This window comes from Micropterus salmoides, unplaced genomic scaffold, assembly GCF_014851395.1.
Source record: "Micropterus salmoides isolate LMB-PRFRI ecotype aquatic unplaced genomic scaffold, ASM1485139v1 Ms_hic_scaffold_14, whole genome shotgun sequence".
Classification (NCBI taxonomy): Eukaryota; Metazoa; Chordata; class Actinopteri; order Centrarchiformes; family Centrarchidae; genus Micropterus; species Micropterus salmoides.
In genome coordinates, this window is record NW_024040485.1 from 13,418,357 (window position 1) to 13,486,317 (window position 67,961).

Consider the following 67,961-nt stretch of genomic DNA (forward strand, 5'->3'; position numbering starts at 1 on the left):
TCACCTCTCACCACCTCAAGTATTTGGTCATAAATCAAAGTATTTGAACAAGTGATATTGTGCCTGATGATTTTTATATGTACCTCGACAATCTCCATCCAACAGTTGTCGAGGCATTTCACTCATGATGGCGCTACTTGAAAAGTCATTAGGATTCCTCTTGTCACCATCAGTATCAACATTTTATGTAAATCCATACAATAATCTTGAGACATTTCACTATAAACCAAAAATGTCAACCTCATGGTGGCACTACAGGAAACGTCAAGTGATCACCAAAGTCAGAAGAATTCATTCTCAAGGGCAACATCTGCACAACATTTCATGTCAATCCATTTAATACTATTCAGTAGTTGTTGCGATATTTCTATCAAGACCATAGCAGTAAGTGCTCTCACTGACCAACATTGCCATCTTGTGTAAGGATTTTAAACTAAATCAAACAATAGGTAACTTCAACACCAGAACATGTTCAGGACAAATATGCATTAAAAAGGCTGAATGACAGCATTATGATTAAATAAAAGTATATGAATAATCTGGTTTGGACTGCAGGCCTCACACATATTGGGCTCTTGTTGTATGTCAAGTGGAATGCATGTGACCACAAGCAGAGATAAACAGCTTTTTGTCTCCTAAAGTGTGCTGAGCTGGATGCTCTGTCATCTCCCGGGTGAGCCAGTCATTTCTGCCCCAGTCAAAAACAGGCCTTTTATTTTGTAGATAGATGCAGAATATAGAATATAGATACGTACATAAGAAAAATGACTACATTAGCTATTATCACTATGTAGGAAAAAAACAAACCTTGCATGACAGATGAAAGCAAATTAATGGTGGTGTTCCAGAGTCAGAGGCTGGTCAGATCAGCAAGCCTCAGTCCTCATAACATGCCTCAGCCCTCATTATAAACAGAATGCAGTCTCTATCTGATTGATCACTGGTCAATAATATGGACTGCATGAACATGAGTTCGGATTATCACAGAAAGGAAACATGCAACATGATTATATGTGGTCAGAGGTGATTGCCCTCTGGTGATCTCATTTCAAAAGGTTGATAATTAAATGGATCGTAAACCAGCATCAAATAAAAGATGTGTTCTCTCTGGGGATTAAGATGACAATGGATTTGAAATAGCTTGACACCAGCTGATCTTTCATTCATAAATCCACTAATGTCTTTTCAACTGCCTCAGGTTTTAAACAGAAACAAAAGGTTATCAGTATGATCATGAGTGGATGTGACACAAGGCTGAATGTAAATAAATTTGTGGCAAGAAGAAGATCTGCAACGATGTTGCAAAATGCAGTTTTAGAAAATAGATGAGTGTGTTAAACATCAAGTCACAAGCTGAAAAACAACACATGTACTTGTAAAAGCCAAGGCAAAACACCACAAGTCAGAAAAACAACCTTGTTTGCCCACCATGTACTTTTCTTTATAATTATTATTATAATTAATTTGAAAATGTTGTTTTTCCCAGCCCACAGAGGAACACAAACTCTTTCAATTAAAGATAAGAATATCTCTAAAACTGGAGACGTTAGCAGAGAGCACCTCCTTCCCTCTCTCACTGGGATGCTCGTCTCCATTCATCTGACTACAGGACTTTTGAAGAGCAGCATCCAATTAAATTAAGGATTACAATATTAACATGAGGCCTGGCACATACTGTCATCAACTGAGATGACATATTTGTAAAGGGATAACGTGTAACATCCCTTCAGTGTTTGTCCTCCCTAATGCCAAAATCTAATCTCAACTAAATATGCTCATTCATCATAGGAAAAAAACACTAATATCAGTCCAAGATGGAGGGAATGTTGGAATTTAACCAAATGTATCACAGTTAATGCAGTTTAACAATTACTCCAATATTGACTTACGCACACTATCCATTATCTGTGAGATAAAGTTAATAAATATGACAGTAGTATTATCAGGGAAAAATTTTAAAAAAATGTAAGCTCCATGCTTGCTGGGACTGTAGCAAAAATTATGAAGATTTTGTATGACTTCTAACATTTATCAGAGATAGGGGTGAAGCTTGAATTCTAAGTAAAAATCAGTCTATATCTTTCAGGTTATTCTACAAGACACATAGCTTGTTTGTTTTGTGTGTTTGGTATATATGTGTTTTTTGCTGTTGTTGGCCATTGTTAGGATTGTGTGTTGCTATTTTCTTAATATGTGTTTATAAGTGTACATGATGAAGGTAGGTATAAAGTGGAACATTGAAAACAGAATCCCATATTAAAAAAACATTTTTGTGAAGAGTGCTGTAAAGTAGCTTTGATTAAAAATGTTAGCATAAGTATATATTATATTATATATTATATTTTATCATGAATATTCAGTAGGGTTTTTGCAATTCCTGGTGTTCCACTATCCATACTGTTTTGCATTACAAAGTGGAAACAGGAGAACTTACCATCCCATTATAGCTGCCCCTGTGGAACAGCGCATCAATACACCTTAAATGACCTGAAATGTCCTGATTCTGGATTATTTCCACTGTCACTGCCACCTATAAACTGATAAGATAGTCTTATCAAGGCTCGTTAGCAGAGTGAGCATATTAATTAGAGATGAAGCTGATAGTTCAATGAAAGGCACATTTTTGGGGGGTTTGAATGCACTTTTCAATTTGGATAAGATATCTCTAACTATCTCAGCAGATATGATCCCTATACAGGTCTTTACATAGTTGAGGGACGAAGAAGATATTTCCCTGAGGGGAAACTCAATGTTTTCACTCTGTTATTACACACACGGGTCTGAAATACACACACAGAGAGATGTGGCTACCAGTCAGTGCGTCGCCCCGAGCAGTTGGGGGTTCAGCTCCTCTCCCACTACCAGTCAACTCTGGTCCAAGCTGGATTCAAACCAGCAACCCTCCAGTTCCCAGCCTAATCCCTATGGACTGAGCTACTGCCGGCTGGTTGCATAACAAAATCACATTGACAAACACAGGCTGGAATGAGTTGCCGCCAGTTGCCCACAGCCAGTCATCTCTTTTACTACTATTTATTTCTCATCTGCATACATTTTATAACAAGCGTCCTTTGTGCCATGTCCAAACTGCTTCTATTCAGCTACTGCCAAATGGCATTCTGGCCAACGTTTGACTTAACACCTGCAAAGTCTTGAAAATTTGATTGTACACACCTTGAAAGCAAAAGAACATTTCCACTAAAGAAGAAAATGCTAACATCTGTGGTGGAACATCTCCCTGAATCCATTGTGCTGGCACCAAGTATTTAAATGGGGGGCAGTAGAAAGTCTGAGGGCACAGTTACAACAAGTCTATTTTGAGAGGTTTCATTCCAGCTTTGAGTGTTTATCTTTCCCTTTGGCAGGTGGCAAGGGAGATCAATTCCAATCAAAGTCGACTGTTGACCAAATAACCAAGATGCCCGAATGTGGGTCTCTGTCCTCACAGTCCTGAAATGGTGTTAGTGTGTGAGAACATTTTGCCACTGATGTCTCTATCCTGGCAGAATGACAGGTTGCCAACCTGTAGCAGAGCAACTTGTGAGTCTATGTGGTTTTGTGTACATGTTTTCTTGGACCTGAAACTGTGAATTTGAACTCAAACCAAATGCAAATAAAAAGTAAGCTAATTTTTCTACGATTTAGATCAAAGGAAATTAATTGAAGATCTTATTGCATCCTCTTTCCAACAGTGTAGAGCAGCTTTTCAGAAAATGCATCCTTGTTGCAAATGTATTACAGTAACAGTCAGCTTCTGTTAGTTAACTGTAGAAATACATAAAACCCTTCTGGCAAATACTATACTAAAGTATAGTGCACAAAATTAGTGGCAGAGTGATTTCCCGTGTGTGTGTTAGGTTTCAGGTTTCACCTCACTATAATTTAATTCAGAAAAATAATTTGATTGACATGTTGTCTCTTCAAGGCACAAAAGCTAATTAGAAAGTCACTTGTGATTGCTGTATGCCACAATTATAGATTTAGCATATATAAGTATACTCACTTAATTGAATTGCCGATGCGAGGTGCATCTCTGCATACAAAATATGGTCTAGAGATTTCAAGGGCAATGCTTATGAATGTATCAAGTGAATTTAAATTATCATGCTCTGTGACCAAACAGCTCACAAGATAAACCTGTTTTGAAATGTCAACTGAGCCTTATGGGGCAAAACAATGGTGCCGCTAAAGCTTCACCGTGGAAGATGTCATAATCTCTACAGTAGAATTTACTTCCACGTGGAAGATCATGGCAGGGTGCACAGTTACACCTTCATGGAGGTGATGGAGGTAATCATTAGAACATCAGAGTGGCTTGTTGATAAGAAAAGGTGGCGAGGATGGGCCGGCCTCCCACTCAACAGGGTACATATTGCATCTATGTCACTACAGCGGTGCCCTGAACAAAAAGGCCGCTTGCCAAGCTGAACGATAATTGTAAATAGCCTATGCAAATCAAGCAGCATGTCTGTTGTTCAGAGGGAACCTGCACACAAAGCACTCTCAACTCATCAACAACGCAAGGACAGCTGTCAAAATTTTAGACAATGTAAAGCAAAATGGATCAATACATTTAAATTAAAGCCTGCTATGATAGAGTTCATTTACACACGCTTTCTATGCAACCTGACCTTACCGTTTCCAGTAAGCCAATTTTCCCAGTAAGTTGAGTTTACGTGATCTGTTTAAATAATGTTCAGAAGAATGATAATAATAAACATCATCTAAACCCAAAACATCATGTAATTTTATTACAAAAAAAAAATAATTATATTGCATTTGTGGGGCTGACCCTTCATGCACAGTCTCGGTTCTGGAACTGTACTCCTTAATAGGGGATGGACACTAGTCTTCGTGGTGGTGAGCTGCTCCCCCCGCGACCTGATCCCGGATAAGCGGATGAAGATGGATGGATGGATATTGCATTTGTATTGGTTTTCTTTTTTTATGTTAGTGTTTTCTTGTGCTCACTAGAAACATTCAGTAGGAACACACCACTACTGCAGTATGACCTGTTTGTCTTTCTTCCTGCTTGTCTCCAATCCGGAAATCACTGAAAAGCAAAGTGAATGAGAGAAGGAGACAGATGCACATAAAAATGGGACAGTTGTTTTCCAACATCTTCCATGACCAGGGCAGACATGCCCTTATTGAAAGTGAGCATTGCTTTGACAGTTTTTTAAAATATGTAATTTTGTAACTGGCTACAGCAGGTCTGGGCACTTAACGGCCGAAATGTTAAAAAAAATCCTGATATATTGTGGTTAGGTAAGTCAGATTTGACACAAAAGATTTCCATAAAAGATGATGTACTCATAGATAAATTATCAGAAAAGAATAGATGTATGGGCTGCAAGGGTACTTTCAACTAGAAAGAAAAATAAATAATACATTTTTAAAAAGTACTGATGGCATTACCACAATGTGCAACAAGCAAGCTGCTTGAAGAAATGAATGAACTGACAAGTAAAAATTTCAGAAATGTGACAGCACTGCATAATTAAAAAAGCTTTTAAGGATCATTTCAGTATTTTTTAAACCTGGGCCCTATTTTCATGTATTTTGTGGTTGAAATGACTAGTAGGTACAAAAGGTTTTGTGCAGTGGATGTAGCCTTGATCTGTCTGCAATGCTGCAACGCATTCCTTCGTGGCCAGTCTGTCCTCCTATCTGAAAAAAGTAAATGGTGAGTTATTTTGAGTTTAGAGTTAAATATTTCTGTGAGATTCTATCACATGTGTGAAGTCATGTGAGATATGCGACTTAGGTAATGTACTTATTTTAACCCAAACCATGATGTTTACTTAAACCTAACTTAGTAATTTTTTGCCTAAACCTAACCAAACTGCAACAATTTCACATTGTTAACTATGTGTTTAATGTCATGTGACTTGCGTTACGTGACTTACGTATTGTACTTACGGTCCTGACAGCTGTCGCTGGACTGACACGGTAAACGCTCATATGTGTCGTTTTAGGAGGTATGGATAAAAGACCTGTTTTGTTGTTATGGTTGGAGGACATGTTGTTATTTCCCCCGTCAAAATTACGTCCACAAAAAGTGCCTCTTTTTTCCACAGGCTCAGACTCATATGTGATCTGACCATTTCAGGAAAAGGATCCCTATGAGTAACACCCGATGGAAACGTTGCAGCGGCTGCAGCCGGTTTATAGCTGCCGGCTGAAGCCATCTACCACACAGAACAAAACTTTTTGTACCTACAACTGCCAAAATATGTGAAAATAGGGCCCAGGTCTAAAAATACAGAAATTACCCTTTAAGAGTCTTTAATAAACAGTGACGCAAATTGTATGGAATGGGATTGCTGTGTTGATAGGTTTAGCATTGACCAATACATCATACGTAAGTAGTAGTGTCAAATAATTTGTTCTGCTGAACCCAGTTTATGTAATTTATATTCCACAACACCTAATCTGCATCTGCAAATTGCAATCTATTTAGTCTGATTGTACCAATTAACAACTAAACAATCTCTCAATAGTAAAGACGTAATAGATTGTAGTAACACATGAATGCATACAAAGAAAGTGAAAACAAATATCAACGTACGCACAACGTATGCATTATTTTAAATTTAAATGAGAAGACTTTATCCACCTCTTAATCTGAGTTGTTACTGCTTTACAATCAATACCAACAAAATGCAGACAAAATGCTAATCTTTTGAAACCTTGTTATGTCTTTTATGTATTCTGTTAAAAGGAAACTATGATAAGAATACGGTAAGAGGCTTACACCATTTAATTTTCTTTTAAACACCGAGATCATGCTAATTCCAGGATCTGGTTATCTTTCATATTATGGGCAGCGCTCTTTCTGGCTGAACAGAAGAGGAAATAATGACTGGCATGATTGGTACAACCCGGGATGCTTTTCATCTTCCTTCTTGTCATTGACTCATCTCCATGACAGGAGAGACACCTTTGGCCCTCTACTCTGATACGTAATTCAACAACTTAGCAACTAGTGTTTACACCTGTGAGTCAGCCAACTTAATTAAGATTTAGCATTTTGGACAGCAGCACTTTCCATGTGAACTCAAGAGGATTCAGTCATGATAGGAGAAAATATGTTTTTTTACACAGGGCTGCTTTAATTGCATCCGTTATATCATAACATGAAAGGTGTTGTTTTCTTATTAGTGTGATGTGTTTGCTCCCACTTTCTGTGTAGCTTTACACTTTCATTTCCTGTTCTCTCTTTAGTCTGAGATGAAATCACAAAGCTGATCCCTCATGTGTTTTATACACTATATAGCACATCCTGATGTAGGAAATCATATGTGATTTTCAAAAACAATGGGAGGTTCCCACTGACAATCAGGGATATAGAGCTCAGTTCAGTAGAATTTTGTTTTACAATATGAAAAGAACCATGTACATAATTTCACAATCATTCTTCTTCCTAGAACCAGTAGGGAGTTATTGCCCAGGCCTTCACTCAACCTATGACATTTTAATAGTTATTTGCAGAAAATCCTCCATTAACCTGCAGCTATACACATTTTTTTTGTTGCACCGTGAAAGAAATGTTCTAGATTCTTAATCTATAATCTGACTTAATATATAGCAAAGATTAAAAGATGCCCAAAAATATTGAGCAAATTCAAATTTAAACAGTGTTTATGGCAATAAATTAGTTCAAAAGTGTGTGTAAAAATATAAAGCAATTATTACAATTTTAATGTTCAATTTGTGTAAATGGACTCCAGCACGAAATTTTCGACGAGATTATTACACGAGATTAATCTTCATGACATGATTGACCTCGATTAGGCACTGTGAATCTGCCATATGTCACAGGCCTATAGGCCTATATGCTGAATGTCCCGCTGCCAGTTCATGTTTGAGTCACAGAGGGATTACTCTAAAATACTTCTAAATGGTTTGAAATCTGGTCCTCTCTGTTGATGTCTGTTTTATACAGTATCTTGTGTTACAATCCAGAAAAGTGACACACAATAATAATATCTTGTGGAGGAATGGAACTGTATAGCTGCTCTTAACTGTAAATCTTAAAAAGATGACAGAACAGTCTACTATGTTACAAACAATCCATCCAAGTAGCTCAACAAATGATAATGGATGGACAGGCAATTAATCAGGAATGTTCCAACCTAAATTCAGTTTATTCACCATTGTATTTGTGTTATTTTACCCTGTATTTACTGTAAGAATGTAACATGTTCACAAGCCTTAAAGCTATTTTTACTTTATCAGTATCATTTAGAAGTGTGATGCCAAGAAATTCCAAGAATTCAGATATCCTCCTAATATTTATCTTGTTGGGGCGGAAAATCATTTGAAACAGCATTTAAACACAATGAGACATTAAAGCTGCTCTAATCAATATTTTTAAGCCAAATTAAATTACTATGTGTAATGTAAAATGGGTTGCCCAACCCTGCAGGTCCCCTCAGCTCTATTCAGCATCTCTCAACTCTGTTGTGGTGTTACTGGTTACAACTTTAGTGTTTTGGTTCACTCTCACTGCTCTCATCAATCTTGTTTCCTGTCGCAGCAGACAGCTTTTTGTCAGATCCACAGGAAAGATGCTAGTATTACCATAAAACAGAGACATTTAGTTTATAAATGTTTATTTATAATTCTTCTGCACTTTTTTAAAAACTTTGTGTGCAAAACATTAAAGAAAGTAGCTAACTAATTGTTGGCACATGAAATTAAAAAAAGAAGAATATGTTAAATGTAAACTCTAAAAGGGCAATGTATCTTGAAAGATAAAGAGTGTAAATTAGAAAATATGGGACTTATTTTGAATAAAATCCTGATTGTGTAATGTTAGCCTAGTTACATTGGAAAATAGCAAATAATACATTTTGCAACATATTTTCATGTGCTTTCCCTCTTCATTTACATCCACTACCCTGACTAGAGGTATTTGATGCTATGCCTTAGTTTAAATGAGGCCTAACACTGAATGTTTCCTGTTTCTTCTTGCAACACCGCGACTTGGCTTTGACATGCATGAAATTCTGGACACTATTTTTCTGTCACTCTCATACTTAAAACTGTCCATCTTCCTGACTTCTCCTCTTCCATGGCTGATCTAAGACAGAGCCCTGGTCCATTAACACTCAGCCGTCATCCCTCTAATCTATCTCAGCACCTGTTTCTGATGCCACTTCTCCTTGAGTGAAGTTTGAAGAGGAGATTCAAAAGGGTCAGCAATTGAATATCATTTAAGAGTCGAACATTAGTCCCATAGCACACAAAAATTCTTTGGAAGGGTCTGTAAGAGTCTTGTGTGTCAGCAGGTGTTATTCTAACAATTGCATCTGCAGCTTTCCTCTGAGAGAAAGTGAAATCCCCACTGGGATCTTGGGGGAGCAGCAGAAAGAAATACGCAATTTGCACCCATAGCTTCACTTCAGCCGGTTTAAAATTATTTAAGATCTCATTGTAAAGCATACAAAGACCATACTCAAAAGAAAAAAAAAGGAAAAGGCTTTAATTGGAATTTTATCATGCAGGCTTTCTAATTCTTTTTTGTCTGCAGTCTACTGATAGACTTTGGTCCCCACTGTGAAATATTTGTCTTTGAGCTTATCTGCTTCATTCTGAATCCCTAATTTATGTTATTCATGCCCTTACACTCCCACCTTCTCTCATTTGTCAAAGGCGCTTTTCAACATTACAGTTTTAGAAGTCCACCACCGCCACTAATATCCACTATTAATCCCTGGCATGTAGCTGTGGCAACAGATGCCTCAGAGGTACTGACATTAATCAGGATATTACAGGTTGAGCCATATAGCTTCAACTTAAATAATTGTTCCAGTAATTGCAAATTTATAAATTTTCTTACCAGATTTAGATGATCGACTACTACTACATATTGCAGTATAGCCCAATGAGATAGCTGTTTTATTTTAAAAAACAAAAAAGGATCTCAGAAAAGCAAACATATAAATGCTAACTTTCAGCCGGATCTCTGTCAACATGCTTCAAGCCTATTATTGATTCAGACAGCATTTCACCAAGAAAGTTGTTTTTCATCTCATATTTATTAAATGTTTATGTATTTAATAATCAATGTTTTAGTGTATTTGTGGGTTCTTCAGTTAAATGTTTACACTTTGGAACCAAATGTGCCTATTTTTTGCTGTATGTCACATGATGTTATTATTGTGTACTAGACTGTATTCCAAAGGACGGTACAGTTCAGTAACGCAATATGACATATGGATGTGAAAATAGATGTAGAACTGAATGTAAATGTGCCCTGCATCTGTCTTCTTGGAAAGGGGGAAGATTCTGCTGTCTCTGGCTTGTTACAAACTAATGATACATTCCTAGTAAAAACTCAGCTAGACAGTTGGGGAACCACTCCATGTTTCTTGAGATGACACCAAAAATGGTAAGTAACACAAGGGCAAGTCATGATAAATTGATATAGAAAAATGTATAGAAAGAAAAGAAAATATTTTTCTTAAATAGGCACAAAAAAACAGTAACCAATATGTATGTAATTTGGAAATAGTTATTATTTATTATTGGTTACATGGTTTCAATAAGTTATTACTACATATATTTGTGAATTTGGCAGAATCTACTTCTATTATCTGGCAGAGGAGGTGGCTGAACCTCATATTTGACTTTTCAGCCATGCTAGCCATGCTGATTCCAGTGGAACAGCCGCTATCAGAGGATCCATTCGTCAAAATTATTCCACACAAATATTACCCGTTGAGTTCAACTTTGGTGAACTTTGACACACAAATAGCATTGCATTGCTGACCAATAACATCCGTCTTGACAGTGCTGACCTTTGAGGGGACGGAGACTATCCTTTCTGTTAAATGGACTTGTTGTCCAGTCCCTTAGTCCTACGATTAACTGTAGGGAAAATATCTGAGCATGTTAGACTTAGATGGAAGAAATTCAGTACTATATGTCCTTTGCTGCATTCTGTTCACATAGCTTCTCTCTCCGACATGAGCCTGTCATCTCTGGGGAGGCTGAAGCCTGCAGGCAGAGAATTTTTGTTCGTGTGGTACCTACAATACATTTAAAACACCACAGGGCAGATGGCAAGGGATCACAATCCAATATACTGCATAACAGGGTCTAAATTGTAATTCAGCTTCCTTTCATATGGTAAACCTCCACTGACAAGTCCTAAACTGTTTGACAGCTTAAGACATAGCCAGATTAGACATCAGTCATATTCGTTTTAGTGAGGACAGCTTTATACAGCTTGAACTTTGCGCTCATTAATATTTGCAGCCTTGGATACTGGATAACATCAATTACAGCAATCATATGTCTTTCAGGGATTACAGACATCAAATGAAGTGCCATCTGCATGCTACACTGAACTACGTCACAGATGAAATCCCAGCTGAGATGTGGAATCAGCTTTGTTAACATGAGTGCTGTCACAGTTTTTTTTTTTTTGAGGATACTGTTAAAATCAACAATCTAAAAACGATGTTTGAGGGATGGCCAGATGGAAACCAGCTTAATCACAGTGTTTACTAAAATAAATAATTGAACATTTAAAGGGAGAGAGACTAAAGAGCTTCATGATGAAATGGTTCCATGCAACCATATTTTGTAAAAAATTAAATATACAGTACATCAAGGACGGAGGAGAGAGGGTACTGAGCTGAAAGGTATAGTCTGATTTACTCTGTAGAGTCACTATTGATGAACTGCACGGAAATCTAGAGAATCAGTCATATTTGTTTTAGTGAGGACAGCTTTATACAGCTTGAACTTTGTGCTCTTTAATATTTGCAGCCTTGGATACTGAAATCTAGAGAATACGGAAATCTAGAGAATACTTAGGAAACAAATATAAAAATTAAGAGAAATTAAGAGCAACAGCACTCGGGGGACAATTTACTGAGCACAATGCAAATCACTTGCACGCACCTCAATTTTGATTTTATAGTCCTGGTGATGAAAGAAATAGTGAGGAGATGTGGTATCTTAAACTCTGATCAGGTGGCACTGCAATCTTTTTAACATTTCTTCCGCTTGTTCAGTCTCTCAGACATCCAGAAGGGGTTACATCAGAAATCCTCTTCAGTCTTCAGCAACCTGGCCTGCAAGTCTTCAATTCTGAGACAATCGAAGGAGGAAATCACCTGTAAAATGACATCTGGTCAAAGGTGTGAGGAATACAGAATTGCTTCGCCCATCATATGACAGCTCGTGTCAAATGTATCACCTCTATTATCCATGATTTGAATGTGTAGGACCTCAGCTTCATTGCGTCAGTTCTTCATTAAGGTGCTGCAGTAAATCCAGATGATGATGCAGGATGTGAGTGCTACCCCCTGACAGTCTGTGAGATTGGATGTGAAGTAATTATGACATTTATTTATTTATAAATTTTCTTGTGGCATAAACATTTTCGAATGATGGTGACTGTACTAAATTATTCGTCCAGTTAGTATGAGCCAAAATAAATAGTTTACTCAACACAGATACAATTGCTTGAAATCTTACAACATAAATCAATTGTTGGAAGAAAACTGGTTTTAAACTGTGGCCACAAAATTACAGTACAGTAATGTCCCGGAGCGGACAGAACAGAAACAGAAGTGGAAGGACTACACAGAAACTGTGTAGTCCTTCCACTTCCTGCGATGTCATCAGGACCTCAAGCTGACCAAGAGAGCTCTGCAGGGGTTGTACTTCCTGCAGCAGCTGAAGGAATTCCACCTGCCAAAAACAGCAATGGTTCACTTCTACACCACCATCACTGAGCCCCTCCTCACCTCCTCCTTCACCATCTGGTACGCTGCTGCCATTGCCAAGGAAAAGTTCAGACAGCAGCGCATCATTCACTCCACTGAGAAGGTGATTGGCTGCAATCTGCCATCCATCTAGGACCTGTATACCTCCAGGACCTTGAAGCGGGCAGGAAAGATTGTGGCCAATCTCTCCCTACCTCCCACAAACTGTTTCAGACACTCCCCTCTGGCAGGAGGCTGCGTCCCAACAGGATGAAAACCTCACGCCACAAAAACAGATTTTCCCGACTACAGCTGGCCTCATCAACAAGGCCTGCGACCTCCACTGACACTGACTCTAATTCCCCCTATAGACACTACATGTTACATTAACGTAAAGCATACACATCTGACCTGATGCGTTACATTAGTGCACATTTTTTGGATTACGATTTTGCACATTGCACATATTCTTTATACTTCATACTCTGAATTGCATAAACTGCACTGCCCATTTATTATTTATTAAACTTATTTATATTGTACAAATGATTTCTTATTGCTTATGCAATTGTCAATCTTCGATTTTATATTTTTCACTTGGCAGTCAACCTGAATCTGATTGTGAGGAAAACATTTTGTATATGAGGTACCAGTTAAATACTCACTCGCTTCATAAATTCATTTCCCAATGTTCATTATTTGTAAGTATACCATGATTTTAAAATGATTGGTATCTACCAGAAAACAATAATACTGTACCTCATAATCAGTGGTGGAATGTAACTAAGTATATTTACTTAAGAACTGTACTTCTACACATTTCTGAGGTACTTGTATTTCTACTTTGTATTTCCATTTCATGCTGCATAATAATTCTACTCCACTGAATTTTGGAAGCCAATATTGTACTTTATACTCCACTCTATTCTTTGATAGCTTTAGCTAGTTACTTTGCAGATTCAGATTACAAATACTAAATATAAATCAACTAATCACTTATTATTATGGATTAAGCTACCCTGCAGTATATGTAAGTGATTTAAATTACCTTTTTATGGGTTTCCATAATTCTGCTTAATCTTAAAATGTGTTTCAGGAAAATCATCACTTGTATTGCAGTTACGAATACACAAACCCTTTAGGGAAATAGTGAACACTAGGAGTTGTCAGAACCTCTTGGTGGCTGGTGTTTGTCATTCACTCTTCACTGATGATGCATGTTCAGATGTGCAAATATCCCTCCAGAGGAAAATGCTGCTTTAGAGGAAAATCAAGAAATGGTTTACCAAAGACCTTTCTGACAAGGACAAAATATTATTTTTGGATATCCCAAGACATCCAGTGCTCATATTCAGACTAGAGAAATCATACACTGCAATGACTTTCAAGCTCAGAAAATAGCCTATTCATTTCTCTCCCTAGGGTTTTTTTTTTGTGGAGATTTTTTTGCCATACTCATATATTGCTTACAATTACATTTGCAGTGTTTTCACTTACATCTGGGAACACCACATGACCAAGGCCTTCTGGATAAAGAAAGGATCTTTAATGAAATTGTTTTCGTTTGGCAGGATCACATTATTTCACCTCAAACTAAGTGATGAGGAGCAGCAGATGTCTCAAGTCTCTGAAGGTTTGAATGAGAGCTCTGACAGTACTGTGGTACAGCTTCATCTTTTAGTGCCACGGACCAAGAGGCACAATATGGCATCATTACAGTTATTACAGTTGAACTGAACCTTGAACTTGGGGAAAAATGTGACTTTGCTAATAAAATGTGTTGAAAGCTGTTTAAAGCTCCTAAGAAGTCTAAAACAGATCTGACGCAACACCTCAGAATATTGTGACATGTATGATGCACGCCACAGTCTAAAAAATGCCTTAGAACCAAAACCATTGCATATAAAATTTAATCTGAGGCAGCGGGAGTGACATCATCTAAGGCACCCAGAGTGTGACAGTCTAGCATGAACTATTATGATAAAGCTAATGGATGGATCAGCCTCTGGGAAATAAAGTGGTTGCAATCAATATATTTCTTCATCCTCAGTGGGTAGATGTAGTGTCTCACATGCCAGCTTACCAGCAGTCTCAAGTAGCATGTTTCTTATGAGCATTTCTCCAAACAGGTATGTAAGATGTTTTTAATAGTTTTAATGCCTTCCCTGGTTGCCCACTCAGCCTCCTCTCCACTTTACAAAGACAAATTGAGGAGTCTGTGAAATAACACCAAACTACTGATTGCTATACAATTAGAAAGCTTTGAGTGTAGCCCTCTGAAAATGAAACAAAGCTTCTTTTGCGCTTCCAGCTGTGTTTGAATAATTTCATGCACAAAAATTGTTTTTCCTTCAGGGAACAGCAATATCTGAAACGTGTTTTTATTTCAGTGCTCTGTTATATTATATGCTTCCTTGAGGTTGCAGGAAATTAAACCACAACGGCCAGAATGAGCCTGGCTGTTCTTTTAGAGGGGCCAGTTAAATGAACTCTGAAACGAAGCATGCTCACTTTAGCACTGTTGGGGTGCAGTAAGTAAGTGAAGTCAGATAGGTGCTCTAAAATAGGCCACAGAGTGGGACATGTTGCCTGCAGCTATCCTTTTGTAAATACATTTATTTTACCTTGTACCTTTCCATGATTAGTGGAATGCAAAAAAACACATAGCATGACATTTTCAAGAGAAAACTCTGCAGATTAAGCCTCTTAACATTCTACCAATACCCAGTACCCAAGGACGTGTGCACAGAAGGGCCGGGGATCAAACCATCAACCTGTGATTAGCTCTACCTCTTGAGCCACAACCACCAATTATCTCGTTACTTGTGTCCAACTATAAAACGGTTCCTGTCTGTGCTGTTGTCAGCTGCCTTTTCAGTGTCACATCAATATGACCCACCTCCACCCCATTTACATGTGCTCTTCACTCTGTCATCCCCACTAGTGTGTAAAGACTCCAGGGGGATAGTCCCTTTCTGACATCTATTGAACTTTTTCTGATGAGCACACTCGATCAAATACATTCATCTAATTACTCTTTCAGCCGGTCTTAGTCGTGATCTCTTTCCACTGCTCTGGTGCAGAATTTGTGAGATAAGAGATCAACACTATAAAACCACTGCCTACTGACCAATCAGTTCACTTGGAAAATGGCACCACCATTCGATCCTGCAGTTTTATAGGCTACTTTTATGTATGCTGTGGGTGATGTAGCAGCCCGTCCTTACTAAAAAAAACAGCTGTATAGGTCAATTATTATATGGCTTATTCTAGGCCGTTTACAGTGGGACTCAGGTCACTGTACACCTGTCACTGGACTGATACAGGAGATGCATTCACACAGTGGGCGATTTTTTGTCTTCTTGCATTTGGCAGCTGCAACTATGTTTAGCCTGGATTATGTGTTGAACTTCTTCATATTTTTGTAATATTATAGTTTGCTCTTTGTTTGCCGCTCTGCTGCCATCAGACCATGGTTGAGATTAGTCATCTGCTGCAAACAACACCGCTTTTATGTTGGCCTGTAATGGGAAACCTTGGGCTGACTTGCCGGGTTGATAACAAGCGTCATGTGACCACTTAGCCTGATCACAATTGTTGGGGTTAGTGAAGCCAGATAATGAAAAGATAGCCTGGGTATGTTGAACTTGCTTTTGGCCTTCATTTGATTCAGTGCTAATATACAAAACATTGCTTTATGGACAAAAGATGTAACACAAGAACACAGAATAAGATTTCATGTCATGTTTCAAACACCATATTTTACTGTCTGCCTTAAAACACCATTTTGAATTATTTAGCTTAACACAAATTTGTGTTTTCAGAACAGATGTGAAGGTGTGAGTATGTGCAGAATGTTCCTCTATACTGCTGCTGTTGTCTGAGACCGGAGCCTGATTGCAAACAACAATCTGTGTTGTCTGCACTAACAAATCTGATGGCAGCGTTGTAGCGAGGGGATTTATTCCAAAAAAAAAAAACAGTGACAGACAAAATAAATGTATTCAGGTAAACCCATTCTTGTGAGATGTGCTGTATACTCTCTGTATTACTAAAAGAGAAAAAAAGTACACACTCTGAGGCTTTAGATAAACAAAGACTGCAGCTGACAAGTCTTTTCTCATCTTCACCATAATAACTCACACTTCAGAGTCCCAAGAGTCCCAGTAATAACACAAACTACTAAAAGTCATTTCAGATCATCCACTTGAGCTCCAAGTTGCAAAAACGACCACTTGGATTATTCTCAGGGTGAACAAAGAACATGCAAATACACTCACACAGACTCAAGAGGTCTTGCATGCACATAAATAGACATGAACAAACAGCACAAACAAATCAACTGGGATAAAAAGTCAAAGCTTGAGCTAAACTTTGGAGTTTATTTGTTGGGGTGTAAGGAGGAGGAGGAAGCAGGAGAATATACAGTCTCCATCTACAGAATTGGACTGGTCTCAATGTCAACTTGCTCTTTATGCCTACATACACATTTTCCTTCTTGGTTTTCATTCCCTTTAATATATTTTTTCCCCTGTTTTTATGTTCTTACTCTGAACAAACTGAACAACCTCAGGCTAGTGTCTCTTCAACACAATTTTAGTTTCTAGGGATTGTGACTGTGTGGTCTCCTTTAAAAAACAACAACCTTTTTTGCGCAAACCCTCACACACTCACACACACACATTCATACTTACCACACAAATAAACAGTGCAGTACATACTGTATAGTGCTACTCAAGTATGCAATTTATTCACATTTCTCATTTCAAAAGGAATTCATCAGCATTAAAAGTTGTGTTCTTATTCACTGTGTGACCAGTTGAGAATTCAGTGTGAAACAAAAGCTTATTGGACTTAATATTATTTAATATTTGTAGCCCACAGAAAACAATCCAGCAATGTGTACTATGATGCGCAAATATTTCACTATCTACAAATATGTATTTTTACATTTGTGATGTGTAAAATCATATCCACAAAACTACGGAGTGGCTTTTACACAAAAAAACGTTTTTGTGCATTTGCAGATTGCTTTCTGTCAATTTGTGGGTCATGTTACATTTGTAACAACATTTATGCATTTGTGGAATTTTTTCCAATGTGTACTGCAGAGATCTGTAAAAAAATATATACAGATATCTTACTACCTAAAACATGTATTTTTACATTTGTGTAAAATCATATTCATAAAAATACAGTGCAATTTGCAAACATGTACAATTTACTCTGTACACACATATTTAAATTTTTAACATACAAAGTGTTATTTACGCATTTGTGGATTTATTTTTACACAGAAAACAGTTTTTGCACTTTTGTGGATCATTTCCTGTCAATTTGCAGGTTTTTGTTTAGGAAATTTGTGGAATTTCGTCCATTCTGTACCACAGAGATCTGCAAGTCGCATGACGCTGAGTCGCGATAGCCTATCAGTGTTGAGATTGTCCATACATCACCGACGGCTTCAGAGCGATGTGTGGAGAGGGCCAGGCAGAGCGGGGGATTGAAAATCTGCTGGCTGGCTGAGAGCTGCTAAACTTGGGGGAGAGGAGCAGGGAACAGCGCTGCAACCATTGGACAAATAAACACCCGTAGTCATTCGGATTTGGCTCTGACAACTATGCCGTTTACTCACGGGAGGAGCTCGGAATAAACTGCTTTTTTAAAATTAGCTTTTTACTTTAGTTTTTGGGATTTCAACATTGATTTATCTTCACTGGAGCTTCTCAGCAGCTAGCGTCCGTACACATCCGGTTCCAGTGTTGTTGTTAGTGTCGTTAGCTCTGTCGGACTACGACTTCATATTTATAAAAAACGGACAAAACTGGACATTACTTGGAGAAAAGAAAGCGAGGAGGTTGAATTACCTGGTGAGTTCAGAAAACATTTGTCTGTAACTTTATTCCAGCTATTACTGTACTTTACTGTGACCAAGTTAGCATAGCATAGCCCTGATCGATCCAAACTCCATTCAGAAAACATTTTAGAAGTTGTTGTCCTGCTGTCTTGCTGACAGACCTGACAAAGCATGAATTCATATGTTTAACAAATCTGCATCTTGTTGTAGTTATTTCAGCATCAGTTTAATCCATTTATTGCTATTTAATCACAGCAAAATGTTTACTTTGGGTTAATACAGTTGTAGTAATGGCTAGTTGTGTTTATTACGTTATATTCTTGCGTTGTGTGTGAACACTTGCAGCGAATGTAGTCATGCGAGGAAAGCGTCGCGAGGCGAAAATTTGCGGTTGGTCTGAATACCGCATAAGAATATCTACTGCAGTACCCAGCCTTATCTGCTATACTTGACAATTAAAAACTGCTTTTTTTGTGTGGGAGTATATTGAAGAGACACACGATAAAGAAATTTGTTACAAATGTAATAAACTGGATAAAGCCATCAAGTTCTTAAAATAACTCCAGCACAGAGAAAGAAACACAAAAACAAAAATCACAACAGTTTGGAAGGTTATTAAAACATTTCCAGCCGACAAGAGCTGAAGATGAGCTGGCAGCACACATCTGTGTCGCCTGAGCGTGAAGAGGAACAGGATTTTAACGAGCTTTATTACCTGCTGTAATCAACTGTTCCGCTTGTTTTGGAGAGGAGGAGACCGACTTCGGCTCTGTGTAAAAACTTCCTGACTGATGAAAACTTTAAGTATTTAGCTTAACTCCATCAGCTGTTTGCTGTAAACACACCGCTGGATGCTGGCTGCTGTTTCCGAGCGATACATTTAATGCAGCTGTACGATCTCAAGCGACATCGGCGAGACATGTGTGCTATCTTACTGTTGGCTGTGATTTATTGGTTTGGAAACAACGGTGGAAAAGAGAGGAGCAGTCTTAGAAAAACAGCTAACATGCTCGCCAGTAGCCTCTAGTCGCCCATTCAGAAATTCACTGCAAGTCAAGCCCCACCCCCCCAAAGTAACGTTACTTTCAGAAAGTACTACCCCCCGAGCAGGGACTTTTTGGGGACCCTGCTCGGGGGGGCCCTACAACTAAATTCAGACCCAGCTATATATAGTCACTGCCACTCAGTTCAGACAGGTCAAAGCCGCCCCTGCATAGGGCATGTGCTCAACATGCCGTTCTAGTGTTTTGTGGCACAATGACTCAGAGGAGTAGGTCATGGCTGGCAGCAGCAGAGCATAAACAGACTGGACTCAACTGCTCACATCCTCAGCCAAATGAACTGGCAGTCAAATGGCAATGAGGAGGGCTTATCACTTGTGCAACTTGAGCAGTACTCAGTACGTGACTGCTGAACCGCACTGTGAAACGGCTTTAATCTTTGATTAAGTCACCTTGAGGCCTGTACCACTGTGCACGACGAAATTTATTCACGTTCTCATCCCCGGATCGTCAAATACTGACGCTGCTTTACACAAACCTCGGGTTCGCAGCTGTCTTTTCACTAAGTACAGTAAGTAGCTCATACTAAACCTTGCAAAGTCTCTCAGGCTGACTCCTGAGATCATTTTGTCCTTCTATACTGTAGGGAGTCATGTTAAAGCTTAATCAAACCCAGCCAGTGTGCTATAGAATGTACGGCTGGCATTTTATATTTTACACAAAAAATCACTATTTAGCCCAAGTTATTGTTTTGTTGTGTGTCATTTAGCCTTGCTCTGAACCATGTAGGTTCCTCAGAGGCTCCAAGGTGCACTATGTGTCCCCCCTCCCTTTTCATCTCTGCAGTGAGTTTCTCCATGCCGTGTGATTGCTCTGAGCGACACCTTCATGATCCTTCAACACAAAGTCGGCCTGCAGATGCTCGTTCTTTGGAGTTTAGCTCTGCAAAAAGGCTCACTTGCAGAAGTTATGTTCATTTGAATTAGGTCAGCTACACTCAAAGGGTAAAGGATTTAATTCAACATGCCAGTGGCAACAAAACTGAGAGAAAACAACAGGAATGTCCCATTACTTTCAAATGTTTCTTTCAGTTAGTAACCATATTAACGTCCTCAAAAAGCACATGTGAAAACCAATAATACTCGCAAGTTGCATCTTTGCACTACGGTCCACTGTAAGTGTGATTAGTCATCCCCAGCCAGATGAAACTAGCTTCTTATCTGCAGCGAATGCTTATATTAGCAAATAAAACCCAGAGTCATCAAGCACCCTAAGGCTCAGAATTGCCAGAGAAATCCCACATAAGATCCACATCCTTTCATAAATCAGCACACAATCCGTAGTTGAGTTGAGATAAGTGGGATTAGATTTTGGATTATGCCTTTGGGTCTCGGGATACCCAGCCTCCCAGATCTGAGGGTCACAGGTGCACGCTTTGGTTCCATGCATCCCTGATAAAATGTCCGTCTTTTAAGCTCATAGTTAATGCTCTACTGTTCAAACAAACAGCACAGTTACCGAAAGCATGAAAATGTTATGTCGTGTAGGCAGAATAGAAAGATACAGCGATACAAATCTTGGTTGGGTTGCAATCCTACACATTTTTGACAAACAAGGAGATGCTCATTATTGTAATTTACAATTCCCTTCCCTCTAGCAATAATAAGCCCCGAAGAGTACAATTTGGAGCTCATATCCAGTTTATATGATAATTATGCAAAAAGGATGGATTAATCAGTACAAGACTCTGTTTATGCCCAATTTAAGTTGAAGCAGTGTGTATGGGGGTTGGGGGGGGGTCAAACTTTTGTGACAGAGCAGGGAGGAGAACTTTTTTTCATCATATACCAATATTTTATGTCCAACCCATTCTCCTGGAAACGGTGACAAACTTTCATGTACGGTACATGAGTTGCTGGGAAGCGCTGGACTTTGACACCGGAAGCCAGGGTTTGCTCCTAGACCTATTTATTTCAGGCTTCTTTTGTGAGATTTATTGTATAAAAAATCTAATAGTTACATCGACAAGATAGCTTTAATGTGCACCATGGATCATTAAGGTCCTATCTTTTTCAATCCATTCTCATCAATATCAGTTGTCTGGTTCTTGTATACTAATTTGGTGGATGTCATAACTGTCCATTTAGCAGCTTTACATTCAAAGTAAGAGAGTGTTTGTATTATCACCATTTTGTTGTTTAGCAGAAGAAGAAGAAGAAGAAGGAAGAAGAAGAAGAAGAAGAAGAAGAGGGTGTGAATAACACTGGAGAGGACCTTGCTTTTTTATGAAATGAAATGTAACATTCAGCCCCTCCCCACCTCAATCATCTTCGCACTGTCCCTACATTTACATTTACATTTATCTGATGCTTTTATCCAAAGCGACTTACAATTGCTATCCATGTCAGAGGTCGCACGCCTCTGGAGCAACTAGGGGTTAAGTGTCTTGCTCAGGGACACAATGGTAGATGTCTCACAGTGGGAATCTAACCCAGGTCTCCCACACCAAAGGCAGGCATCTTATCTATGCGCCATCACCACCCCTAACACAGCAACAGGCTATAATATTACATAAACTAATTTCAGATTTTGTAATGCTTATGTGATAAAGCGTAAAGCACTCTATTTGATCTGTGAAGTTACGGAGAGGCATTCAACCCCAGGCTTTATGTTCATCACCATCTTTATGGTAACGATTATTAGAATGTTTGTGTCTTCAGCTTAAGAATGAGAACCCACAAGTGTTCTGCTTCATTTCACATGTTACACAAGGAGCATCGTGTGGTGACATATAACATAATAAAACAATATAAGACTATTCTTTTAACATTGGGATATGCTTTTTCCATCAGAAAAAAAACCCCAGTCATGATAAAAACACCCCTTTCTCCTCCCAAGATTGTTCATCACGCGGTCAAGTCAGCATTCATTCTGCACTGTGTGTAACAAATCTATGAGTACGTGATCTGAAAGCACAGGGTGGTGAAATGAGATGGTGCTGCAAGCTCAGAGGGAGCTCAGAGAGAAAGCCTCACGCTAGTGAAAAGGTCTCATCTCAAATTGAACTGGTAAACAGCCATGTCTAATCTTGGCACCTTTCACTGGACAGGTTTCAAGTCTTAAAGCCATATTTTTGAATATATTATGTACTGGTACATTTACAATTTTTTAATGACAAATTTGGTTAATGACAAGTTCAAACAGCAAATGAATGTGTTGACTTCTACTGTACTGTGAAAGGTTTATGTTTTCACGAGACATACTGAAACTCTTAAACCAATCTCTATACCCAACTACAGTAAATCCACTCTCAAGTGAACACAGCATTTCATTGTTAGAGAGGAGAGTCACTCAACCTTATTGTAATTTGCAGTTTTTTGGAAAATGTCAAGTGTTGGGAGTACTGAACTACATGCTAATTTTCATTGTGGTCATAATTATTTTCACATTTTAAAATCACAAATAGGCCTATTTTGTTAAGGGTAAAGATATCTATTTTAAGAACTCTCATTCTTTCTAATGCTATTGTCACTGAAGTGTAAAATCAGGCTCTGCTTCTGAATAAGAATAGAGGACTGAGTCTAAGTCATAAAACTTTTCAATACAACTTGTAAATATATTTTCTCCGTCATCAAATAAGACTGACCTTACTGAAAAATAACAACAGTGTCTGACATTTGTTAAAATGCTTAAAATTACTTTTATTTACATTTTCAGGACAACTGACCTTTTGTGGCTGTGGAAATAACAGAAAGAAAGGTGGAAATAGCATGATGTTGTTGTTATGTCACAAAACCACTTAGGGAGGATGTTGAAGTGGATGTTTGGGTGTATAAAGTGTCTGTCTTTGACACTATGTGGTGGGATATGAACTCTCAACCATGATGGGTGAATGTGCTACACCTCCTGCCAGTACCCCTGGAATTCACACTCCTATTTCCTGCTTTGCTTTGCTTTACTTCCTGTGTTGGCACTGAACTCACAGGCATCAATCCTGAGTTACAGATTTGTCCAATATGGGTGTATTTGTCCAATATGCGTTGCTAGGAATACTTGCCAGGTGTGTTCATAAACATTACCTGGAAATTAGGTAAATTCACTAATAGGACAGACACATACAGTAAGTTAACTCTGTTAACTAGAAGTTCTAAATCAAAGGCAAATGGACTGGAGGTTAGCGACCCATTTAAACTTTCAGTTTGGTGATAAGTGAAAGATAAAACCCGACAATCACATTTATTGCATTTAGTGGCCTGTATTGTTCCGCTTTTGGTACTTTGCAGCTGATTAACTGCTTAATATCTTGAGTACACATTCAGGCAACATCCACATGCATCAACATGTAGGCCTATGTACATGTTTATTCTATAGGCGCTGCATGTCACACGTTACTTTCATCTGAATACAGCGACTTTCCCCCATATAACTAAACAGGACAGGTGGGTGGCTGGTGTGAAATGTCCGATTGACAAAGCTTATAATGTGGTCAATTTGATGTGTCGGCTGTCTTTCACCGGGTTGCTGCAGCACGTGGATGAATGTGCGGATACGCGGCTCTGATTGGCCAGGCACGCGGATCCCAGCAGGAGCGCTGCGCTCTGTACTTGTCATTACTGTTGCTCCGAATCACAAGCCCGTGAACACCGCTGGGCTCGGTGTGGCCGTCCCTTTTCGGACGTGGAAATTAATCTGTCATTATTTAAAGCGACGGCTCGCACCATGGATGCTACCATTTATCAGATCATATTTGGGGAGCTCGGGGACTTAAACTGTAGTTTAATAGATGCTTTCCAAGACACTTTTTTGGAAAACGCTTCATTGTCATTGCTGAGCTTTGATGGTAAGATGGAATTCCTGCATTTTTTCTTTCTCACTATTGAGGTTGCGTCTTGGATAAGGGAAACAATACGTCTTCCGTTTGTTTTTATTTTTTTTATTGTTTTTATTTCTCCAAGGTTTATATTGCAATGCCACTACCGATGAGATTGGAACCTGCTGGCCGCGGACCAGCACGGGGAGGATTGTAGAGAGACCCTGCCCTGAGTACATTAACGGGGTGAAGTACAACACAACGAGTAAGATATTTAGCGGCCAAGGCAAAAGTACCCCATTGTGAATTTATGACATTATACATTGTGTACATAATTGGTTTGTCAATTATAAAAACAAAAGAGATAAAATACATCAAAGAATACAGACAGATGTTCTGGCTTCAGGTAAAGGTAAAATATTATATTTTCATGAAAATGCAAGGTCTGCTCCTTAAGCATAATCAAACAAATTCAGCATCCACCAACATAATGTGTCTTAGTGCTGTTTCATCATGTTCTCATCTTGAATTGGGTGATTTATTTTTGGTCTGTTGAAGCCCTTATGGTCTCATGTAAAGCAGTGATGACTCTGAATCTCAATGATCATTACACCTCCTGTCACTGGAACTGCTGCATCAGAATGAGCATGTGTGCTGTTCATGGAAGTTTAAAGGACCCATGTGCCTAAAAATCACTTCAACATCACTGAAATGTGATGTGATTACAATTGTTATTAGATTATATTGGATTTAAATGATTGTTCAGCAACCTTGCCAAACTTGGACGATTTGACATACTGTTGAGATATTTCTATTGAAGCACACAAGCGAAAAAGAAAAGTAAAAGTGAATAAAAACCTTCAGTGGTAAACTGCACAGTTAAGAGAATATGAATTTGAAATTAATGATCATAAACAAAAAAGAAGAATTGCATCATAACAAGAAGAAGTCATCAGATGCAGAGTCACATATTTACAATAGCTTCAGTTGACCAGAATGCATTTCACTCTACTATTCCATAACATAAAGGACTGTTAGCCATGCAGCAGAATCTTCTGTCCACCTAATCTGGAGTGGGCTCCAATCACATATATTTTTCTGAATCTACCCCACAGCTATTTCAGAAGGCTAAGCCACACCTGTCATCACAGAGCACATTCAGTGTGGATTCAAATATTCTTATGGTTTATGGTTTTTCTTTTAAGTCATAAAATAGCATTTTTAACTTGCTGCTGACTGAACAGCAAGCTGAAGGGAAGGTTTTTGTCTGCTGGCTGGAAAGACTGAGCAATTCTGAACCCAAACTGTATCAGCCAACATTTGTACCAAGAGCTGAGAACAGCATACAACAACTCTCTACCATCCCAACACTGACATGTTCTTTACCCCCTGTATTAATCATCTGAAGACTGATGAAGTTGTTGCTGACATACTCAAAAAAGTAAATTACAGTATTCATTTCACAAAATAACATCAGAAAATAACTCCTATGATGCACTGAGCACAGGGGCAGGCTGACAGAGTAAAAGTGTCAGGAGCCGGGGTTTTTTATTCAGCACAGCTATATGTATACATCTACAGGCTCAGGTGCAGTGTCATTACCAAGTAACCCACCACCACACACACTCACGCACACCGTGCTGTCTGCCTAGTCCCTTCTTATTGCATTGATTCCCCAATTGCTCTGCTGGTTCTCAGTGACACATGTCATATGCCATGACAATATGTGCCCTCTCTGACATACCTTCATTTATTGACACTCTTGTGGATTGATGTAATACGTGTGACAGCTGAGGCTTAAATATTGGGTTGAGACAGCACTGACTGAATATTTCTTTGAAACCGATCTTCCAATCAAACAATAGGCTTGTGAAATTCAGTGGAGTATAATGGCATTTTTTGTTCGCTTGGGATGATAAGGTGGCTGTTTTAACATGTCTGATGCATCAAGTAGGAAATAAGAAGTACAAAAATCAGAGAGAAAATAAACTATTTTTGGAAAATGAAGTCACGTTACACTTCTGAGGTAGAATGAAACAGGTGACAGATTTCTTTGTTCCCCAGTGTAGAGCTCCTGAGTAAGATAATTACAGGAATCAGTCTTTCTGACTGCAGATTGTTTTGTTCTTGCAGCATCAACAACATAAAGAATTAAAAGTGTCAATTTATTTGACCACAGATTGGTCTGTAATGTGCATGAAATAAGCTGCCATAAAGCTTATTTCTATAAACATCATTGCATTTTATGGAAGAGGTTTTAGACAAGAGACAAAGTAGGAAAGAATATGAGGGAATTTTTAGTTTGTCCACTTTGCAGACATGTAATGCAACATATTTTACAGCATCTTTCACAAGTTCCATTGTAGCAGAAGATAGTGTACTATTGGATCATATAATTTTGTATTAGCAACACTGTGGCAGACTCGATTAGTTTAGCTGTCTCTGATCAATTGTCATATGTGAAAAAAACACAGAAATCATTATGGCAACAATGCATATGAGCATGGAGTATGGGACTGCAGCATGATGTGTTGAAATTGCATGCTTAGCCTTAGCATGCACTTCATTCGTTTAGTATTTTACTCAGTATGGTATTTTTTCTGATGTGTCACATTTGCAAAGCAACAAGCATTAGAAACATTCAAGTTGTCTGCCTAGTTGTCCTCTGCTAGCCACTACTAGAGCATCTAAAGAGATAAAAGGCACCTTACAGTAATTGCTGAAGTAGGATCAGAGAAGGGGCAGAGTTAATATTAAAGGAATAGTTAAACATTTTGGGAAATGCACTTATTCACTTAGCTAAATATTTAATTGGCTGCAGTATGTGTTTTGAATGTTATGCTTTCTTTCATAATACTGTATCTTGCACTGTCACGTTGTGCCATGACATCCTGTTGATGTTTTAACACATCTGTATGCACTGTGGAACTCTGAGATCTGTAGATCTCAACTACTCACTCACTAGTGCTAATGCATTTTTCCATTCTTCCCTGTTTAAAGATAATGGGGTTCTTCAAATTACTTTACATCACAATGGTGATGACAGTAAAAATGAAGCAGAGTTGATTTATTTCCTCAAAGACAGAATTGTCCATGTTACATTTTAATGACTTCCGATCTGTTAAATTCACTGTATTAGGGTGAATGTTTTAGTGCAAAGTGTATTAAATAGATTCTGGTTAAACACAGCAGGGAAGCTTTTTACAAAACTCATAATTGCATAATTGATACTCAAGTCACAGGATGCTGCATGTTTTCACAACAAAGTGACATGGATCCTGAGACAATGGCGTTGATAATCTTGATCCTGCTGGGTCACATTAGCTACACCCATTTGCAGCCATGGATAAATAAAAATTTGGTTTACAAAGTAGGTCAGACTAAGAATAGACGTAGGCTCTAACTTCACATGAGCAGGTGTTAATCAACACAGGCAGTTACACACAGAGTCACAGAATAAAGTGGAATTAGAAAAATCGATGCAAAGTTACTGCACACTTTTGCTGCAATGTTATTTTTTGTTTCTGTTTATTTTGTCTCTCACATTGGCTACATGCAGGGGACTAAAAATGGGACTAACAATAGATTGCGTTTCATCTGTCTCCTTGGAATGTCTCTGAGCTAAACATTTTATGCTACAGGCGTGCATATTAGTAAATCATGACCCAAGATGGACTACTGTTAAATGTTATGGACAAAGCCCTGTGCTTTGTACTGCCAGTTGTTAAACACTGGAGGATATATAGTAAATGTAATATCTTGTATGTAACCTCCTAGGTTTTTGTAGTACTTTAAAATGAACAGCTGAGTAAGTTTAGTGTCAGCAGAATGTTGCAATTCACACAATCAGGTTTCACAGGCTTAACAGGCCCACTCAGGTAAGGGACTGTAAATTCCTTTCCATTTCTTCAAACATATATAAATATTAATGTCTGTGCAGAGTGGCTTAAGAGGTTTATGCATTTTTAAACCTTCCTGTCCCATCGTTTTTTTTGTTTTTTTTTGGCGCATTTATTCAACTCTCTGGTTTACATGAAATGCCCATCGTGACAGTTGTGGCAGAGTGGTTGGATGTGACTTACTGTCGTTCATTCTCTCTGCTTTGGAACTGCCATATGATGTGTTTTCTGTCAGGCTGCAGGCAAGACAAAGTGTTCACAGCAGTATAGATGAATGACAACACCAGTGTGTCAGTTTTTCAAATTCAAGCCATATCTCAGTGAACTGTGTGTTTTCTCTGTTCAGACTCTCAGAGTGTAACTGTAATTATTTGGTGAATCACTTTCCCTCCTTTGGTAAACTCACTCCATCCCTGTGGGCCTCTGTTCATTGTCACTGAGGAGACATCTTATCAGCACATAATGTACTTTTCTAGTCAACACAGCTCAAAGGCAGGATTGCTGTTTCTACAATAGAACTTTATTGATTCTCTTATCATGATTAATAAAGTCCAAGATGTATCAACGCTGTGGTGTGTCTCGGGCTCAGAAAGAGAGTGTGGCTGCTGGAGCGCTGCCTTCTGGGGAAACAGCTCAATCCTTTTTTTTTTTTTCATCAGAGATTACTGTGGAACATTGCCTCGTTTTTCAGAAGCAAACTTGAAGCTATAAACAGAGACAGGCTAAAGATTTAACTCTTCTCATTAGGCGTGAGAAAGAACCAAACACCTGCATAAAACAGCCATTTTTCTCCTAAAAAAAATTCTAGTTTTCATAGATGTGTCATTTACTGTAGATGTGTTATTTCGCTAATTGAAAGTGTTCAAGAGCCACAAGTGACATTGGAGGACAGAGCTGTGTGCACAAATCTTATAATGTATGTTTATAAGCTATGTATTATACTGATTGTCCATACTGTAATTTTACATGACATCTATTGCATGTCTGTACATCCTGGGAGAGGGATCCCTCCTCTGTTGCGTGTCCTGAGGTTTCTTAGATTTTTCCCCGTTAAAAGTTTTTTTGGGGGGGGAGTTTTTCCTTATCCCCTTGAGGCAAATTTGTGATTTGTGAAATTGAGTTTAATTGACATGTGCAGGCTTGCTACTTCTGTAGAGGGACAAAACACTAGACTCAGGCCCGCTGGAAGTCCAGATCTGTCCTCAATACTTAACAAGTATTGCTGGTAGATAACACTTGGAGTTCGAAAGAAGTTACTGGAGTCGGTCAGAGATCGATGCAATAGAGTTTATTGTCAAAGCAAGACAAAACCAGAGCAAGCCTTAGCTAACTGACTGGTAAGGCACACTGAAAACATGGTGTGGAGCTTCTCATTATATAGCCCTGGGCTCTCCCCAGGGAGGTGGGGCCCCTGCGAGATACCTGCCTATTTTTCAATTTAATGTGGCCATTAATTAGTTCTACTGGTTTAAATCTCTTCTTTGATGTTTTCTTTTATGACCGTCTTAAAAACCCCGTTCCTGTAATATTATACTCCCTTAAAATCCTAATTCTTCTATTCTCCTTAAAAACATAAATTCATCTTTATTGTCAGTTAACTGTATAAACACATTATCTGAGGGTACTATTTCGTAGTCGTAAAATTTTTAAGACATTTATGTGTTATAAGACACCAGTAAACTCTCGGGTCAGTCACTTCCCAGAGTTTGGGCCCCCTTAAGAGCGTCTCTGGTCATATACCAGTAGCTTCCAAATTTATAGGCCCTATTTTTAAAAAAACGATCTATGTCTCCGTAACCGTAATATCTGTCACAGGTATGGAGATCTATGTCCCCATCCGCATACCTTCTGTCATAGATATGTAGTCCAGAAATAATATAATATCTGGGTACACGATCTTTTCTCCTCTCCCACCGAGTAGTATCTAAGTCATATTTCTCAGATGCATATGCTTTTAATTGCATGCCCTTTTTGACCCATCCCTATTACACACATTCCACTGAACACTTATGAGGGGGTCATATCTCTTGGCCTGTCAACTTTGGTCTTATGCAAAGAGTTGAGTGGCACCTCAGAGTTCAGTTTAACACTCAGATCTACCTAGGGATGTTACATGCTTATACAAAAAACATAAGGCATAACATACTGATAGATGACACATTGAGTAAATGATACATTCTGGATAAATGAAATGTATTAAGTTGGATAAATGATACATTCTTACTCAACACTTCAAAGTGCACATTCATACTTACTGATTTGAAATTTCCAAACCACCACATATTATTTTAGACACTAGTCCCAATGATGCAGTTGACTTCACATGTGCTCAGAATCACACACTCGTGGCTGCTACAACCCGTGCTCTTTTTCTTTGCTGAATCCAGTGAATGCACCAAAGTCCTCTGTAATGTACCTCTCCTGCGGTGATTCTTCCCCTTTGAATTCTCTGATCTACTTCTCCCCAGCGAGACTGGGTAAGAGGTTAGTCAGTCAGCAAATTCAGGTCAGCATGTGTAGCAAACATTTCACTAGCCACTGCACACCAGGTCCCCCGGGAGGTCCAATCAGCACCAAGCTTCCCTTAGACAGACCTTTTTTAAGCCACCAGACAGTAGGCTACATACATCCATGGTTGCTATTGTGTGTCCCTGTCTTATTGTCCCACTTTGATTCTTTCCCTTGCAATACATATTTATACAAAGGACTATCCATCAACAATCAGTGACTATTTAGTGGTATTCTACTAATTATATACACACACAAGAACATATTAATTATTAAATTCCTCATCTCAGACGTGAAGTCTCAACGTCTTATTTTGTTTTGTTTGTGACACTTAAACAACATCTAAAAATGATTTAGTGGAGTAGCGGAGCCATGGTAGGTGTCTTCCATTCCTTCCACTCCGACCCTCAAGCCCCAAGCCCAAATTGGTGTTTTCACACCTCAAAACTCAGAGGCCAGATCAGTTTGCTTGTTAAGAGAGCTTAAAATCTTGTTAACAAACGACAATGGTATTGATCAACAACACCTCTGCAGTGCTGCAGTCACTCATTTTTATCTTGGGCTTTTTTGGAGATTCGTTTCCAAATGTGCTTTTGTGTGTGACTTCATATTTGTAGTTGTGCATGCATATGTGCATGTTTAGCTAGCTACTGAAAATTTCCCCTCCATGAAGGTCAATGTTGTTTTTGTGTTTTACTTCTGTTGCCTGAGATGAGGCACTGCCCTTGAGTCTAAAGTCAGGGAGTAAAAGTCTCCCATGCGCAACACAACATGCAGTATATTCCAGTGTAGCACTCTCAAACGTATGAAAACTCTAATTAAATGTTTGATTTTGTTTTTCAGTGTTAGTGTTTTTGTTTTGTGTAATGTGGCATAATATGTACTCATTATCCAGACACGCTATGCTCCATGTTTGGCTTGATGGTTTTCCTCAGGGCCACAGACATGTAGCACACAGCGCTTTGCTCATTTTCTCTCACCAACTGACTTTAGTACAGCTGTGAGGTGTGAGAGTTTGACAGCAACCATGCAAGCAAACGTTTGGATCTATGACCTATGGCTGTAGTAATTCCTAATGTGTCATGAGGGCATGAAGAGGAACAGGGAAGTGTGAGACTCAGCTGTGAGTAAAAGATTACCCAGCTTCCTCAGGCTGTGTTGGTCTGTCTGCTTCAGTGGTCATCACTCAAGGCATGATGTTTTTAAGAGAGATTCAGTCTTGCCTGCTAAACAAAAGGAGATAGACAGACAGTTTCCCAAACTCCATTTCATTGCAATTGTTCATTTTGTGATCTGCAGTGAAGCCACTGTTGTACTTTAATCCAAACCTTTACTGGTCCAACCATCCAAATGATTAAACTTGGTGTTGAAATGATCCAATTGTTCAAGAGCTTTCATCAATTTATTTATGGATTTTTAGCTATACTAGCACCATGGCTCTATGTGGGTCAGTCGGTCCACCACTGAAATATCTAAGCAACTATTAAATGGATTGCCATGACATTTTGAAATTCATGATATTCACAGTGCCGATAGTTTGGTGATTTCATGATTTTTCCTGTAGCAATACCGTAAAAAAAAGATATTCAGTGATTATTTCTTCACGGTTTGCTAGGCCTCTGCTTTGTTTCTGGTATGAAAACAGGGGGAACGTGCTGGACTCCAGCTCCAGCTTCTGAGGGTGCACTGAAGAGAGGGGTGTATTTGTTTGGCTGTAGAGTTCAAATATCAACAGTCCTTCTACTCTGTCTTTAATGTCCCCAATGGGGAAATGTGTTTCCACAGTGTGTGCTGTAAGGAGTGTACCGACTGTTGTCACAACAGAGCATGTCACTGAGTAAAATCTTCTTGTGATGGGTTGGCACAAAACTTTGTACACACATTCATGTTTTCCAGACAATTATCTTTTTTCTCTGCCTGCCACTGTGTCTACCATTCAGAATTTCTTTCGTCAACTTTTGAAATGTATGCGAATGAATAACATGAAGGAGTAACATTCAGCTAATTTAGGCATCATTTAATGTCAATGACAAAATATTTACACATGTGGTATTTGAAATGCCACCACAGAGTCCCTGAGCTGACTGGTGGGTGTGTGGGCTGTGTGTGATGCAGGCAAACTGATCTAAGATGTTGAACATGGTAAACATTTTTACCATTTTTTTGTGACCATGTTATCTTGCAGACATGAGTATTAGGTTAAAATCACTGTTCTTACTGTAAGTGCGCCTCACTTCCTGGCATGACTGCGACTTTAAGAAGAAAAATCCCAAACTTCTGATTTCACCTTCCCAAATGTGAATATTTGCTGGTTTCTACTTTTGGGATAAATTTCTCTATTTTCTGACACTTTACGGACCAAAAAGGATAAATCAAGAAAATAATCAACACAAATAATTGATAAGAATCTAGCCCTGTTTGTAGAATTAGGCATAGCATGGCTACTATTGAGCATTAAATGTATGCACATATTGGTATTACAGTGACTTATCAAGAATTTTGAAATATAAATGAAAAACATTTGTTTATTTGAACTAATGTAACCATAGAGCATATTTTTCTTTTTGTAACCTTGTAATAGCCATAAAAAAATATTCATATTAATGAATATATCTTACCTTGAACTGTGCATCATGCCTCTGACGTGTTCTCCAGCTGGGGTCATAAACTTAATTTTATGCAAAGACCTCCACAACCTTCCAAATGTGCATATTTTGTTTTAGAGAAAGCAAACAAAATCTTTATCTAGAGGAATAATAATAACAGTTGTATTATGTACTCTCTCTCTCTTTCTTCTTGCGTGTGTCCACCAGTTCCGTCCGACTGACTCTGAAACCTAAACAAAACCTGCCCCCTTCCTTTTAGTCCAGCTTAGAAAAGCAACTTTCATTCTTTTATTTTAAATGATCTTATCATTGAAAATAATTACCCTATTAGACATCTGAGTAGTACACAATACACAACATATTCATATCAGATTGATTAATGTTTTGCCAGAGGGGATGTTTAGATGCATGAATGTCTAAATGTCTAACTGGCTATAAAACCTTGCCATAGGGCATAAGCAAGTAATACATAATTTATGTCATGTATGTACATAGTGCTCCTTCCCATTAGTTAATTTATGAAATTCAATGAACCATCTCAAGTATAATGAGTGCCTGTCATAGTTCCCTCCCCTCATGTGGAAAATGATGCTTCAGTCCCATCTATACATTTGCTGAGAGATGTAATATATCCTCAAATCCACAACAGAGATGACAAAGAAATCTCACAAAGGTGTACAGTAACCTCTGACTGTCTGCTGACATCCTACTCCAAGGTATTTCAATTTGGTTCCTAAACTGAACAAGCTACAACAAAGTTGCGCAGTCTCTGGAAATATCCTCTGCAACCCTGCCGTACAGCAGGGCCCTCCGGTTCAGGTTGCCAAGTCACACAGACAGCAGTTTTATTCTGAGTCCTTAAGAAAATATAACACATCATAAATGACAATGTGTGACACAAGGCCAAAATACTGTGTTGTGTTAGATTGGGTTGTAAGTGTGCAGTTTGTATTGATCTCTGATCTGATCTGAAACAAGATGCTGCTTTGAAATGACAAACAACAAAAGGTTTGAGAGATTGCAGTTTGGTAGAACAGTCGTTATGACATACTTTCAACAATTATACTTGGGGTCATATCAAGAAAGAGAATGGTCGTTTAGGAAGAAGTCTACTTAGCTTTTGGCTCTGTGAGGACATACTTCACACACAGCAGTGCTGATGTGTTCAGTATCTTGGTGTGTTATCATGCTAACACTCACTAATTAGCTTTCCTCTCTTTAATATCATTATCTTTGGCTTTTGGACTATTGTGCATGCGGCAGATCAGACAAAACAAAATAACAGAAAAACAATGAATGGATGACACAGACCCGGACTGTGTTGTCAAATTGATGAAGATGTTTTCTGAAATTTCCTTGTGTTTTGTCTATTCGCATATTTTCTTAAGTGGTAGTGCGTCTGCCTTTGTCAGCCACTGTAATTTGGCTTGATCGTTGGATGACCTAATAAGCCCCTTTCTGGGGAATAAAATCTGTGTATTTCCCTTAGGTTGCAATTACATAACACTTTAAGTCCGTGTATGTGATTGAGCAGTTTCTATCAGTTTCTATCTATCTACCTATCTTTCTATCATAATGCACTCTGAACAGGTATGAGCAACATCCAAAATTTGTAGTAATATCCGTTCAACAAGTTTTACCTTCAGATCTTGGCTCATAATCTTTGGATTCAGACCTCCTGGAGCATCAAAGTAATCCAGGTGATTGTTGCCGATACAAACTGCTTATAGCCAAAGCAGCATGACTTTCCATGATGCAGATGGGAAACTGAAGAGCTAAAGTTAGGTACCATGTCAAAACTGTATGCAAATTTTCCAGAGCAGCATTTCAGATTTTTGTCAATAGCTTTTTAAAACAAAGATCTTTTTCATACACACCTCAAACCACGTTTTAAGTATTTACACTTGGACCCCCTCCCATTCCATGTAAAATCTCCAAAAATATGGCCCAATTAGCTATTTTTGCCAAGTGCAATTTTCGGCTATTAAATCCTAGTTTTTGAAGTAGCCTAATAATAGGTGCCAGTACTCCCCATTCACATGTTGGCATGTGTGTCAGCTGGCACTGTGGTTAACCACAGTTCATTTTAATCCCCCCCGATCACACGCCGTTAAACAGAGCATAAAATGCTATATACTGTATATATTATGTAACCCCTGCATTTGAGTTAAAAGGTGAATAGCAGCATACAAGTGTTGTCATATTAGGCCCTGTCACTTTAAGAGGGTAACCTCTGACCCTGAGCTGTGACAGACTATGATGTTTATTTTAGGAGAGGCCTCTGATTTGTCCATGTAGATGGCAATCACGTTTCTAAAATTGTGACTGGTTAAGGGGCAGGACTAACAGGCAGAGCAGATCGGAGTATACCGGTGTTGTGCTGAATGTGTGTGTTTTCTTTGGAGGTATAGCGACAAACTGCAGAAGAAAGAAAAGTGTAAATTAATTAATGTACAGAGACAGTTAGTAGCCTGGCTAGTTTATAATAAGTTTGTCATACTGCTACACAGTTTTGTGTATTGTACTGTGTGTGTGTCATCCTGACTGGGCAAATTGTTGTGCTGGATCGGTTGAGACTAGGCTACGAATTACGGTTGTTGTCATAATGTTGTTGTATAGCCACTTTCATAGTGGTTTATTATCCGGGATTATTAGGCCAATATGCTGGCTCGCTGCGCTGTATGAACTGGGAATGGGATATGTATTATTTTATATATTCTTTCCATTATGATTGTAGGATCCGGGGCGACTGTGGCTCAGGAGGTAGAGAGGGTTGCCCGTTAATCGGGAAATCGGCAGTTCAATCCCCGGGTCCTCCAGGCTGCATGTTGAAGAGTCCTTGGGCAAGATACTGAACCCTGAATTGCCCCCGGTGGACGTCCACCAGTGTATGCTAGTTTCTGTCAGCATGATGGGCTCAGTGAGTGAATGGTTATGTAGTGTAAATGTGCTCTGAGTGGTCGAAAAGACTATACAAATATGGAGCATTTGCATCTCTGGATCCCTAAAATGTTGTCTATGTGTGTCCTTGTTGACTTCAGCGGTGTTGAGCTTCTTTGTCTCCTCTCGCTGTGTTTTGTGGAGCCATGCTGTTTGCTGATGTTAAAAAACACAGTAGCAAGAGAGAGTATGGTAGTTTTACTGGTATCTATGTTTTGAAATGGTTGGTGCCCCACTATTTTTACGTATAAATATGACACTGGTCAAATCGGTGGTTAAAAAGTGGGATATTTCAAGAATAACTATCGTAGTTGTTTGTAACAATAATAACACCAAACTTATGAAATAGTATGTTACTAAATAATTACACAACTCTATACAGACACATATCGTATATTTCAATTTGAATTGAAAAATATATATAATTTTTAAGCTCCATGATGTGTGTAATCTTGAGTAGACCAGTAAATGTTTTGTTCCTCCCCGTCAATACACTCCTACAAATAAAAGCTGTATTTATCTTTTCATGGAAAAGGTAAACTAGCCTATTTAAAGAACAGTTTATTGCTTAACACATAGCGATAATACACTAAACAGGACTTTTATGGAATGTTAATTGTACTGGTTTAGTCTACGGACATTAGACAACTAGTAGGCCTAACATTAACTGTAAAATAAAAAAACAAATTAATTCAGTCTGTGATTTATGGCTTTTGGTTTAGTGTGCCACCCCAGGATTTTCAGTGGCACCCATGCATGAACTTTTATTCTGTAGGCACAATCACTTAAGAAGAAGTGATTATGTGACTGAGATCTGTTTCAGCACCAGTCACTACAATGTTTGTTTTTTTGCTGCTATTGAAGTAATCTGGCCATGGCCCAGGCATTATTGCTGGCGGGCCAACTTTGTCCCGCGGGCCGCCTATTGCCGACCATCTCTTGTTGATTGGCTCAGGGTAGGTTGACCTGAGCCTTGTGTGGTTTTGTCATCTATGTAGCTGCATCAGGTTTCAGACACTGAGAAATTTATCTCATTAAATATGGTGCAGCATTTCTAGAGCCTAATCGTAACCCTAACAAGTCAATATACAATTAATGGAGATGCACTGGAAATGCAATTAAATGATGGTCTGTTATTCAATTAAAATCTACACTCATGTTAGTGATGTTTCCAACATGTATTGTAAATTAGATGTGTCTAATTCTCAGCAAAAATATGTAACATTTCGGCTCAAGCCACAAATGTGTATGAGACAGGAAAAGCTTGAACATCTTTCTTTAGCACTATTCTTCCCCTTGGGCTGTTCCCTTTTTAGAAACCATGTGTTAGAAAAAAAACATTCAGCATAGTTTGTCAAATGTGTATTAGATTTTATAAATTTTTTATTTCATATGCAGATTAATACAACAACTTAGTTTTCCAAGGAGCAATTAAAAGGACATAATTAGATGCATAAATAATCCCTGAAAACAAACAGATTTTTTAAGTAAGACAGGAGAAGTTATGGGCTTTTTTCCTTTAGCATATTTAAGCAATGAAGTGCTAATTAGTCAACAGTCAAATGCAAATATCTGAAAATGTAAAAGCTCATAGTATATGAGTTAAATTGCAGCAATATCACCATAAAGCATTTACCCAGAGGGATGAGCTTTAACACTTTGTAATGTATATGGGACTTGTGATCAAACATAGTCTGGAGCTTCAGTACCTCCTCAGGATAAACCTCAAAGAAACGTTTTATAGGTAATCCAGCCATTTTTGGAGCGTGTGCTGATAATGCCAAAGAGCCAGGGACTTTGTTTTGCTTTGAAAAGGATCAGCACCTCTGACAAAGTGAATGAAAACAGAGTGAATGTGACAAGGGTGGGACAGTATTTTTTTTTGTCAAGTGGTGCAGCTGCCATGTTGGGTTTGATCAAACTTGGGTTAATCAAGGGCTTGGGAACAGTTGCATTCTAATGTGATGTAGGCATGTTAGTTAGGTTAGACTCACTGGAGACTCTGGAGAACAATTTATGATCTGAACCACAGGTCATCTGATTCATAAATATGTGATTTTTAGGAAATTGGAGGCAGTCTGATATTTGTTTTGGGCAAACATATAATTTAGGTCATTTCTTTTCCAGATAGATGATAAACACAAGTAACACGAGGAAAAGAAAAAAAATGTTTTTATTTGCCCTTTGAAAAGGACACCTTGGCATCTAAGAAAAAAAGGTCAGGAGTGGTTGTTGAAAACAAAAAAACAAAAAACAACAGACTTGGAGATGAGATGCAGGCACAAAAATGGGAAGACCCATCCTGACAATGTAAAAAACAACAACTATTTTCTAACATAAATTCTATGAATGCTCTTATAAGTTTACACACATTTTCCAACGCAGCTCTTACACACACAAGGAAATGGTTTATACTTACAATTCTTTAGTATGAAGACAAAGCTGAAAAGAGAAGTCCACTGGTTTAACATTACACCTCCATAATCTTGTCTGACTCATGATGGGCAGTTAAAAAAAGAGGATAAAAATCAATGCAGCACAAGCAGAGACATTTTTATCCCATGCATTCTTCTTCCTTGTCAAAACTATAGCACCTACGTTACCCACAATGCAACTCGACCACAGCCAGTTCAGTCAGAGATTCAGGTGTGTTATGCTAGTAGTGGCTAATGTAGCTTTGAGTTGCTAGACTCAAGCAGAGATCAGGAGTGGGCCACAGACGTCTGGTAATCTCACTTCGTTCTAACTCTACATCCCCAGATTTCTTGCATTTTGTAACTTGTAGTCTTCAAATCCATCTGAAGCTGACTCAAGTGACATCACTCCAGGTATATTATCCAATTTTCAATCACTCTGTAGCCTCACCAAAGGCTTTATGCATTTTCACATATGCAGGTGTGATGCAAAGACCTGTATATAGATTTTGATAAGTAAAGTTGAGTTCCCCTGCAGTACAGTAATGGGTGATGATGGAGCAGTGGACAATGCACATGCTTGTGGTGTCGGCAAGACACTTAACCCCGAGTTGCTCCAGAGGCGGGTAACCTCTTACATATATAGCAATTGAAAGTCATTTTGGATAAAAGCGTCAGCTAAATGAGTAAAATGTAAATGTCAGAGCTTTCAACTCGCTTCCTATATGATACATTACTGGGTGGAAGGAAGGTAAAGAAAGCTTTGGCAGATGTTAGAGAAGTTATTCTTAAACACATTTGTGCTTTGTTGCGTTACTAACAGAGACCTTCATTGGTCATAATAAAAGCATAGATTTAAAAGTCAGTGTAACATTAAGTTCTTGGCTCATCCAGCAGCTGTGAAGAAACTCTTATTCTAAAAGTGGGTACAGTAGAAGCTAAAAGTGCTGGCTGGACCGCAACACTCACTGCCAGGTCTCTTCTCCGTACTTGGTCGGTTTGTGATACCCCCTTGACTATGTACTGAATATAGTGCACTTAGTAACGCCCCTAAGCGCAATATGGAAACCCGTTGCAAGGCAGTATCTATCCACAAGGAGGAAGGAGCAGTGCTTGTGGAAGCTGAAAAAGTTTACTGCCATGAGACGTGACCCGAACTGGTAACCTCTGGTAAGGGAGGCGGACACGCTGACCAGCAGGCTAAAACCTATGGGCTCTGGCATTGCTTACCAGTGCGTCTCTTAAGGTGTCAGGGAGTGAGGTTTTTACTCATTGCACAGCCTCGCTGGCTTCCGTCACATATGCTACATGGCAGCTCTGCTCCACTTCTTGTTGCCTAACTGAAATACCAAACTGCAATGAGCTGTGGGATTGCCATGCTGTTATGGTATGGCCTAGTTTACTTTGTCCCCAGCTCATGAAATTAAATTTCAAATGGCTCGAAGGAAACGCTGCCATAACTGGCTCAGGTGTACAGCTCGCATGAGCTGTTTTAATCACTCCACTTTGAGTTATTATAGCCTTTGATCTTTACTACAATTTGAAACTCATCCAAATAGAAGGCTAGAGCTTAACTGACTATTTCACACAACAACTGAAGCAAGTGGGTAATTTGTCATAAGCTGTGAGCCGCAGCTTGGTGCTTTGAGGAGGCATAGCAGTCAGTTTTCTTTGTTTAAGTCCATCAGTCAGGAAACTGAGCTCCTGGCTCAAAAGTAAGACAGATGACAAAGTAAAGCTAAACACAAGACACAGACAGAAAAGCTTACACAATATTTAAGTGAAAAATATTGTACTATAATATTCCTGTGGCATTGCTGCACATCCCACAGTTGTAGCACAGCAACAATCGGCTGAAAGAAACAGGTCAAGCTCAGCACAGACGGTTTGGTTTGTCCAGATTAGTTCATAACAATGTATTAACAATTTATCTCACATTTAAAGTGCTAGTGGAAGAGGAGGGCAATGTTGGCACAGTGCGGTTAGTAATGGGCTACTTAGATCATTGTTAACACCTTCTCATGGCAGCGTTGTTCCTTACCCAAACTCAAGAGAGACTGAGTCATTTGGTGATTTATATTTTAACAGTGTGAATATAACACACTGTAAAGATAAATGTGAAGAGAATAGCTTTATCATGCGTAATGCACAGATGGTTAATCAGGAATGTGCTCTCCCTGCACCAGTACCTTGAATCAGTTCTGCCTCAGTGGAATCGCTCACAGGGACAAAACTCCCCAAAACAGATATAATGTCATAAATTGCTGTTTGTTTGTCTGCACAGATTATCCAGTAAAGTGCTTTGATTGAACAATTGTGTTGGGATGTGCAAGTGAAGTAACCCACTACTAAACTGAAAGGTAATGTAAAAAAAACAGATACCATCAGAGAAGTAGTGCCCACCAACAAGGAACAACTTCATGTCCTGAAGATGAACTTATTTCAACCACACTGACAAAAAATTCCAAAATGCATGTTTACTTGGCTTAATGAAAAAACACAGCATACGTTCCACTTTCCTTGGTGCATTATTACTGGTGGTAATCGTTTCACTTTCATTGAGATTGAGGTTTGCTTGAAACTGCCTGTAGAATAATGGATATCAAAAAATTCATAAACCACACAATTAATGTTTATCACGTTATAACATCTAATAGGTCACCTTTTATACCTTTTTTCAACTTTGAAAGAGTTTGTTACTAATGGCTTTGATAATAGTTGATTAATTCTTAACCAAAACAGTATAGCTCTGCTATAAATGTTAGCAATTCATTAATAAATGTTCATAGGTTTCTCACTTCACCCTGCCATTAAGTCTGCAAATATAAATGTATATAACCCATCAGGTCTGCAGCTGTTCATTATTATTTATTACTGTAATGTGGTCCAGATGCTCTGCAGCTCTTTTCCCATAAGTCAACAGTCAATTCGAAGTTTTTTTATTGTTTTTTATTTTGTTGGAACATTTAAAGAGCTAAGAACAGTCATGCTGGTTAAACATGCCAAGGGAGTTTTCACAATTTTGACAATCGAAGAAAAAAGCCATTAGCTAAAAAAACTCTAAATTTCTTTATTCAAATATCCAGACCTCACATACATTTTGAGACATGTACAGTACATACAATACCTATAAAGCTCATTGGGTCAAAGAGCTCTTGATTCAGCATTTTTTTCCCCAGCTGTATTATGTGTTGTTGTTATATTGGACTGTATGTATATCCACAATTGTGCAATGGAGCCCAATATAAGAACAGGAACAGCTTTGAAAATGACCATGCAGTTTAATCAACAACTCCCGGAAAGTTGTATCAAACAGCTTTTATATTTTTAGGGTTTCCATTTTTATTCACTTCACTCAGTGTGCACCATAATCAATGTCATTATGGCTTTGTCATTATTATGCAGTCAAAAGTTTAACAACAAAAACCAGGGCTGGACTGGGACAAAAAAAAAACATCGGTCAGACTCCTCTCACCAATACACCATCGTTCCATTTAGGGGGTCAGATTGGGGGTGTGATGAAACACTGAGACGTGACATTGCACAGGATGTCCATGACTACAAGACAAGAATATATTTTAATAGACCTAGTATTTAAAACAAAATGTATAGTTGAGATATTAAATAAAGGTGTCTGGGGGTCCTCCCCCAGAAGATTTTGAGCATTAAACACTTAATTTCCTGTATTCCGGAGACATTTCCTGCACCAATTTATGGTGGAAATGTCTTTATTTTTATAAAGGGAAGCACAAAATTCAGGAGGCAGGTGACAATTCACAATATAAAAATATAATAAAATATAATGCAGGAATCAGTAGCTTATTGTTTTTTTTTTGCTTAGTTACTTTTTTTTTTCAGTTCAGAGGTTCCTTCTATGTTTACGTTGCATTGCAGGTTTTCTTATTGTGCAAATGAACCTTTTTCATAGCATTTCTATTTGTTAATCAACATTTGTTGGTGCAAGCTACTTTTCAGAACATTTTTAACAAATGCTTTCAAAAAGTGATGGCAACACGTCCCCAGCGTCCCCACTGTAAATGACCCTCCCCCTCCTCCTCCCTACAGGTTAAGCTACTCCCATTACTCCAGTTTATTTGCCATGCATGCGACATTAGCTGTCATATCATGGTTGCTTAAACTGCACAAGAACTCATAATAGATGAACATATTGAGATTTTTTTGCAAAGTCACCAAACAAGCACAGTGTGTTTTCTGTTTTACTGCGTCGCAGGGGATTGATGTTCCATTCATTCAAGTCAATCGACTTATCACAGTTATCAGTTATCACAGCTCCTACTCAAATAGCAGAGAATTGGGATCTTCCTTCATGAACAGCACAAAGCATTGTCTAGTCACAATACAGTATGTGTTGCCATAAGGCTAATGAAAGCATATTATGAAGCCGTTTTAAAGAGTCATTTTCTACTTCTCTGTTTCTATTTGCCACAAGCTGATTTCTGCTGTCTGCTCTCCAAATACAAATGTCACATTACGTAACATTAATTTGAAAGCCAAGGAAGCTGCCACTGCTTCGAGAGTCGCTGTAGGCATTTCTTAGGTGGATGGTTTCCTCAATTTCTGCCAAATTGTTTTGTTTTTGACAAGAATCTTTGAGTCAGGATGAATGAATATAAACATTACAGTCAACTCTTGTTTGAGATGTGTTTACTGTAACGTGCTAATCCACATTGGGAAAAAATAGGTATTATGCAACTTTATGAACGCTGATATAAATATATTCATTCATCCCTTACTATGTGTAGGGAAATATAACTCATTTACTCACAAGAAATAGTCAAAATATTTTGAAACAACTTTAGCATAATAAATAATGTTGAACAGTTTCAGTATTTAGACATAAACTGATCGTACAGTGAAATAAAGTTAATCTGTAAGGCATTTATTTAGAATAATATATACATAAATATGTAATACACACTGGTGAAAATATTGTCTGGTTAAATAACAAAAGGTTTACTGAATCTATTATTTTTAATACATTTTTGAAAACTGTATAAACCAGCCAGAAGCAACAGCAGCAAAACCATGACTGATGCAAGTTTTCATGCACAATAATAAACACCTAAGTTAATCATGTGTACCTTTGAAGCAGAGTGCTTGAAATTATCACTTTAAGTGGCTGGTCATAATAGAACAGAAGAAGATAATTTATCGCTGCTCAGTACTATTTCCACTGAACTCTGTATACATTTTTCAATGTTAAAGAGATAAAGGGCCCTCAGAATGTGCAGCGAGGAACTGCAAAATGAAAAATTCAGTTCAAAGTTGATTATAGAAAGCAGGTTTTAAAAGATATGCAAATAAACTGACAGAGTAAGAGGCTTTGCGTTTCCCCACTATGAATAAAAATGTGTATTGCTGAATTGGTATTCTGTGTAAGGCTCAGACAGATAGAAGTGCTCAAGTTTGAACTGAGCTCCTAAGAAATTACAAGGATGTTTTAGCTTACCTATAAACACGACCACAAACAAACAACTGGCTTGCACCAGCACTTTCTCAACGCAGTGCAGCGTTTGATGTTGAACACGGACAGGAGATTTGAACAGAAGAACAAATATTTGAGTTCAACAAGTACCTGAAAATATAATCAATGTGTGCAACAGTGCTACAATTTCATTGTTTTCTCAACTGAGCTCCTAACTCTTTTCTTGCAGGGAGTGCTTACAGGGAATGCTTGGATAATGGGACTTGGGCGTTGAAGAGTAATTACTCCAATTGTGAACCCATTTTGGAGGAGAAGGTTAGTGTGGCGTCGCAGGACCAATCGTGCTATGTCCTTCATTCTGCAAGCAATCTGTTCACCATCTCAGTGAAACGCTCATCACAGTTTCTCATCATTACACTAATAGCGCTCAGGGAAAAACAGTCCGATAAAGCAAATGAAAAGTGGTGTTGTGATTGCGTAACAGTTATTGAACAGCATTTAATTTTGCTACATAGCGCAGTTAAAGTGTTTAAACATTTGTTTCAAGATGCTAAATACACAAGTACAGTATTGTCTGTGTCCTTGAGAGCAAAGCCTGAGGCCAAACTGTAAGTCTGATGTATTGTCTGTAATGAGTTTTGGTCTGATTACCTCACATCTTGTCTCCTGATTATGTGTATTTCTGGGTCTTGCTCTATTTTCTCAGATAATTTTAAGCTGAGACATCCGAAGTGTGTCAGTGACATTTGCTGTCTCTTACTTTAGCTAAACACAGTGAAGCCTATATATAATGATAAATAAATAGATACACCCTGGTTCTATTCGTTCATTTGTGTATTCCTAACATCTTCTCTTTGTTCTATTGTCCAGCCGTTGCATTAGAGAAATAATTCAAGCGTTGTCTTCACAGAGAAAATATCCAATGCATTATAAAATAGCGCTGATCATCAACTACCTAGGCCACTGTATCTCTGTGGGAGCTCTAGTCATGGCCTTCATTCTCTTCTTGTGCTTAAGGCAAGTACAGAAATAGTACTCATCTAAATGTGTCCTGTATGCATGATACCTCATAGAAGACACTCAGGGAAATTCATGTAATATCCTCTGACTGCTTATCATTAACTCGCTTATGTCAAATGAATAGATCTCTGCTGCTCGGCTCAGCTGGAGCACTCAGGCTAAGAAAGATATTATGTGGACTTCATTACACTTCTTCTCTTCAGTCATACCTCATGTCCTAGTTTAAACACACACACACAGACACACACCACAACCTCAGCTGAGTTGTTCTGTGGTTTGATCAACGTGGGCTTCTGAAGGAAAATATTGATTTCTTTAGGTTGAAGACCAAAATAGTTAACATTTTGTTCCTAGATGAAATCCCTTTAGATTTCATGGAACAATCTGCAGCTACTTAGGGTTCCCCCCGACAGAAGAATAAGAAAATGCCTGAAACAAAATGTTGTCATCTGAACTAAAACAGTCTTTTAAAAACCTGAAAATTGAATGATTTATCTTTTACCAGCTCTTTAAACCATGATGACCCACCATACAGTATTAAGTAGTGGGAGTCCTTATACACGTGGCCTTTTCTGAGTCATAAGTCAGTCAAATTTGATCACACAGACATGATACAGATATTTTTCAGCAAAAAAAATCAAAAGCAAGCCACCGCACACTGAATTGACTTTACTGTGATTTATTGTGAACAATGTGTTTTGCCTATGGCTTCATCAGGTTCACTCAGTGAAATTGCAAGGGCACCCACAGGTGTGCTAAATAGGCCGTGTCTAGGTCACATGACCAGTAATCCCAGTCTCCACTTTTTTAATTGCTTTTTTAAATGTTTTATATAAAAATTCAAAAGAGCGTAAGACCTATAGGATGTCTGTCCTAACGTCCTTAATAGTTTCTTGTCAGTTAGCTTTATATTATGGATATATGTGAAATGATGCAGTTCTTGTGACTCGTATGTTTTTCTACATTTTTCTATATTTGTCTATATTTTTTTATATTTATCATGTTGTGTATTATACATTTTGTGTAATATGTTTATGTTTTTATTTTGTTTTATTCCCAATCTTAATTGGATACCAATATTTCTGATGTCTATTGCAAATACATGTGTCTGCACACCCATGGGTATAGTGCACACAGGAACTGCTAGCAACTAATTCGGCATACTTTAAACCTTTATTTTTTTATAAGTTAAGTACAATGACAAATCATACTTGATTGAAGATATGCAAAATAAATGTTAAATAAAGTTTGCATATACTATTTGAGCATCTATCTGCAGTGACATGACTTGCCATTGTGTTGCTGACATTACAGTATATCAAAAGGCCAATGGTGCCCTAATTTTTGTACTCTAATTTTGAGACCTCAGTTTACTTTGAATCAACTGTACTATGATAATAAAACATTTCTTTCATTCGACCTGCGGGTATAGGAGTATACGATGTCTTCGAAACATCATCCACTGGAACTTGATCACCACCTTCATACTGAGGAATGTTATGTGGTTTTTGCTTCAGTTGATAGACCACAATATCCATGAGAGCAATGAGGTAACCTTATCGATTTACAGTTTTATAAAGCCATTTAAAATTCCTAACAAGTTCAGCTGTGAATAAGTTTATATTAAGAAAAGTATTAGTATTTTTGTTGCAATTTACAAGTAACTTTGAGTCGTGTGTTTTCTTTTTCAGCCTTGGTGTCGGTTAATTACAACCATATACAACTACTTTGTGGTGACAAACTTTTTCTGGATGTTTGTTGAAGGATGTTACCTTCACACAGCCATTGTAATGACTTATTCAACTGATAAGCTCAGAAAGTGGGTCTTCCTTTTCATCGGCTGGTGTGAGTATCTTCACGTTGACAGTGCATTAGTATCACTTCACTCGGCTGTTGGTTTTGTTCTCTTGATAAACAAGGTTCACAGTTTAAATGCGTGATTTTGCAGACTGATATGAGTTTGTGTTCAATGATTTTCATCAACAGATGTGTTTGCTCAATTGTCTTCTCGTCAATTTTAGGACTTGACAAAACAATCTCACCTCAAGCTCCATTTAGTGGCTGGTCTGTAACTTTCAGCCATATAACTTGATCATTTAGAATTATTCTGAATTAGTATATATACATAAAAAAAACCATCCCCCTTGCGGTGTGGTATGTGTCATCCTCAAGCTCGGGTCCTCTACCATAGGCCTGGGAGTTTGAGGGTTCTGCGCAGTATCTTAGCTGTTCTGCACTCTTCTGGACAGAGACCTCTGATTTTTTACCTGGAAATCTGCTGTAGCCACTCTCCCAGTTTGGGGGTCACAGCCCCCAGTGCTCCGATTACCACTGGCACCACTGTTGCTCTTACTTTCTACATCTTTTCTAGCTCCTCTTTTAGCCCTTGGTATTTCTCAAGCTTCTCGTGTTCCTTCTTCTTGATGTTGCTGTCCCTTGGGATTGCCACATCTATCACTGCAGCTTCTTCTGCTGTTTGTCGATCAACACGATGTCTGGTTGGTTAGCCATCACCAGTTTGTCAGTCTGGATCATGAAGCCCCACAGGATCTTAGGTCATTCTCAACTACCTTAGGAGGTGTCTTCCATTTTGACCTTGGGACTTCCAGCCCATACTCATGGAAAATGTTCCTATACACTATACCAGCTACCTGGTTAGGGCGTTCCATGTACGCACTTCCTACCTGCATCTTACACCTTGCTGTTATATGCTGTACTGTTTCAGGGGCATCCTTGCACAGTCTGCACCTGGGGTCCTGCCTGGTGTGGTAGACCCCAGCCTCTATTGATCTTGTACTGAGTGCCTGTTCTTGTGCCGCCATGATTAGCGCTTTTTCAGCCATTGGTAGGATTTCTTGATATCGGCCTCTTCTTCTATTTGTCTGTGGTACATGCCGTGCAGCGGCTTGTCCCTCTATGAAGGTTCTTCATCTTCCTTGTCCTCACCCTCGGGTTTCTGCTGCCTGAGGTATTCACTAAGCCCTTCACCTTTGGGGGCCATCCATCCTTCCTGATGTACTCCTGGATCTTTGTCGTTTCATCCTGGACAGTGGTCTTGACACTCACTAGCCCTCGGCCCCCTTGCTACGCTTGGTGTACAGGCAAACATGCATTGTGAGGAGCTTTCTTGTCTAGATATGATATATATACATATACGCATATATACATATACGTGTATATATATATATATACGTATATGTATATGTATACATATATACATATATATACATATTATATATATATATATATATATATATATATATATATATATATATATATATATATAACACTGTATATATAACACTGTGGTCCAGCTATTGCAATAGCACAGTGTAACATGACATTCCTTCCCAATTCAAAATGAGCATTTGCTTGAATGAAAGCGCTTAAGTTGTGTCTGGTTGGCGAGTGAAGCAAAGGGAGATCCTTTAGTGCTACAGACTCAAGATGAGGCTTTGAATTTATAAATGAACAGAACTGCAGTGAAGTGTAGACAATTTCCTGCTTTTGTGCCTGACTTCCAGTGATAGAATGAGTTCTGAACGTGGAGTAGATGCCCCGTCATGACTGCAGAAATTATCTATGCTCACCATGACTTAAGCTATTAGGAAATGCAGAGTGTCAGAATATTCCATCATGAGGCAGAAAAATGCTGATGGAAACATGCTTGTATGCTTCCCTGAGCCATTCTGACATTTTCATTTCTTTTTATGTAATGGACATTGGGCCTCATGCATGAATGTTTTCTTATTTTTCTCTTATATTTGTTCTTGCACAAAGCAATACAAGGAAAATCCTACTTGGGATTCATGAAATGTGCGCTGACAGCAAAGTCTGTTCTTAACCATCTCAGTACGTTGATGAATAGCATTGATCTTAAATTGGATGCATGTACCAGGATATATGCAATTAGCATTAGGACTCCTCACAATAAACCCATATAATGGCACCATATTTAAGTTGCCTTTGCAAAACAACAAGCCACTCACATTTGACAGGTAATGTAACTCAGACAAAAGAAGAAAAGGAAGTTAAATAAAAGGAAATGCTGCCTAGCAAAAAACTTTTCTTTTGCAGAGATAGAAACTAATTAATGAAGTTTAATTTAGAAAAAACTGTGTCAAGTGTGAGCGGTGGGGTTAAGGGTCCAGAAAAGCACAAAACATGGTAAGAGCTCACCAGTTCAATTAATGCTGTTTGTGCAGAAGAAAGAACTCTTGTTGAAATTAAGTGGGGGGGGGGGGAAGGTTTGATCTGAAAATGGACACCAAAAAATGACTGTCTGCAGTCAGGCAAACTAATAAAGGCACGGGACTTGGCCAGGAAACTGTCAAAACAACAGACATGAGCAGATTGGAGCCATCATTGGAGAGGTTTCTCTCTGAGCAGTCACTGGACAGTGACTTACCACAGCCAGGGAACATCCCGTCAGCGCCAGACAGCATACCCTACCCTTTCAGAAAGCAAGATCTGAAAACAACGTAAGCATAAATCCAAATTTTCTAAAGTAAAGTTGACTGCATGTAATTCCACATTAAACGTACATCTATAAAACATGAATTTTACCTAATCTATAGCCTACCATATACCCATCTTTGTTTTAAGCTACATGCCCATTTTAAATCATTGGTATATGAGTAAGTTAAACAAAAAACATATTTATGGTTTTTATTTTATTTTTCAGAAGCCTCTGGCTCCAGTCCACCATCCACCTCTCAGAATGCGCCTGGACCATCAAGACAATCCACCAGGGTTCATCATGGAATAAATTTTCAAAATCAGCAGAAGATATTACTATACTCTTCACTTTTCTACACATTTTAACAAATGAATGACACTCTAAAAGAAATAAATAAAACAGCCACTCATTCACCATGACTGCGCTCCATGATCCAATTCCTCAGCACCGACTTCACTGAACACACACATCGCCAACTTTCGGTGGAAGTCCACTCTTCCAGACGCCCGACTTCTAACCAGCCGCACCACTAGACTCGACCCGCGGCCACACACCAACCAACCTGCAGCCCCCAATTCTGGCTCCTTCCACAACCATCTCTGAATGGACCATCGCCCACCTTCAGCATGCACTCAAGGAAAGGCAAATCCCATTCCACAGCCAACAAAGCCAGGCTTTTCCAGCTTTACACAGCCACCTCCAACACCACTCCAGCTGGCTGCTCACTTCCGCATTCCAAACTAAGCTCTATGCGGACCCAGCATGCCGATGCACGTGCATCACCCCATCCCAGCATCCTTTCTTCTTCCCTTCTTTCAGCTGCAGCTAACATAGCTCCTTCTGCTCCCCCGCTCAAGCAATTCTTTCTCTCTCGCATCAACCACCAACAGCGCTGCTGTCCACTCTGCCACAGCCACAACAAGACACTGTGTTCCACATCATGGACCCACTCCATTTCCTCTCGTTCTTTCCCTGTTCCCGTCCCCAACTGCAGGGCCGAGTTGAATGACTACCTGTCCACCTTTGATTTGGCTCCGCAGTTCGGAGGCACTGGTTTTTCCTAAATCACGTCCTTTTCACATCCCAGGCCATATGTCGCCTACAGCAATTTAATCAGGACACCTACTGGGGCAACCTTGACTCAGAACGTACTGCTTTGCATTTGCAGCAAGCTCCTACCTGGCTTGCAACCTGTGCAGCACCTCTACTCATCCAGCCACCAGCTGCACCATTGCCACTCCTTTTCCCTATCCTTATGCCCCACCCACCAACAACTTGCCCACCTTTCCAATAACCCAATAACCTCACCAATAACCTCATCCTCCGTCAGGATATCTTCCAGCCACCACGCCTGGTTGACATTACCAGCACTTTCATTCTGGAGTTTCTTCTTTTTTGGCATTTCTTGTAATAGGTTCATGTTACCTAACCATCTGCACCAAATTCAGGTGCAAGAGCAGCCCCAAGATATATTATCCACTTCCTTTAAAGCCTCCCTCCCAACCTAAGAAACTCCATCATATTTCTAAGTGTATTCCAGTCTCCTCTACCATTGTACCAAGCACCAACTTTTCTCCCTACTTGGACACATTTTGCCACCCGTATCATCCCACAAGGCCAGTCCTTCTTTCTCATTTTCTGTCCCTTGCCGTATTCAACAATGCTTGTCAATGGAGCTGGAATGACTTCCCTTCACTGGATTCGGCGGCCACTATAGTGGCAGTTCACCCTTAGAGTGGCCACTTTCTCTTCCTTTTCTCAGTTCTCGACCCCTTCATCCCTCCCCTCCTGACCCCTCCATCATTTCCTTCCTGAACCTTCTTGCTAACCAAATAAACTACCTGTTTTACCTTAATTGGCGTGGTCTTAGTTAGTGAACAGGTGTGTATTAAAGCTTGCCAACTGCAATCCCCCCAAGATGTGATTCTGTGCATTAAATATTATGTGAATGTTTTTTGAATGGAATTGTTTTCTATCGTAGAAGGGGCACGGATTTGGAGATGGTGCCTTGATACACACATGAATACAATGGACTGCTTATAGGCTAGTCCAGCAATTTTTTAAAAACCCAATAAATGACATGTGCTATCATAATTAATTAATGGGCTGGTGTGTGTGTGTGTGTGTGTGTGTGTGTGTGCGTGAGGGCACATTGGTCTAATTTTGTTGTCATTTAGGCAAGACCTAGTCGTCTTTAGTAAGTGTAGAACATTTTTCTTGTGTGTTTTCATAAAGTAAATTGCCTTTTCATCCTCATTATAAAAACTTTATAGCCCAAAAAAGTTAGCTTTTGTGCATGTGGGCTTTTGTGGTCTAGGGCATTATCAAATTTTGATCTTGCGTAAGAACAAGCAAAAAGTACACAAGTATTGATGAAGTTCTTAAATTGTTTGCATTCACAATATAAGATCAAAAGATTCATTCATTAAGCCCCAGTGTGTGTTCTTGACAACATAGACACTTTAAAATAAATAAATAACTAGCAGATGAGCAGTTTACATATGATTGGTAATGACACAGAAGCAATCAAAGGCAGATATCACACACATGAATCTAGTTTTAATGACCTTTTGTGATTCTAATGACAATTCGATTATCTGTGTGGCTTCATCTTTAAGGAAGGTCAACTCATCAGTACTTGAAATTTACTAGGCACTCCTGCAGGTGTGGATTAAACACATTTTTGGTTTTGATCCAATATATAAGCCACATACCCTGTAGGGTGACAAATTATGTTTTAATTTTCTGTAATTGATGTTTGTTGTGTGATATTCCATCTCTTAAAAGACAGTATCATTTGCTTGTTGGGGAAATTCACAAATTCAAAAATAAGCAGGCTAAAAGGGATGGAAGATGAAGGAATACCTTAATTATTTAAAATGTAATAAATTAAAATGATTTGTTAAGAGTCATACTAAAGTAGAAACTGGTTTATAAATGCAGGTGAATTAATATGAGGGATAATTATTTTGTTCTTTCATTTTTACAACAGCTGCAATGTAGAAGCCACACGCCATTGACGAGACTTCTCAGTGTGCCACTGCTATAAGTCTTGAGAAATCGTTAATTAGAATTCATTAGGAAATAATGGAAGTGGGGCAGACTAAATCTCTCTTCCACCAGAGGCCCTAAAGATAGCTGGAATCATAATAGGTTTAGACCTGTATTCCTTCAGCTCCATTAAAGGTCATTTCACTAATCATTTCACTGTTACAAATATCTGATCCACGTTGTCTAGCTAGTTACAAAACGTGACCACATCTGGTCAGCTTTCTGTCACAGTGTTATTAACACATCTGATTTGGTTATACTCACTAATGACATTTAGCTAGAAGATGCTTTGCTCGTTTAGCGTGTTGACTCACTGCCAGGTTGACAAAGTCAAGAATGAACTGCTTAAAAAAGAGCAGACTTGATGCAGCATATGTATATATATATATATGTGTGTATATATATATATAACCAAATATATTTTATGGTGGATTGCTACATTTATTAAAACATTACAATTAATGTTTTGTATTGAACTTTTTTTAACAGTATTCTATGTCCCTTATTCTGTAAATGTTTTGTTATTTCTGACTTAAATTAATCTTTTGATTTCTTTATTACAGGTATTCCATGTCCTATAATAGTAGCCTGGGCCATAGGAAAGTTGTATTATGAAAATGAACAGTAAGTATAAAAAAAAAGTTAATCTAATGCCTTTTTAAACATTTTCTTTAATTTGATGGTATTGATTCTTTCTTTTCTTGTGTCAACAGATGTTGGTTTGGTAAAGAACCTGGAAAATATATGGACTACATATACCAGGGACCAGTTATTCTTGTGCTCCTGGTGAGTAACAACACAGAAAGTCATCGCACTGCACATCCACTGCTAGTATTCCCACACTATATTGTTAGAACGATTCATTTATTCAACACACATTTTACACTAACATAAAATTTATCACTAATGCCTGCTTGCTGCTTGTAGGTGTAAACTGATGAAATCTGCACTGAAATGAAAATGGTTTTATAATGAAACCCATTTCCATCCTGCATCTAGCTTGTTGGCAAGGTGGAATTAATCTTCCTGATGGGTTAAGGTATTTCCACACATAAGAATCCTGAAAATAACAAACTGTATTCATAGGAATGTATCCGATAATGGTTATGTACAAGCTGTTATCAACATGTAGTAGTGCGGTGACCAGATCTGATTTGTGTGCTCTTCACAACACAACACTGGCTTGCTAGGAGAGGAGGTGGCTTTGTCTTGTGTTGTGCCCTGTCGTCCTCCTACTCAGCATTTAATGAGCAGGGTCTGTTCGCAGCAGAATATTGCTCTTGGTGTATTTCAGTGTAAGCCATTTACACAGGGTTCAAAACTAATTGTTTTGTATTTTGTTTGTTGTTGTTTTTTTCTAGATAAACTTTGTTTTCCTCTTCAACATAGTAAGAATTCTTATGACCAAACTAAGAGCGTCAACCACATCTGAAACAATACAGTACAGGTGAGTTAGTGCGGGTGTAGGGCACCAGCTGTGAATAATTTATGGTGAACCAGATTCCAACCTTGTAAGGTTAAAATTGTTTTATTATGTGACTCAGATTTAAAGTATAACTAACAACACACAGGGAACTATTGACTAATTAACCTTTTATGGCATGTAGAGGCCAACAGATTTTCTAGCATGTACGGCACCCTAGAGGGAATTGCACCGTGTTCTCTCTACTGGAAGGGCACACTTTAATGCACTGCATTGTGTTTTCTCCACTCAAAGGACACCTTAAAGCGCACTGCACCGTGTTTCCTTGCACATTGGACCATCGTAGAGGACACTTCTTATCCCCAAAGTCCACCAGTGTGTAGATGGTTGGATGCTTGTATACAGTATAGAGATGACACTTCTCCTGTTGGCTCCTTCCAAGGACAACTGTTGGCTCCTTCCAAGGACAACATGTAATGTTTTAAGGCTGTGAAAATCATTATCATCAGAGCAGCTGGTTCAGTAATTCCCAAAGAGACTATGGCAGACATCAAGTTTTGAATTTATGGGCTATGTTGAAAATGCTTGATGTGTTGCTGTCATATTTTTTTCAAAATGGAAGTCTAGACAAACAAATTGACCTGAGTGAGCACAATGTAGTTACAATACTTCATGGAGCAAGTCAATTCATTTAGTCCAACCAGTAATCTTTGGAGGTGGAAAACCTCTCATGTGTCTGACAAGACTTGATCAGTAAATGCAGAGATTTGCTGTGTGCTTGAGAGACGTGACCTGTGTGGAATCCTGATTTATGACCCACACAGCTTGTGCATCGGACTGCTAAATTGTGAGAGTGTTTTCTCTCCTTTTACTTTAAGTGTGTTTTTCTCCTTCTGGGATTATTTAGAGTATACAGGGTGTTTACAGTGTCACAGCTCAGACAACTTCAATGTAGGCTTTTCAGGCTCGAGTTAGATTTACAGTTATTGTGTGACAGATATGCTGACATGAGCCATTCAGATTTTAGTGAGTGGAGGACAGGAGTGTCAGACATAAATTGTTGACCTAAAAATAGAGCACGATGGTTCTTTCAAAATTACGCCAGTTTGTCCAGATGTGCATGAACAATATGAACAGACAGTTTGAGTCAGTTTGACAAGGAAAGATGTGATTTTTTTGTGATCTTTAAATTGCTTGCTTGGCACAGCATGTTAAGAATGTGTGCAAAAAAATTATATTAATGATATAATAATTAATATAATATAATCCCTCTTATTTAAAAACCTTTTTGAACATTTAGGCTTTTCTAGCTCTGTATTTAGGAGTCCAATTGACAGTTCAACTGCTTCATCTGCAGTTCCTCCAAACCAAAATCAATTTATGACAACATTAACATTTAGAACTGCAGACTTTATGGATAATTGTAAAAACTATTTTAAGAACTTATTAACATTTTTAACTGCAGACCTTTTAGTTGGTAAAACTAACTAAAAACATGAGTCCTTATTAATGCATTTAATAAAAATTTTGAAATGCATTATTAACAAATAAAAATTATATTCCAAACTTGTTATGTGTAAAGCATTGCATTACATTATTATTTATTAGCCATTAGTTAAATCATATAAACCCTTAAAATAAAGTGCAACATGGATCTGTTTCCATCTTGGAAACTAGGCTTCATCTCTAATATTGTGTTGATATTTTGAGAAGCAAGGGGGTGGTGTGATTCTTTTTTTCCCTAGACTGCCACTGACTGTCCCGCATTTTCCAAGATCATCAAATGAAATTCAAGTTCTTATATTAGTAATTTTTTGGCTGCTGATGCTCCATTCCTGTCTTCACAGAAAAGCAGTGAAAGCAACACTGGTCTTGCTACCTCTGCTGGGCATCACCTACATGCTCTTCTTTGTGAATCCGGGGGAGGATGACATCTCACAAATCGTTTTCATCTATTTTAACTCCTTTTTACAGTCTTTTCAGGTGAGAATAAGGGTAATGATACAGTGTGACACTGGCCAATACTAACAAAAACCAGCACACATTGTAAGCAAAGTGAATAATGTGAATCATACTGATTTCTTTATGTTTTATCACAGAGTTGTGTCACTTCTTTCTTTCTGACTTTTCAAGTTATGAGCCTTCTTGTGAGAAGATGATTTGAAGTAGCATCCTGGCAGGGCTTATACACAACATGGCCCTCCTGCCTCATGTTCAGCATTCTCAGCTGACAGGATTAAAAGGGCCATGTGGGCATGTTTTCTGCTCTGTGGTGATTTTTTTGAAAATCTTTCTGTCTGATGCACTTAAATGTAAGACTGAGTGGGAGATAAAAATGGATTTCAAGCTGAGCTTTTTTACAACCAAGAATTACAGTATATTTGGCATGACAACATTTGCTTCCAAAATTGAATGCCTAATTCCTTTTCTTCTCATGACAGCACCATCTGAATCCACTGATGTCTAATTATGGTGTCATTACACAAAACAGCTGCATTTACTCCTTCTAATAATAACGTGTCTTATTCTGCAGGGGTTCTTTGTGTCAGTGTTTTACTGCTTTCTAAATGGAGAGGTGAGTCACTGGAGTTGAAAAAGACAGTCAGTATTTATGAATTTCATTAAATTGTCAATGTGTTTCTTGATATATGATTTTAATAAAGCCCTACATGGATTTACTTGATTAGTTAAAATCTTTGTTAAATTCAAGCAGGAGTAGGATCAGGTAGCTTTCATAAAGAAACCTAAAACTGCTAAAAGATTTTCTGTTCCAGTAGGGAATTGGAACATTTTGATAATGGTGTTTAAATATGATTAAAAAATACTTTAATTGAGCTCTGTCATTTTCATCTAATTAAGATCAAAGCAAATTGCTGGAATTCCATCTGTTTGAAAGTCATTAATGCCATTACAAGAATTACACTATTTGTGAAAAATGAAGGACCCTCTTGCTGCTCTCTCCCAACCCTCGAACAATTGAAACTCAGGGGTGGTGAGGTGGTTAATTAGAGTAAAAAAATTCCACTGGCTTCATACATTTCTATTCCTTCTATTCTAGTCTGAATTCAACACTAAATAATACTTTGACATTTTGGGAAATGCACTTATTCACTCTATGCCAAAAGTTAGATGAGATTGAAATCGATACCACTCTCATATCCGTTTGTTAAGTGAGAAGCTACAGACAGGAGACAGTTAGGTTAGCTTTAGTTTTTGTACGGATTAAACAGACATGAAATAACGTGTTAATTAGTGAGTTTTAGAGGTGCTAGTAGGCAGATTTTTTCACCTTTGGACAGAACTAGACTAACTTCTTTCCAATTTCACCTGCTTCTTATTGAATGAACAGATATGAGAGTGGTGTCAGTCTTTCATTTAACAATAGCATGTCTAGCTTAGTCCAAACTTTGAAGACATGTTCAAAGTTAAAACATTTTTATACATACAATTAGCAACAAGTATTTAAGCCTGGAACAAGTTCAATAATAAAACATTTATTCTCAACATTTTAGGTGCGTTCTGCAGTAAGGAAACGGTGGCACCGATGGCAGGACAACCACGCCCTTCGAGTGCGAGTGGCACGAGCCATGTCCATCCCTACATCTCCAACCAGGATCAGCTTTCACAGCATCAAACAGACCACAGCTGTGTGACCAGCGGGTGGAGCGTATAATTTCCAGCACAACATGTAAGGGAACAGATTTGACAATGAAGTGATTTACAGAACAGACTGATTCCTCTAACAAGGCCACAATGTGTCCAGTGTGACTTAAGAGCAATGCGATTTCTGTTGTCTGGTGAGAACAAGTAATAGCATCTAAAAGTACATTTTAACTGCACAGGAAGTATGATTGGACATATAAAGTTCTTGGAGGGTCTATCTAGTATAACATATTGCACATGAGGTGCAGGGTTTGAATTTCTCTGGAGATTAGAGTATTAAGAAGACTTAAAAATGGCATCATCATTAAACTCATATCACAACAAGTCTTACAGCCTTCTTATCGCTGTCATCTTACTGCTTAGTGGTTATTAGTGCAAGATAATCCATCAAATTTTATAGACATACTTGGTGGGATGGTGACAAGGAATACTTGCAATTGTTGTTAGATACAAGAACCAAGATCCAAAAAAACAACTGTACTTTGGCATCAACAGCTGCTTTTGACAACTAGCAAAGAGGTTTTTAGGGAAGAAAAGGGTCCACCGGAATTAAATATCAAAACAATACGGTCATGAAGTGAACAATTGGTTTTCACCTCACAAGATGTGGTGAAACATTTTGGTCAATGTGAGATGGTGATTTTATACAAACAAACCATTCTAACGAAGCCTTTATTTGTCCTCAGAGAAGTCAGTCTTCTCCTTTAAATCTGTGTTACTTTTTACAATGATTTTTTGTACTGTACTGTACTTGTGTAAACATTGTTAAAATATGTGTTAGAAAGTGATGCTTCCTCTCTGTACCTATTTCTTTCGACCGTCATTTTTCGCTTCCGGTTTGGTGGATTTTGCTTTTTTTCTCCTCAGAGAAGGAGGGTGTGAACATACAAAGCAATTTAATGTGTTATATGTTATATCCCTGAGGCCAAATTTAAGCTCTCTTCCAAATTAGTAAAGGTGTTTATACTTCCCTATACTTCCCTATATGTACTGTATATATAGAGAAGTATAGTTGGGAAAGTGATTCTAAATCATTTATATAATGTATATGTATGTTAAGTGCATGGACTTATCATGCAGGCACAGGGAAAGCAGATTAAATTCTTTTAGCTTTATGAAATCCTTGTGGCTTTTTAGTAATCAGTGTTACAAGTAAGCCACTGGCAAGAGACAAAAAGCCTGATGAAGTGAACACCAATTGCTTCCATAAACACTTTACCGGCCTGTAATGCCATCTCTTACATCCGCTCAGGCTGCTCACATAATAATGGGAAGAACAATATCTGTAATGTTAAACTCCCAAAATGCTTTTGATTTCTGCAACAACAAAAAAAAGATGAAGGAAATAGGAAATATTATTTTTGAGAAGGATTACGTAGAGTGAAAAATGTCTGAATTATGTTCCAGGATTAAGTTTTGATGCAGATCCCTCCTTTGTATGTCCCTAAACGCGCTACACAACATCACAAGAGTATTTCTGTCTGTCAGGCAATACAATTGAAAATTGTTAGAATAGTTTGATATTTTGGGAAATATTCTTATTTGCTTTTTGCAGAAAGTTAGAAGAGAAGATTGATACCACTCTCATATCTGTCCATTAAATATGAAGCTACCGCCGGTACGCTTATAGCTTAACCTTCAGACTGGAAAAAGCTAGCATGGTTCTGTCCATACGAGTAGCTGACGGTTTCCTTGACCTGATGGAGACAAGAAGGAAGTCCCTGCTTCCAGCCAAGAAATAGTCCTGCACATAAACATGTAAAATGTAGTTTTAACACTTTATAACACTTTTAGTTGCTGGCAGGTGATTTTGTGACCTTAGTGTAGAGCCATGCTATCTGCTTCTTCTTGTTTCCAATTTTCATGCAAAGCAAAAGCTAACAGGTTGCAGGCTGTAGTTTCATATATAACTATTTAACAGGCCACATTTAAGATAGTCATGACAACGGTACTGATTTTTTCATCTAATTTTCAGCAAGAAAGAAAGTACCCATATTTCACAAACTGTTTTAAGAAAACATATTTTTAGTTTATGTATATTTTTAAATGTTTTGGTACTCTTATGTTTAGGATTAAAATCTGCTGGATCTACTGTGGAGTTGGATTTAAAAAAGTAAAACAAAATACAGAATTTCTTATTTCAAATTTGTATGAGGGTGTTGTATAGAACATAAACTCTTTCATCACTTCTTGTCGTAAAATGTACATTTCATACATTGATGTAATTTGTATATTTTGTTAATTAACAAAATAATGTTAATAAATAATAATGTTTTTTGATGATGTGCTGCTCAACTGACATTAGCTGTTATATAAAATCATCAATCATGCAAAGTGATATTGATGTAAATACATATTTACCTGAGTTTCTGTTTCCAGCATCACAACCTGTGCAGCTGTAACACTGCACACCCTTCCATGACTTCCTCATGTTATATAAACATAAAAAGAACATTACTTAATAGTTGTGAAATATTTTCATACAGAAATAAGAAAACAAATCATTTATTCAAACTCACCAAAGAGACAACCCATGTTTACCAGCATCCAGATGTTTTAATGTCTACATATTTCTATTGTTGCCACTGCACTTTGTAGACCAAATCTTGTTGACTTTATTTTGTACGACATTGATTTTACATGATGAAATGTATTCAATGCAATGTGATGTCATATTTGTTAACTTATTACTATACATGAATATGTTTGACCAACTGATTTTGTGGAAAACTATTTGTTGAATCACCCATGTTGCCTTACAAACAAAAGAAAATGCATTTTCTGAAAAGGAAGCAAATGTCTCTGTAATTGATGTATCATTGTGCCACTGATATACATTTGTACATGCACATGTGAAAAAAAAATACTGATTTGAATTAAAATGATACTCTTATTTTTGCTGTTTGGCTTTTCATATTAACGGTCCCATATTCGAGGGAGCTTGTAAACAAGAGTGATCTATGTTGACAGAGTATATGTTGTATTATGTCTATTCAGTTAACCTGGGCAATATGACATTAGCTGCAGAATGCACTTATGTGATCTGTTTAGTTGATTCATTTGCTACTTATTTTTATCCCCAAGCCCTTTATGAAATAAATGCAGCAGTCTTGTAGTGACTCAATCAAATAATTGTTCTTATGATAGAGTAGACCACTGCGGATTCATTGGCACAGTGGCATGTAATTTTCTATCCATCCATCCATCGTCCACCGCTTTTCCTGCGTACAGGGTTGCAGGGGCATGTAATTGTCTTACTTGTAAATATAGTTTTCACTGATGGAAGTGAAGATGCCCTGAGAGTGCCTGCTAGGTTATGCAATATGAATGTAGATACAGTTTCATACATTTCAGGCTGGGCTGGAGTGAAGTGGAGCAGAAACTACTGCCTGTGCCCAGAACCCTCAGGACTTGATGAGTTATACATCCCCGAACAATTAGCTGAGACTCTGATGCAGCCTAATAAAGGCTTGTGAAAATGAATGCTTTTGAAGGTTGACAACAGTTTGAAAAGCGGACAGTAGATGTGACGTTCTGGAGTCTAGCGATGCCAGAGGCGAGCAGCACACCCGCATTTCATTGTGGATTGTTTGCCCTGAGTTCCTTTGTGTCTATATTAAACTACATTTCAACAGTCATTACCCCAGCCAGAAATAAATGACTGACATGACAGCCACGGGATGCCTCTACAGTCTCAGTAATGTTTTTTGTGCCACCTGACGGGATTTGTCTGACAACAGACACACACACACACACACACACACACACATATATCTTGTCCTGGGTATATTGTTCATAATGTAATGATTCACAATGTAAAAATGAGCTCAGTGTCCCCAATGGTAGCTAAGACCTTGCACATGGAGACTTACATTTTATCATGTAGAAGGGTCTCACAAAAAGAAATTATTGATTGAATTACGGGAAATGTGAACTTTATGGGCTACCCCTTTAATTGATAAATATTTTCTTTGGTATATTAAGTTTTAAGCTTCACACCACAGCCTTTGAGTTTACAATACTGAGGTAACATATCAAGGTTGAGTAATGGAAACATTCACATCCTGACGAATATCATTTTATTTTTACAGTATTGGGACCTTCTTTTTACCCTAAAATTATTGGACAGAGAAATACATTTCAATGTGTGGTGTAAATCAAAGCATGACTGCTCCAAGAAGCACCTGTTGCCAACAAATCATTCACTTATGGGGGACTTTTTATTAAATTGACACTCTTTATGTAAGTATAAAGGACTGCATGCATTAAGTCAGACTTCTGGCTTAATTTAAAGTCTTTGCCTCTGACGTTGAGTACTGTTAAGGTGCACTTTACCAAAAACAGCGTTGCTCTTCTTGGAATCACATTAAGGAAATGATTCCATTATGATACAGCCAGTTCACTGAATTACTCAGGCTGTGCAGTTGAGTTGAAATATTCCATCAACAATAAACTGTTGCCATCCCGGAGGTCCAGTGTAAAATTGACTGTGCACAAATAATGGCTATTCATATATATAAATAGCCCGATGCTCAGGCTAGAAGAGGTGAGCTGACTGACAAAGATTACGTGGTGTGATTAAGGTCAGCCGACCACAGAAGGAGAGGCACTTGGAAAACCTGTGGTAAATATGAAGGTCATATTAATGTTAAAATTAAAAAAGTTTGGGTGGATTCATTTCTAAATGAGTTTATCCTTTAACAAGCCGGTGGGTTAGACATTACCCTTGGCCAGAAATCTAGTGGCAGTTTTTGACCAGGACTTGTGTTTTGAGCCCCACGTAAAGAATGTTGTTCAGTCATGTTTTTATCATTTGAGAAATATAGCCACAGTCTTTCTGCCAAAGATCTGGAGAAACTCATCCATGCTTTATCTCCTCCTGCCTCAACTATTGTAACTCCCTATATACCTGTCTCAGTCAGAAATCAATTCATCACCTATAATTAGTCCAAAATGTTGCAGCTCGACTTTCAACTGGAAGATGTGACCATATCACCCCAGCTTTAGGGATCCTTTCCCTCACTGCCTGTTTCTTTCAGACTGATTTATAAATTCTTCTAATTACTTTTAAGGCCAGGCATAGGTTGCACCTTCCTATATCTCTGAATGTTTATTCCCCTATGAGCCAGGACGCAGACTTCCAGATCCTGGTAGGGCATTGCTAGCTATTCTGAGGTCTAGGCTCACAAACAAAAAAGACAAGACCTTTTTTTGTTAGAAACCCTGTCAGGGAACAATCTACGAGAGGAGATCAGGCTCACAGAGTGTTCCTGGTTTTATCTCACTTTTTAAGACACATTTCTACAAAAAAGCTTTCACAGTGTGATGCTTACTTTATATTTCTATAATTTGTACATTGAATTGTTTATGTTGCATTGTTGCAAACCACTGAGTGATACCAATTTTACTTGTCTACGTTTACATTGATTGCTGTAAAGCACTCTGTTACCTGTATTGAAACGTGCTGTACAAATAAAGCTATTATGATTTTTGTTATTATTACAAACTCAAGCTGTCTTGTATTTATTACTACAAACCCACAGAATACATATATGTATAGTGTATACTGCTAATGTTACACTCTTTGAACTTTGGGAATATGTGTGTAAAATTAATGTACAAGTCTATCGATCTAGAATCTAGAATATTTCTATTTGAAGGAATGGTGCAGCTTATAAAACACATGGGTTTAAATTGTGTTTTACACTGTAAACATCATAAACTCCAGCTTCAATGAATAGCTGAAACACGCAAATACAATGCTGTAACTCGAATAAAAGCACATTGTTCAATTTAAAGCAGCTTGAGAGGGAATTAAAGGTGAACACTTAACTGTTTTAGCCTCTAGTAATACACTTTCGGTAGATTCAGCATGAATTCACTGATATTTGTTGGCATTGTTAGCAGCTACCAGATTAGATATAGCAAATATTTCATGATGCAAAGTAGCCCTTTTAACAACTTAGCATTTCAGTGTTCACTGAAATCCCTGTGATTGGATGACAAAGAAATTAATTAGGCAACAGCTCCTCCTGCTGGCTTAAACGGCACCACACATGTCCTATCCATCCATCCTCCATCGTCAATCGCTTATCCTGCGTACAGGGTCACGGGGGGCTGCAGCCAATCCCAGCTGACATCGGACAAAAGGCGGGGTACACCCTGGACAGGTCCATAGCAGGGCCACACATGTCCTAGAGAAACATAAAACTATAACTATATATATATATATATATATATATATGGTTGTTGATGCACTCTGTATACCAAGCTACACAACAATTTTATATTAATGCAATTTAATATCCTGAAAAACACTGACTGTGTGTTTTTACCCTTTATTTTGCACTTTTTTTCCCAGTGATGTAAAACAAAAAGTGTCGTCTTTCATACACCTGTTGGAAAAGAAAAAGTTTTGTTTTCCCAGCACTGTCAGCACTGAGGTCCATAGTGGAAAAGTTGTATTCCTAATGTACTCAGTACTGACCGTGTGCCAAAATTCACCTTCTTCTGGTGAGTGTAATTCTCTCTTTAATAAAATAAGGAGCATCATTTTGCAAACAACATCGAAAGTAATTTATTTATTTACCATGATCTACAATATGAGCAGGGATAATGATCACATCAATACATGCGGTCTTAGAAAAACAAGGTCAAATACTGATGAGTTATAGGTACATCTGAGACGCATGGAAATAAGAAACATACAAAATGGGATTTACAGAAACACAAAGATCTTCTGTGGACAAGAACTCAAGATCTTGTTTTGTAGCGAAGAAGAATATTGAATATTATTATCATATTGATTTCATAATGGAGAGAGATGTAGCACCAGAATGACAATGAGGTACCCATTTTAAGATGCCATAATGTGCTTTACAAAAGCTTCATAATTTATGCATCCATTTGAATCCTCTTGGTTTTGCATTAGCTGCTCCACTTCGTCCTCCCTCATCTTCTCACCTATGGTCCATACGGAAGAAACCAGGAGAACTGTCAGCTCAGTATGTATTTTTATAATGACGGCTTTATAAAATGAATTTGCAGTAAGACTGTTCAACTCACCCAGTGTTGCCAGAACGTGCCTGAGCTCAGCTCCCATGACTGTGCCATTCCCCTCCTTGTCAAACACCCTTAGACCCTCCACAAAGTCCTCATATGTTCCACGGTCCTTGGCCTTGCAAATGTGTTGGTGTATGGGCAGAAACTGGTCAAAGTCAAGCATCTTGGTCTGCATGTCTTTGGAAAATAATTAAAATGCTGATTTTACCAAAGAAAAACCAAAAAGCTGGACAGTCTTCAATCATGACGAATGTTGAACTTTATTTGAGCCTTTCTCTGTATTCAGCTAATGCTCCCTTTGAACCATAGTATTAACACCAATCTCACTGTGCACATAGACAAGAGGGGAATCACTCAGCACATTACATGTTGTGCATACCACCCACCTTCAGGCTTGGGCTTTCCAAGGACATGCATGATCTCTACGTTGGTAGGATTCTGGCCCAAAGCCCTAATCAGGTCTCCACACTGGGCGTAAGTGATTTTCATTTCATTGGCTGGTGTCCTGTCAAACAGCTGGAAAGCATCTTTGAAATCTGTGAACAAAAAGAAAATCAGCTTATTCCTTTTGATTTCTATTCAGTTCAGTGTGATCGAAAAGTGCAGAAAAAATCTTTGAGGAAAGGCCTTGAAGAGGCTGCGAAGTAATGACGTGTAATGGTATCCCTCTGATAAAAGGGTCCTTTTACACTTTACTTTGATTGACATGCTCTTTCATCTCCTTTCAAAGCTTAGCTAAATACTTAGACGGATGTGTTTATTTTAAAATAATAGCATATCCCTCAATTGCTGCATCATCAGCTGTTGCTGAACATTTCTCACACACTAATGGAGAGCACAAACCACACATTCCCTCTATAAATAGTTGTCAGTCCACGCAACACAAATGACAACTGTAACAACAACCTCAGCTTACCCTCAATTTGCTCGGGGGTGAATTCCAGCTGAAAAAAGACAAAGCAAACAAGGCGGTTAGGTGCTGCTGATCATTCAGGAAAAAGTACAGTTCACAAGTCAAGGGAATGGGACTGACAGCAGAAGAAATTAATTTAATCAGAAGTAGAGAACAGAGAGTCAAGCATGACCTTGTGATCTTGACTCCACCTTTGTTATGACATTCCAACTGATCTAGTTATAGTCTGGATCTGTTCCAATCACAGCACATTGTTTATAAGTGACCTTGGGCTTAACAACCCCTTCTTACAGTATGTATACTGTCTGCTACTGTCAGCTTCATTTGAGTTTATTTTTAGATGCAATATGTGGCAAACAACCTATTTGCAACTGCATGAGTGGAAGATAAAGAAAAAAAATTAAATGAAGTCCTGCACACTTTTATTCAGACTTAAATTTAGTGACATGCACTAATTTAGAACATGTACTAATTCAACAACCACGTGTTCAGTGAAGAACAAAAGTGGTTTAAAACTTTAATGGGGAACCCACTGAGAACTCTTTAAATATGTTGCAGTATGAAAGAGGCTTCACAAGACCAATACATTTTTAGTAGTATTAAATGTAAATATAATGCAGTTTTTTTTGGTGTTCTATACCAGCGAAAGAGATAAATGTTAAACTAACTACTGTCTGTGTGACTATTCAGTTTTACAATCACATTGCACTCCAGTTTAATGTAACTGGAATGTAAATGAATGCAAAGTCTAAAAATAAATAATTGTTCTGAATATCTATGACAACTGTTGACTATTTATAGTCTATGTATATTTTGGACTCCCGTGAGTGCCCTCCGTTTCAGACAGTGTGATGTCTGGATATCTACAAAACCCCAGCCCCTCCACAAAGCTTTGTAAAAATATTATTCAAACACTTATCTGAGCATGTATAAAGACGGATGGCGATGGAAATAATTATCTATATTTTTCTTCCTCCCAGTTTTTTCCACCCTTTTGCCCTCAGAGGAATGGTGTGGGTGGTCTGCTATTCACAGACATAATGAAAATCATATTTTGTGGCTTTAACCATGCTCCATTGTAACATGTCAGCTCACTCAACCAGGAAAACATTTATCCATTGAGAAGGGGCCAAGTCAGCAGAGGATCTTTCCATGATGTCTGGTATCAGCTAGTTTGCCTCTCAATCTTACAAGAAGTCACAGCTTCTTTAACTGTATAACACAATTTGTTATGGATGTTGGAGCTGAAAGACTGAGAAATTTTATACAAATTGCCATTATAACCACAACCCATTCAAATGGCTGTACAGTCTAGTTTCGCTTGCACTGCCAAGTTTAGGTCACATGGGGTCTCTGATGCTCTCTCTTTAAACACAAGCTTGGCTCATATTGAACATTTCTATGAAAGCTCTTTATTAGTACTAATACAACTGTAATATAAAAAAGAAATGCTACTATACTAACAATTTTCAGTGAGAGTATTCACTTGTCATTTAAAAGATTAAAATAACATGATCTGTGTCGACCTACAGTTTCTCTGCATTGCTTGATATTGCTTATTTGTTTTGATTTACCGTCACTGATGCAGGGTCAAACTCCGGGGTCTTAGGACGCTCAGGCTCTGGGGGTTTGGGGGGCGCTGCTGCAGCAGGTTTCGGCTCTTCCTTCTTCTTAGGGGCCATTGCAAGAAGCTCTCCGGAGACAAAGGGCAAGATGACACAACAGAGGGTACCAGCACAATGTGGGTGGAGGTGGCCGATTAGAGGTTAGACCCCTTTATCCACTGTCCACAGGTGTCATCTCCACCCCCTTCTATGCCAAACCACACTGCCAACAATAGGGGGAGGACTATAAAAGGATATGGCTTTGTGCTTCTATTTAAGACAAAGGTTGTGTGTGTGTACATCATCAGGATATGGATGATACAAAACTATATTAGCTGAAATCCTAGGCCTGGTTCTGCTAATGAAGCTATTTCCATCAACACGATCAGTGAGACCTTGTGTAACCTCCCTTGTCTTGGACTGTTGACCTTGTTCAGTGAATTGGGGTGTTTTTTTTTAGTGAAGAGGAGATGATGAAAATGATGATTGCTGGACAAGAAGTGTGTGAAGTTGTTTAAATTACAATGCTGTATGATGAGCTGCAATTCCCCACAATT

The 67,961-nt window shown here is 38.3% G+C and overlaps 2 protein-coding genes across 3 annotated transcripts; one reads left to right on the forward strand and one right to left on the reverse strand.

Moving 5' to 3' along the window:
* The first annotated feature begins 24,186 nt into the window (after positions 1–24,186).
* On the forward strand, positions 24,187–60,718 carry LOC119901979 (corticotropin-releasing factor receptor 2). 2 transcript variants are annotated; one of them, XM_038717797.1, is made up of 12 exons: positions 24,187–24,426; positions 24,542–24,661; positions 44,439–44,524; positions 45,120–45,226; positions 46,662–46,779; positions 46,921–47,074; positions 53,303–53,363; positions 53,453–53,525; positions 54,101–54,186; positions 56,010–56,145; positions 56,696–56,737; positions 57,675–60,718. In XM_038717797.1, exons 1-12 carry the CDS (start codon positions 24,306–24,308, stop codon positions 57,813–57,815), a joined length of 1,245 nt encoding a protein of 414 aa, XP_038573725.1. In that variant the 5' UTR covers positions 24,187–24,305; the 3' UTR covers positions 57,816–60,718. The 2 variants fall into 2 exon arrangements, with proteins under 2 accessions (XP_038573725.1, XP_038573726.1); XM_038717798.1 differs by lacking the exons at positions 24,187–24,426; positions 24,542–24,661; positions 45,120–45,226.
* Positions 60,719–64,377: 3,659 nt separating this feature from the next.
* On the reverse strand, positions 64,378–67,566 carry myl13 (myosin, light chain 13). Its single transcript, XM_038717804.1, has 5 exons — positions 67,375–67,566; positions 65,804–65,831; positions 65,274–65,423; positions 64,891–65,064; positions 64,378–64,788 (listed from the first exon to the last, which is right to left on the reverse strand). The coding sequence occupies exons 1-5, from the start codon at positions 67,480–67,482 to the stop codon at positions 64,682–64,684; spliced, it is 567 nt and encodes a 188-aa protein (XP_038573732.1). The 5' UTR covers positions 67,483–67,566; the 3' UTR covers positions 64,378–64,681.
* Positions 67,567–67,961: the final 395 nt, after the last annotated feature.

Excerpts from the sequence above, each read along its gene's own strand:
- LOC119901979 (XM_038717797.1), top strand. The coding sequence starts at position 24,306 with ATGGATGCTACCATTTATCAGATCATATTTGGGGAGCTCGGGGACTTA. Across the intron at positions 45,227-46,661 it reads ATTCTCTTCTTGTGCTTAAG|GAGTATACGATGTCTTCGAA; the intron begins GCAAGTACAGAA and ends CTGCGGGTATAG. Across the intron at positions 47,075-53,302 it reads CTTCCTTTTCATCGGCTGGT|GTATTCCATGTCCTATAATA; the intron begins GTGAGTATCTTC and ends TCTTTATTACAG.
- myl13 (XM_038717804.1), bottom strand. The coding sequence starts at position 67,482 with ATGGCCCCTAAGAAGAAGGAAGAGCCGAAACCTGCTGCAGCAGCGCCC. Across the intron at positions 65,832-67,374 it reads TTGACCCTGCATCAGTGACG|CTGGAATTCACCCCCGAGCA; the intron begins GTAAATCAAAAC and ends GTCTTTTTTCAG. Across the intron at positions 64,789-64,890 it reads GCACGTTCTGGCAACACTGG|GTGAGAAGATGAGGGAGGAC; the intron begins GTGAGTTGAACA and ends TATGGACCATAG.